The sequence below is a fragment of the Molossus molossus genome, unplaced genomic scaffold (assembly GCF_014108415.1).
Source record: "Molossus molossus isolate mMolMol1 unplaced genomic scaffold, mMolMol1.p scaffold_m16_p_5, whole genome shotgun sequence".
Classification (NCBI taxonomy): domain Eukaryota; kingdom Metazoa; phylum Chordata; class Mammalia; order Chiroptera; family Molossidae; genus Molossus; species Molossus molossus.
In genome coordinates, this window is record NW_023425388.1 from 50,490,213 (window position 1) to 50,562,301 (window position 72,089).

Consider the following 72,089-nt stretch of genomic DNA (forward strand, 5'->3'; position numbering starts at 1 on the left):
TGACCAGGGATTGAACCCGCAACCTTGTTGTACCTGGATGACACTCTAACCAAGCCATAGCAGTCCTCTTGTCTTTTTGCCATGAGCTCATCATGTGGTGGAAAGAGCAAGAAACTCTCTGGTATCTATCTCTAAGAACACTAATCCCATTTATGGGGGCTTCATCCTCATGACCTAATCACCTCCCAAAGAGCCAAACTCCAAATTATATCACATTAGGGTTTCAACATCTGAGCTTGTGGGAAGCATGAACATTCAGTCTTAATTTTTCTATTAAAAATTTTCTTTATTGATTTTGAGAAAGGGAGGGGGAGATAGAAACATCGATGAGAGCACATCGATTGTCCGCCTCCTGCATTCCCCCCACTGAGGACTGGGACCACAACCCGGGCCAGGAATTGAACCAGCAACCTCTTGGTGCATGGGTTGATGCTCAACCACTGAGCCACACCAGCCAGGATGAATATTTGGTCTTTAAGAGTCTGACATTAACTTGGGGGAAATTCTGTCATTGTTTCAGATCTTTTCTTGCTTCATATTTTCTCCTTTTGATATTACCACTACATAGTTACAGCTTTTGTAGCTGTCTCATAGTCCTTGGGTATTCTCTTTTGGCCTTTTTTCTTTGCTTTACAGTGTTGGCAGTTTCTACTGAGAATTCCTCAAGCACAGAGATTCTTTCCTCAGTTATGTCTTGTCTGTTAAATACACCCATTAAAACAATTCTTTGTTAATCTCTAGCATTTATTTTCCTAGAATTTACATTTTCTCTGCTTACACTGGTCCATCCCTTTCCTGCATGTAGTTTATCTACTTACAGCCCTTAGCATACATGTTTTAAATTCCCAGTCTGTTAATTCCAACATCCCTGCTATGAGTTTAGTTCTAATGCTTACTCTCCCTGTTCAAATTGTGGGTTTTGCCTTTGAACACACCTTGTAATTTTTTCTTGGACGTGATGTATTGTGTAAAGGGAATTGCTGTAAAATAGGCTTCTAGAAATGTTGAGGTGGGCAGAAAGTGGTTTATGAATAGGTCTCAGTCTTTTAGGTGTCTGTACCTCTGCAATGTAAACTTCACTAGTGCTGAGTCCTACCACCACCACCTTTGGCCCCTCAGGTGCAACAGGATGGCTAAAGGGGGCTAGGTTGGGTATTTCCCTTACCCCAGTTCAGTTAGACTGGGACACCACCTCAGGTTAGGCTCTGGTTAGTTTCTCATGAGGGCAGGGCAGATCTCTTAAGAAACACAAAATGCTCTGGTGCATTTCAGTGGCTCCTTTCACCCTCATAACAGCAGCACAAGGGGACTTCCAACATTTATGGTGAGAAACTGAGCCCTTGGAGGCAAAACTCACAGATGTGTGAGGATCCTCCTATGGCTGGGTCCATTTGAAGTTTTTGACTCAGACATGTCCAGACTGAGCCCCCACCAGCAACTCAATTACGGCTTAGGTTTCTCTACCCTGGCACGGATTCTTTCCGAGATTTGTGCTTATGGGTTTCTGCCCCAGTAAATTGTGATTAAATTTTTCTCTCCAACTTGTGGGGCAGTGGGTTGCCCAGAGACCTCATCTGTCTTATGGATTTAAAAAACTGTTTTTCAGTTTGTTCAGCTTTTTAACTTGATTGGAGTCATGACTTCCAAGCTCCTTACATGCTGGACTGGAAATCACAAGTCATTTTGATAACTTGTCATTCAAGTAACACATTTAGCCAGAATCGAGAATTATCGTAATACACAGCACAAATACAATTTTAAGATAATCCTCTTTATATTACCAGGGACAATCTTTTGGGAGATAAAATATTTATGAATGTAATAACCATTTTAGCTTTATTAAAAAAATACACCTACTGAGAAAATAAGTGTAAACATAATCAAAGAGACTATAAGCCTTTAAAGGTTCATGAAATTAAAACATTTTAGGCTGCTTACATTCCATATTTTTAAAAATTGTAATAAAAGGTCAAGTGGGCAGTAAACAAAATTATTAGGGAATTGGTCTTGAGCTTCAGAAGTACTGTAGTGAGGCACCCAGTTCCAATGTGTCTCCATTTTGTCTGTCCTTCCCCAGGTGGCTTATTGTTGGTTACTAAAACTGAGGAAGCTTCTGTTTTTAGTATATAAAAGTTACAAGATGAGGTAAGGGAGACCTAGTGAGTTGGGAGGTTGGCTAGTGAAGGGTCTTGCAGGTTCACTAAACATTTGGATTTATATCTAAATGCAAGAGGGAACTATTGAAGAATTTCAAAGAAAAGATGTGACGTCCTTTAACTTTTAAGACTCACTTTCACTGCTCAGTAGAGAATGGGTTAGAGGGGACATGAATTTAGACTAGAAAGATGGCTACCAACTAGGCATCATCACAAATGAGGATTCTATCAATGAAGATTCTTGTAAACTAAGTCAATGCTAATTGACTTGAGAGTTTTAAGAGGCTCATTTAGTGTTTGCAGACTCCACAGTAAGGGATAACCAGGCTTGGAAGTTTAACAGCAATCACACGTCAATTCGCTGTCACCACCACTGCCAAATCCTGGGCACCACAGCTTGTCCCACTGCTATCACTAGACTAGACCAGACCCATCTTCCTCCACCCGCCCATCCCCCCTGCTATCTTTGAGGCACTCTTATCCAGGAATACATTTGTCTGTAGTCCCTACTTCTTGGGGTTACTTATTTCATGTTTCACGCACATGCTCTAGATGCCAAGGCGGCTTGGTAAACATCTAGGATTTTCAGTGTGTATGGTATTATTAAGTAGGCTCTGTCTTCCAGGAAGACTCATTGTTTAGGGAATATTCTAAACAAAAGCAGGTCTACATGTTGGGAAGCTGAAAAAATACCTCCAATACCAGCACAGAAAATTTGGAATAGACTGTTCACTGTATGGTCTTTGCAATCTCCACTAGTTCCCTCATCCCTTGAGTTTTCCCCTAGCCATGTGACTTGCTTTGCCTATGGGAAATTAATAGATTTGATTAAAAGACTTGAAATGTACGTGGGTAATCAAACCTGGTCTTGTCTCTGCTATCAGGCTGAAAGGAAATGTACACACTTGCCCACCCTTCCATGGAGGCCAAGATATGCAGGGCTGACTCAGACACAGGCAGTGTGAAGCCAAACTCTCTTCCATGTAGATGATGAGGCAACAACTTATCCGTCTTGCAGATTAGCACCTGGCTGAGTCCAGCAGGTGAATACTTACTGGATGCTTCTGAGTTTTCCTTGTTCGTTAGGCACAGCTAACCAGGAGTGTTCCCAGGAGCTCCACAAAGGTGATGAAAAGGTTGGCAAAGAAGTTTTAATCAGGGGAACAAGGAAATGAACTTTCCATACTATGTAAATGTCTCAATGTCTGTACTAAATTCTGAGAAGTGACCCTTTAGCCTCCATATAATAGTTTCAAAATTGTTTTATAGCTTACAAAGCACTTCTGGAAATATCATAAACCTAGCAGTGTTACTGTCATCCTCACCAAAGACCCCAATCATGACTATCTTCCATACTAGAATGAAATCCATGGCTGTCATTACCACTAGATTTGAGAGCTTGTTTTTATATTTATTATACACTGCTGGGCACTCGTAAGTTGAGACTTTGTTATAGTCACTCTTCTGCCCAACCCTACCAATAGTTCACAAAAGCAGAAATTTTCTGCCCTGGCCGGTTTGGCTCAGTGGTTGGCACGTCGACCTGCGGACCAGAGTCCCAGGTTCGGCTCCCTCTAGGGGCACGTACCAAAAAAAAAAAAAAAAAAAAGCAGAAATTTTCCTTCTCTATAAAATAAACTGATATAGCTCCACTTACCACCTGATTGTACACACTTTTTCACTCACATTGATGTACCTTAGATTCAAACAAAGAACCTCCTACTCCTCCCTAGAATATTCCTTCCCCAAATGTATAGCTTTCACCTTTCAGACTCTACTCAAATGTCTTTTTTTTTAATCCTCACCCAAGGACGTTTTTCCATTTTTTGCACAGATAGAGTGGGAGGGAGAGAGAGGAAGAGAGAGAGGGGGAAACATCGATGTGAAAGGGACACATCGAGTGGCTGCCACCCGCACGACCAACCAGGGCCGGGGACAAACTGCAACCGAGGTACATGCCCTTTGCGGGAACCGAACCCGGGTCTCTCTGGACCACAGGCGGATGCTCTAACCGCTGAGCCAAACCGGCCAGGGCTCAAATGTCTTTTGTTGTTGTTGTTGTTCAGATAGAGGGGGAGGGGGAGGGGGAGAGAAACATCGACAAGAAAGGGATACATCAAATGGTTGCCACCTGCACTACCCAACCAGGGCCAGGGACAAACTGCAACTGAGGTACGTGCCCTTAGCGGAAACTGAACCCAGGTCTCTCTGGATCACGGGCCGACACTGTACCACTGAGCCAAACTGGCCAGGGCTCAAACATCCTATTAAATACTACCTTCCCTGACCAATTTATTTAAAATACTAACCATCTTATTTTTCTCCATAATCCTTTGTCCATTGCTCTATCCCCAAGACTTGGGAAGAGTAAAAACAGCTTGTAAATGAAAGCTAAATTGAATAGTTAAAACAGATGGATTCTGTGTTGACTGCCTAGAACTCTTAAGTAAACTCTTCTAATCCAACTTAGTTTTCCCACGAAATGCCAAAATCCATGGTACAACCCCACCACCACATCTTATGGATAATGACAGTTGAGCTCCATTCCTAGTGTGACTAATCTTGGAATGCACTGAGTCAACTCTAAAGGCACAGGCAGGCAGCATAACTCGACCACATAACCTAAATTTTCTGAGCAAGATGATTTTTTACCTATCAAACTTGAAGACAAATACATAATTGTGGAAAGACTAAAGATCTAGGTCCTTTTAGTAGAATCCAAGAAAGAAGTGCTAAGTATTGGTGTATTTGTGAGCCTTGAAAATGTTAATACAGTCTGACTTAGCCTATGAAATAGGTATTAATATATGAAGATTACATACTTTTTTTGTAGTATTTTAAAAGCATTTCATATGAACAGCAAGAATCTATAGTATATAAAACTATAAAAAGATGGCTTTGTGTTTCCATGTCCTATTGGTTAATTCTCTGGAAACCATGTCAATAAACCAAGCTGTGTAGTGCCAGTTTTTAGCACAAGCAAGCAAGCAAATAGAAATTTAGGTGCACACTCACAACTGTAAACCTATGTTTGGTCACAATGGTCTTCTTGGTTCATGTGCACTAGTTTAATTGCAACAGTATCCACTATTTCTGATGAGCTTGAGTATTTTTCTCCAAGTCACATGAATAGATTGTAGAATGCCTTGGTAAAACTAGCAAGGCTCACCACATGCAAAGGTGGTTTGAGATTCCTGTCCCTTTTTAAAAAGGGTTGTCCATAACGCCTCACTGTGCCATGCCTATTGTTCATGAGATTTACTTTTCTAGTTATAATCAAGACAGACCTTAGTATACTGGCCAAATAAAACTGCTGGTGTGCACCCATATCAATAAATCCAGCCCAATCCATCCTAAAAACCCACTCCTATGCAATTTATCAACTTTTATGACATAAATAAAATCTTTTTTTCCGAGTAAATATTTTCCTCTAATTCCCCCTTGAGCCTTGTGAAATTTACTGATTAATGGGAATGAGGGTTGAGAATAATTTGAAGTTGAGGCAGTTTCCTCCATGCAAGGGAAGTAACTTTCGAACATTTCAGAGGGCTTGGGCATTTCTCAAAGGCCTCTAAAAAATACGTCAGCCGTTGAGACGCTACTTATTTCCTGAATAATGTGCTTTCAGGAGACCACAGGATGACAGATTTTAACTATTTTAATTCAGTAATCCCCCCAAATCAACCAAATGCATTAGGTTTCAGTCATCTTAGCCCTGCAGCTATTAAGCAATACTTTGATAGTATTGGCATATACAAATCCTGGGTTCCTTTGCCTTCAGTTAAACATGCCCAAACTAATTTACCCTATACCTGAATTACCTAATGCCATTCTCCTCTTCCATGATCCTAACATTTTGTCTACTTAAATTCGTCTATGGCAGCAATTAAGCCAAGGGGCCACAAAGCTGCTTCCATGAAGCCAGATGACCACCACTGTAGCACATGAACAGACTACTGACCTGCTTTCCTATCCCAGAATAGGAAAAGAATCTCAGAGTCTCATCACTCTATATACATACAGCATGTATAAACCCGGTAAATTCTACCCTGTACCTCTCTCCTGGTGTCGTTTTTTGTCAAAATTGAAGATCTAAAAGTTAGACACTAGATTTAAAAAATAAAACTTTTCATCAACAAGATAATGGGTAACTTACATGCATTACTTTCAAGTCACCACCTTCTGAAATGCATCAATTAGGCCCATTTGCTTTTCCAAAAGTGTGTGTACACCCCAGGCGAATTAGAGGGCAGGGAAATCTTAACGCAACAATCTCTGGCAAGGTCAGCTCATTTCAAGAGACCTGTGCCAGATGCCCACTGTTCCCACCCCCATTGCCTTGATGCTAGCCTACACTCTTTCCTTTAGCATGACACCTATTAAGCAGTACTATGTTCCTTCACATATGCCCTCATCACTACAAAACTAGGCTTCTCGCAAATTCTTAATCCCAAACTGACAAAGACTAAATTTTAAAAATCTAGCAGCACCGTGGCTGGTGTGGCTCAGATGGGTATCACTCCGTGCACTGCAAGATTGCTGGTTCGATCCCCCATCAGAACACATGCCCAAGAGGGGTCCCTGGTGGGGTGTGTGTGTGAAGGCAGCCAATAGATGATTCATTCTTGCATTTATTTTTCGCTCTCCATCTATTTCTAAAAATCAATAAAAAAAATCTTTAAATTTTTTTTTTAGCAGGAGTCACTTAGCTCCAGATGCTTACTGTAAATACAAATGTGCAAGGGTGGAGATTCTGTGTAAATGTACAAAAGGCATACATTTGAGATACCCTCCCTGCCCAGTGAAGTTTGACAAATTAAGGCCTGCAAATATTGTCTATGCTCAATCAAGAATCTTTTCATTCATCCAGTTACCCAGATAAGAGAAGAATGGTATCATAACTGTGAGTACAAACTAACTGTGGACTGAAACTGCCTAGGTTCTGATCCTGAGAAAATGCACCTTTAATAAATGTTCGACCTAAGGTAAATACATTCTATGATTACTACAGACCAAATTAATATATGTAAGGTACCTTGGACATACTAAATGCATAAGTACAGGCATACCTGCCATTTCATTGCGTTTTGCAGACACCTAGTTTTCACCAAAATGAAGGCAAGACCTGATACCAGCTTAAAAAGATAAGACTTGAAGGTTCAGGTGGTTAGCCTTGTTTGTTTTAAAGCAATAAAGCAGCCCTGGCCGGTTTGGCTCAGCGGTTAGAGCGTCGGCCTGCGGTCCGGAGAGACCCGGGTTCGGTTCCCGCTAAGGGCACGTACTTTGGTTGCAGTTTGTCCCCGGCCCTGGTTGGTCTTGTGGGTGGCAGCCACTCGATGTGTCCCTTCACGTCGATGTTTCTCTCTCTCTCTCCCTTCCTCTCTCTCCCTCCCACTCTATCTGTACAAAAAATGGAAAAATATCCTTGGGTGAGGATAAAAAAAAAAAAAAAAAAATTAAAGCAATAAAGCACTCAAGTTTGTACTGTTTTTAAAGACAATGCAACTGCACTTTATACTACAGTATACTATAAACATGACGTATTTATGCACCGAGAAATAAAATTCATGTAACTCACTTTACTGTGATGGTCTGGAACCAAACCCCCAATATCTGATAGGTCTATACTATATAAAGGTCAGCAGGCCAACAAAATTAAGTACCTATAGCAATTTCCCAAGAAATGGCCATGCAAGTTAACTGAAATTCAGAAGAAACAATACTGAGAACATGCATTTCAGGCATGCTCAGGGGAAGGGAGCAGACCAGTGTTATTTAATACAATGCCACTCCCAAGTGGAGAACACTTCAATATCTAGTCACTCAACCTGTAACATATTTTCCAGGAATATAAAATTTATGCTTGTTAAAAAAAACAAAAACACCCCAGCACCCAAAAAACACCTCAGCCCAGGGGATACTGCATGAGGAACTAAAAACTATAAATGAACTAATTGTAAGTAACAAGGTTAAAATAAAATCTTCTTTGTAAACTTAAGTTGTACCAGCCTTTTACTTTTCATTTGCATTTATTTAACACAATTCTCAAAACATTTGAGTGAAATTGGGCCTCCTCTGGTAAGCAAAGGACCTGAAAATAATATTTAAAAAATGAACAGGCAGTCTTCAGTTCATCCACAACACAGCAGTGTTCCCTTCTCTTTCCCCAAACTCTGAAGCACCCACTTTTGTCATACAGTCTAAAAAACTAGAACGAGAGTACATTTGTGGTGGAATGTATTGTCACTTGCTGATAACCAGTTGAAATACCATTATCCCCTTACAAGAGCTTTAAGAAATAGCCTTTTAAGCCATACATTGTGTAACTCTTTCCTTACTCCCTATGTATAATACAGATTACATAAAGGCTGACAAATCCACATTAATATAAGCATTAAGCATTTGCTGTATTGAAAGATCGTTAGTTCTAATACTAGCAGTACTGAGTTACAGAGCATAATTTTTTAACACTTAGCTGCAAGTATATATTAAGTATGGTATGTTTCATGGACTGAAGGAAAATGGCCTTTTTTTGTCTTTAAATTTACTGCTGACAACCTAATCTGAACAGTTCTGCTAAGCACTGATGTTAGAAAGAAAAGTAAAAATCAAACTTTATTGTTGCTTTTTGCCATTTGGTAGCATTTTACACACAGGCTTCGATCTTCAGAATACCCTGGATTCAGTAGAAAAACCTTTTAAATGAAGTTTTGTACAATAAAAACTTCTCAGCAGTCAAAATTTAGACTGTAAAAAAATACATGCAAAACATACTTTTCTGAAAACACTTAACTTTGAACAAAGCACCGAACTACACAAATGCAGAATGAGAACAGCATTTCAACTCCACCAAAAGTAGTCATCATAAAAGGTGTAAAAGTCACCTAACTTCACTAGGCACTGTTCACTTTTTAAACAGGAGACAATAAAAAATATTGTCCACAAACAATATCCAAACTCTAGGGCAGGTTTCAGAAAGTCTTCCACTTCATGCTTTAGTAGCGACCTGGGATGGGGAGGAAAAAAAAAAGGCATCAGTACGGAACTGATTATCAAGTATACATTAATGGTGAGAATTTTAGATTGTTCTGCCATTTGGACACTCCTATGTACCAGATTCTCTTCTGTGAATATAAAGACTTTCACACACAAGAGTCACACTAGCAATGAAAGCATTCATGTGAAACAATAGAAGTAATTGGGAAGTTACCAGAGCTAAGGTTTTAAGTCACTGAGATGTTCCCAAGCTGTGCAAAAATCACAAGCACGCTTTAAAAAGAAAAGCTACAAATAATGACAGTGTGTGTGTGTGTGTGTGTGTGTGTACACACACACACATACATATATATATATATATATATATTTTTACTATTTTACTAGGAAAAAAGATTCCATATATATATATACACATATATACACACATATGTATGTATTTACTATTTTTACTAGGAAAAAAGATTCCAAGGATTGTTTTCACTTTCTGGAATTCTATACATAATGTTTGGAATATATCTATAATGAAGATAAAACAACCTGAAGCAACCCTTTCTGTGTAAAAGAAATACTCTGCTGTGGTTTGGGAAGTTAAGGGAAGCCATACTATTATTTATAATATATAAACGAAAGAATATCAAGACAAAAAAAAAGAAAAAACACCACACAGAAACTTACGAGGTGAGTATGATCGAGATCTGGAACGTGACCTATATCCTCCACGACTATAGTAAGGAGAAGGTGACCGCCTTCTGTAAACAAATGTCAAGACCATCTAAGGCTCCACAGATCACAATTAGATGAAATGACATAAAAATTATGCACAATCCCTTTATCAGCTTCTAAAACTAGGAGGCCACCATTGACTTTCAAAAATTTTGCATTAGTCATAGGACTTCAAGGTCTGATCATTTAAAACTATCAGAAGTGGAACACTCCTTGCTATGTTTTATCCACTGATCTGCTAAACCACTTTAAATTCTATTATGTATAATATTAAAGAGCCCTGGCCAGTTTGGCTCAGAGGTTAGAGTGTTGGCCTGCGGTCCAGAGAGACATGGGTTAGGTTCCTGCTAAGGGCATGTACCTCAGTTGCAGTTTGTCCCCAGCCCTGGTTGGGTCATGTGGGAGGCAGCCACTGGATGTGTCCCTTTCCCATTAATGTTTCTCTCCCCCCAACACTCTATCTGAACAAAAAACGTCCTCGGGTGAGGATAAAAAAAAAAACAATTATCAAGAAGAAAAGGTCTTTCCCACTTATTCCACCCACACCCTCATGAACTACACACCCAAAACAAAGTATCACTAGTACATCAAAGTGATTTCATCTAGTACAAGTAAGAATTACTTAAGTGGTCACTCATTTATTCTGAGATGCTTATAAAATAACAAAGAAAATGTAGTACAAGAGGATAGCTATCAGGAATAGACTAAAAATATTATGGGTTCTTATCAATGACCTTAATTTATACCATCATTCAATACAAAATGGTACCAACTGAGTAAAAGCCCAATGAATTTCTGCAAACACACAAAGCCATGGACACATCACTTGAAGTCAATTACAATATATTATGAACTTGACACAATACAACCCTAGTGTGATGTCACTTATAATTTAACTACCATAAGAGTTTCTTCCTGTCAGCCATTTCTATTATTGTACAGATTTTAAACCCTGTTCTGGCATACCTGTAAATCTGATCCCTGTCTTGAGCAGCTCTCCATCCTCCTCCTCCTCCACCACCTCCTCTGTAAGGCAGAAATGCATGCATTTTTGAGTTTTTTAAAGACAATTCATGCAGTAAAATAAAAACATGAGAAACAACAGCTAGTTTTTTGTAAGTAAAATGATAAAGAGCCATCTTTTATCACCTCCCCATCCTTTTAAAACAAACTGGCACAGGGCTCTCTCTGATGGCTAAAACAAGTATCATTAGAACAAAGTAAATGCTCAAGTTATTTAAAATCAAATCAGATCTACCAGAAAACAACCTCCCAAGTACCATTTAATGCAAAAATATTCTGAATAAAATGCTAGGCAATGTCAGCAGCATCCTAAGCACCCACCCACTTCTATAGAAAGCAATATACCAGTCATTGTCAATTTTTAAATGTTTCCAAAGAGTGTGCAAAGACATCCACACCACAACATCACATCAAAATAAGGTATCATGGACCACTCACTACTGTTGTCAATACACATTACATAATTTACATTTTGACAAGACAGGGTCTAAATTACCTGCTGCTGCTAAAATAAAGGAAACTTATACTTCACTTTTCCTTTTGTAAGTATTCTCAAACAGATCTTTTTGTATTTTAAGTATGATGAACATTTACCTACGAAGCCCCTAAAAATTTCTTAAGTTTGGTTACGAACAAACGCTTACCATTGCTAATACTAAATTATTGTTGTTAAATAATTACTTTTATGGGCTCTTCCAAGAATCAGTGTTACCTGCCTTTTAGGGCATGATACATTAGGTACAACAAAAAAACTGCTCGATAAAGCGTTAACTTTTGAAGTACTGCTTATTTTGCTTTAGAAATAAAAAAGGGAGGGGGGAACTGAAGTATGGCCTATAATTGTTTCCAGACACAAAACCTAAAAATCTGGTTTAAACTCTAGGGCTAGATATCTTGGTATTAAAAGGAATGCGTTTATTAAAGACTACAAGTATAGTACTGCTTTAAATTATGTTGCAACTGAGGCACCCACCCTCCCCCCTAGGGAGCCTGCACAAGCCTGGCTATTTCTCCTCTTCTCCCCATGCACGTTGCCACTGCCCATCTTTCTACTAAACTCTAAGGGCCCTTCTACTATCTTAATAACCTTTCTCTTACAATTTGAGAAACAAAAAATTTTCAACTGAGATTCAGAAGAGTTGACACTTCTAAGTTTTTGGCAACTTAAAACTCGTATTTTATCATGTTTAACTTACCTGTACGATCTACTATAGTAGTCCCGATCATCATAGCCTCGATCGTATCCTCTGTCATAGTAATCACGACGGCGAGAGCTACCACTGTGAATAATAATAATGTAACTTCATAAAATATCAAGTGGCCTTCCCTGTCTTTCTACACATGGCTTTTGCTGTTTAAAACTGTTTAGACTATCTGTTAACAGCAGCAGAGGAATGTCATCTTATTTAAATCTTAAGGATAATACAACCTACACAGCCAAGCTCTATAAACATGACTGGGAAATTGCTTCAAGTATACCTTTTGTATCCTCCTGGGCAAAACAGTCATAGATCTGCCAAAGTAATGGAGAAATGAGTACTTTTGCCATTTGAATTCTCACCGATAGTGGATAAACAATGCACCTTTTCACTTCCCTTGTAACAGTGTACATAACTATGTTTTTAAATCTTTTGGTTAAGGAGGCACACATTATTCTACTACCTTGCTTTCAACTTCAATTTGCCAGCCAATCCCACATTTTCCCTAGAGGGAAATAAAATCATATGGAGAATATGTGGTTTCCAGTGGGAATGTTCAGCCTATTAGTACATGGCAACTACACAATTCTCTACCTTATAGAAGATCACTATACTTAAGTTTTAAAATGAATTCAATTTAGAGCTTTCTGCCAGTAATAAACACACTGGGAAGAATGATGATAATAAGAATTATCTATCAGCAGGAAGTCAGTGTAAAAACCAAAGCCTATGTTTTCCACTCTGTTAAGGAAACAAACTTATTTTGTTTATTTTTTTATCCTCACCTGAGGACATTTTTCCATTTTTTGTGGGAGGGGGAGGGAGGGAGGGAGAGGGGGGGGGAGAGAGAGAGAGAGAGAGAGAGAGAGAGAGAGAGAGAGAGAGAGAGAGAGAGAGAGACATCTATGTGAAAGGAACACATCAAGTGGTCGCCACCCACACGACCCAACCAGGGCCGGGGACAAACTGCAACCGAGGTACGTGCCCTTAGCGGGAACCAAACCCGGGTCTCTCCAGACCGCAGGCCAACGCTCTAACCACTGAGCGAAACCAGCCCGGGCGGAAACAAACTTATTTTAACTATAACAGTTAAGTTGCCATTCTGGGAAAAATGGTCTAATAAAAAACATTTAGATTATCCAGCAAAGCCAAATATATGGCATTTATTATTAAGTGGGATGGGATCTTGTGTTAGGCTGTCACTGTAGAATTTGTGGCACAAACAGAATGTTTCCACTGAATACATTTTATCAAATATAGTTTTAGCCAGTTAAGAAAAACAGGAAAAATGATTTACATTGTGGCAAAATTAGATGAAATGCCAAAGATTTCCCTGCAGTACTTGTGTTTTTAGAAGTGAATGAACCAAATTGTCAATAAAATTTCTACCTTGAAAATAAACTTACTAGGTAGGTCTCCCCATGTAAATTCCGGGTGTTGGGGTATGTGGTCTTTTTGTTATAGAGAAATCAACTCTGATTCTACGTCCATCAAGCTCCATCCCATTGGCACGCTCCTTCGCCTTAAAAAAATACATTAAGTTGTTATATGTACCCTGAACAAAATCACAAACTATTCAACAGCTATAAATAAGGTCCAACAGTATGTTTCAGTTAGATGCAACAAATTATTTTAATGTTGGCAGAACATTTCGACCTACAACTTTAGGTTGTTTCCCCTATTCAACTGTTTAAAGTTAGCCATAAAACTAAGATATGTTTATCAAAAAAGCTACAAAGGCCAATTAAGTCATGAAATAATTAAAGTTAATTATTTATTCTGAAGCAGTGCACATTTAGCAAATCCTGACCCTTGAGACAGATTTGAAATGTCTGGGAATAAGATTTCACGATAAATGAAAATTACATAAAATTCAAATTTCAGTGGCCACAAATGTTTTATTGTGATGAAGCCCTAGTCATTAATTTACATATCATCTATAGCTGCTTTTGCATTACAACAGCAGGGCTGAAAAGTTGTGACTGATATCCTAATGTTTAACAGAAAAGTCGATGGATTCCACCTATGGATAGAAAAAGCTGATATGAAGACAGCTATACATAGTTCCTTCACCTAAAACATCAGCAACTGAGAAAAGGTATGTACTTCAAAACAACAAAAAAATCCTATTCCAAAGAGTTATTCACTATTTAAGGAACACCCTCCTCCAAATCAGTGGATTTTAATTTCTAATTCCAATCATGGTATTTCCCGGTTTGTAAGGTTAAGTCCTCGAAAGATAGTTACTGGCACTACTGATTGAGATATAAAATATGCTATTTTTCAGAAAGCAAACTGTGGCCCTGTAGCAAATAATTAGGGAAAGCAGGCCTATAATATTAGTAATCCTGGGAAAATACTATTTATATCTTTGGGCTTCCATTATTACTAAAACGAAAATGAATGACTCCTTAAAGCAGCCCTTCAAATATCTTAAATTTTAGTCACCCATCCTAAGTACCTGCATTTAGCTTTTGATTCTTCCTTTAGTAGTTCAGGTTACTCTTAAAGCTTTCAAAAATGAGTAGTTTTAATAAATAGCTATATAATTTATCTAGAGCTGAATCCCCCAATCTCAACATTGACCCCAGATGACTTATCATTGTTTCCCAAGCTTTTCTCCTCCTCGTACATCCCTTGGAGACGATTTCAGCTATTATCCATATGCAATAAAGCCCCAATTCCTAAAATGTGGTCCACATTCATCTTTAAAACTTTTTAGGCTACATACTAATTTTTTCTTCCTACATTCTGTCTCAAATCAATTAACATCTAAATAAGAAATCACTTTGCCTGAGCCATAATTATCATTTTAAATGCCCTTCACTCTACAAAACGGTTCCGTGTAAACACTGATTAAATATTCTAAAAGGTATTAAATTCCTGTATTTTAGATACCCGTATCTAGACACATATATATATCACATCTGTAAACAGTCATATGAAGTACTATGTCAACATGTCCTTAACTCAAGTACTCGGTCATTTAGTACTTGGGAGTTCACAACAGCATTGCTTTTTTACAAAGTACAGATATGCTTTTACTTACTTCCTTGGCATCATCTACATTTTCAAAATATACAAAGGCAAATCCTCTTGAACGTCTAGACTGCTGGTCATATACAATAGACACATCAGCAATAGGACCATATTTAGAGAATACTTCTCTTAGATCTCTTTCTGTAGTGTACAAGCTCAATCCAAATACTCCAAGACAACAGTTGGGATCAGGATTTGCCTAGAAATAGAAAAATGGATTTTTAACTTTTAAAACTTAAGTCGTAAATCAAATAAAAAGCGAACCATATACAAATTAGCCAAAGTTTCATTACCAATAAAAGTAGATGATAAACAGACTACATAAGTACTTTAAAAATTAATGTGTTACAGCAAGTGTTCCAATGAAAACAAGTTTAAGAATGAGCAGAAATGATTACAACAGGAGTAATTTCAATCTTAGAATTAAGTAGAAGGAAATAGGGGCACATCTACTGAAAAGCAAACTAACTTTTTGGGGAAGATTTGAAGGCAAGTGATTCACTTTCTTTTTTATCCTCACCAGAGGACATTTTTTTTTTTTTTTTAAATTTATTTAGATAGAGCAAGAGGAAGAGAGAGAAACATCGACGTGAAAGGGACACATTGAGTGGCTGCTACCCACGCGACCCAAAGAGCTGGGGACAAACTGCAACCGAGGTACATGCCCTTACCGGGAACTGAACCTGGCTCTCTCTGGACCGCGGGCCAATGCTCTAACTGCTGAGCCAAACCAGCCAGGGCTCAACTGATTCACTTTCTAGGAATTTATTCTAAGAAATGTTTACAAGTTCACATAAAGATAATCAGAATAGCACTGTCTCTATAAGCCAGAGAAATAGTGATTATTAAATGCGGAATTAAGACGTAAGACACGCTTGGCTTGATTCTATTTTCAGAATTATATATACAAGGTAGTCACATATACACACAAATGAAGTCAAAGAAGATGTGTGTTGAACTATTAACGGGTACTAAACAGCTTGTTTGCAATTATTATAAAAAAGAAAAAACTAGCCACATCTTGCTGACATTCCAGTTGCCATAATGAATTACCCCAAGTTTTTATTTCACAAACTCATTTACTACAAATTTCAGTTCACTCTCAAAAACACACCCTACAAAACCATTTAGATCCTAGAATGAAATCACAATATAAACACACCAAATGCCACCTCATTTGGAACCTCTCATGGCAGACAAGAAAAAGCCACACTACCTGAAAGAAACTTGCTTACAATTAAATAGTAAAGTCAGGAAAATATTATGTAAAAGGTATTAAAACCACCCCAGTAGACTTGAGTAACAGTATGAAACAGATATGTGAATGACAGTCCAAATGCAGATCATTACATGGGAGATTCCTTTTATCAATTTTAAAAAAGGGAGTTTTGTTCCACTTATTTATACATTCATTGGTTGATTATTGTTGTGTGTCCAGACCTGGGATCAAACCCACTACACCTTGACGAATCGGGATGACACTGACCAACTTAGCTACCTGACCAGGGCTGGGAGATACTTTTTAAAGAGAGACTATCTCAAAACACTAAAAAGCTTCAGAAGGTAACTCGTGTATATTCAATGCTAATGTTTCACTGCCAAATAAAATCAAACTCTAAAAAAAGAGAGAGATAGGACTGTATGTATTAAAATGGTTTTAGTCCATTGTTTCAAAAACAGAACATTTTTCATCTTACCCGATTCCCGACATGACGTCTGCGAGTAGACATGGGAGAATGACTGTGGCTATGACGTCTTCGATAATCTCTACTGTAAGACCTGCTGCGAGATCGTCTATGGGAGCGAGATCGAGATCGTGACCTTGTATAATGCCTTCGAGAACTTCTTCTGGATCTAGACCTGCAAAACAAAGGCTTCGAGGTCATGACTAAATAGCTGACAAGATATGACTTTCAATTCTTTCAAAACTCTGTTCTAGTGTTAAACTCCAGAAGATTGAACACAAGCCAGGCACATACTAACATGATACCAATTGGGTGGAATCATAATTTTTTTCAATTGTAAATTCAGTTTCAAAACCACTACCTCTTCCAACATTTCTTAAAATAATAAAATGAACACATTTAATTATCTTTTGAAAATCAGAAAACATGTACTCATACCAGCTTGATATATGTCTACTTCTCCCCTCAGAATACCATCCTATTTTTCTGCTTCTCACATTATGCCCACCAGTAAGATAAAAATTACCATCACTGTAGTTCCCTCCCGCAATGTTTTAAAATCAACCAGTTACTCTTAACTAACTAGTTATCATATAAGTTGTCATCCAAACCAGAGAGGCCACATTGTAAGAGACGAGGTGCTGTTAATTAAGGCTTGACAACAGGCATAAACTAGGGCTGTCCTGAGAAAACCAGGATGTATGGCCTACTCCTGACCAACATTTAAAAAAGTGCTTGTGGTATTTAATTTTTGTTTTATACATACATGTAATATAACACTAGACTACACCTATTTATCAAATATTGCAGTTACCGAAAGCCAGTGTCCTGCAGTATATTTGCCATACTAATATGCAGTTTACTTAAACTCATAGTTAATCCTCACAACAATTCTGAAGAACTGGTACTATTACTAACTTGCCTTTATAGATAAGGAAGCTAAAGTGGAAAAAGGTTAAGTAATCTGCCCAAGCGAGAAAAAACAGAGGTAAGATTTCTTGAAGCCTAACTCAAAAGCCCAGGCTCTTAACCACTAATCCTAGTCTTTGGTCTCACAGAAATTAGGATTAAGTTCATTTCCAGTTACAGTATTACATAGGCCAACAAATGATCGAATCCTCTCTATCTTCCTAGTTTACAAAGCTCACACCAATTTCAAAGCTACAAGTAACAGAAGGAAATCCCAAGAGTCTTTCTTACCTAGATTCAGATCTGGACCTGGACTTTGATCTGGAGCGCCTGGAATCTTCCTTGGAGCGAGACCTTGCAGGGGTATGCCTTGCAGATTTCCCAGATCCATGAGCACTTCCACTTCTGGAAGCAGAACGGGATTCCTACACGTAGATGTCAAAAGTTTAATTTGTATACTTTCTGGGCAACTTTAAAACAAATAAGCTGCTGTGAGATAAATGGTGAGGGAAAGCAATCCCCCTTCCAAGATAAGAAAACATAGGTAAGGGCAGGAACTGAATATACCTGGTATAACAGTTACATTGCTCCAACTGACATAAGTCGATTAACGTGAACTTCCACCTTTTTTGGAGCAGGGGTAAGAGTTAACTGACCCCACATTCTTCAGAAAGGGGTGTTAAAGCCAAGCAGCTGAGGGATTGTCCAAGGATTGTGTTTAGGGAATGTTACTCCATAAAGACTAGGGTGAGAAAGAACCTTATTAATAACTATGACATCTATCCTTTATACCTATATCAAGTTACCATCAATAAAAACAGAACCCTATGAAATTCATGAAACTTTAAAAGTGCGTTTGACTTTTTAATAAGACCTCAGCTATTCAAATTGCATTTATATTCAGTGGGAAAGAGACAAGGACAACCTTTTTCAAGTCCTAGAGAAATGTAGAAGCCTAGTGGAAAGCAAGGACCAGCTTGAAGGACACTAGACAGGCAAGACTCTGTTCCATCTAACCATGGTGGGAGGCCCCGTAAGACCCTTAAACAAACAAACCAGATGGAGCTATAGCAGAAAGGCAGTGAATTGTGCAAAGGTAAGAGTAGAGAAGGTGCCAGAGAGCTACAGCTTCCTCAGTTAAATGGAGATGAGCCAGGGCAAAGTGAAACTAAGTTAGAAAAGCTATCTAAAGTACCTATGAAAACCAGAACATGAATTTAGGGGCTTCTCATCTAGGCTCAGAAAGGGAATTCAAGAATTATATGCAAAAAAAAGGGGTCTAGGTATATACTATATATCCATAGCTTTCCCAATCAAAACTAGGACTAGCTAGCAGATAAGTGGCACATAAAGATTCTATCCTCTCTCAAAACAAAACCAACAGCGAAATGGGTAAATAGGATAACTAGTAGTTCACCAATGGTCAACTAATCAGCAGACAAGGCATACATACATAACAACTAATAGAACCAGAGAAACATTCTGCCAAGGTACAGAAACAGAAAACTGGATACAAAGGAGAGAACACCCACACTCACATCCTCTATTTCAAATTATCCAATCTTAGGCAAACTAAAAGGCACAAAGTCCAATGAGCCTTTCCTCCCATGTTAGAGCAAAATGGCCAGACTCAAAAGGAACCAACATTACTATAGAGGAAGAATGAATGTTGAAGCTCCTGGATAAAAGTTATCATAAAGAGACCTCCTTGTGGGATAGACCTTTAGAATATTCTGGCCATTCTTGAAAAAAATCTAAGACACTGGATTGTTTTAAAGTTACAGCCCCAAACATCTTAGACTCTGTTCTGGATTTACAGCACAATGGAGAAAATTTTGGAGGATCCTTTCTGTGACGTCCAGAGGAAAAAATTTACACGCAACAACAAAGAAGCATTAAAATGTGAAGATTAGAACACGGAAGAAAAGAGTTAACTCAGCTGGTAAAATGAGTTCTGGTCTCTAGGCCCAAAACAACTTTAGAAACTTTCCAATATTATCTCAAAGTCATTAAGAAACGTGACGCGATGTGACATGAAATGCGAAACTTTCCACTCCTTCCCTCCGTCGATGGTTGTAAAGAGTCAAAGAAAAAGGTACTACTCTTGGACAACATAATTTTCAAAAATAGGGTGTAGTTTCTACCACAGGCAAAAGCTAATCTAGAAAAGAAGATAGTAATAGAGACCCACAAGTTACTATATGCCTGTTTATTCAACTACTAGAAATATTATGTATGCCATGGAACACTGATAACCTTTAATGGAAACCAAAGAAAACTTGCTCTGGAAGGGAGAGCAGAATATGGGCACTTCACAGTAATTGTTAAAAGATCACCAACAAAATTATTGCAGTTAACTGAAACCAGTCAGCCTTGGGATCTGAATATAAAAGAAGAGAGAATAAAGTCAAGATCCCCCTTTTTAAAGCCTCTTGCTTCATTAAAAAGAACAGCCTTCTTCCAAGCTGAAATGCGATTTCCCCCTGAAATTCTAACAGATCTAAGAGCCAGAGATTTAGTAGCTGTGAAATTATAACTTCACTCAGCCTCCGAAACTAACTGGTATATGCACTAATCTTATGAACAATCATTTCTTAAACTAGGAAAAGGGGAAGAAACATGAAAATTTTCCCTTCTATATTAGTACTTGATTAGGCTAATATCTAAACAATGCCTCTACCTATTTTTCTCATCAGAGATATTTTTAAAGTTAAACCCTTTTGTAGTTACTTGGCCATTAGCTGGGTTGGAAATACCTGCATAGAAGTTTTTAGCCTGTCTAGAAGAAATGAGGCCTAAATTAGCGAAGTCTAAAAGCATATAACTTTAATTATTAATCCACAGGTAAATCTGTGAAACCAGATGAAAAAACCTTCTACACACAAGGAAAATTCTAAGTCTACTTTCAGCTGACAAAGCTACCGGTGTCAACATATTAAAACCCTACCAAAAGAAGCACTACTATGGACATCAGTACCTCAAGGAAATGGACCATGAACTAACTAAAAGGAGCACAATTAAAATAAAGACAGAAATACCCTGAAAACTGCTCAAGAAATTCAGTTCTTCTAGATTGGATCTCAGCCATACACATACTAATATACAACCTACAGGGAATACATCAGAAAAAAACAAACTCAGCCTTCCAACAAAATACTGTAATCTCCATTTCCCTATTCTGAGAAGGTGCTACCTTAGAAAAACTTTTTGGAAGAGGTGACAGAAGTGGGAATAACCAATTGCTAGATTTCTCATGCACTATTTTAAAAAATGAATGCAGTAAATAAAATTTAAAACTGGCTCTTGTAAACCTATACAGCATTCAAAAACACAAGTCCTCCATCTGGAGCGGATTTTAGGTCTTGAGTTGGATACCTACATTTCTTAAAACGCACCACACACACATTTATGATGCTAGTTAAATCTCACTAGTTTAGTCAACCTCTGAAGTTTTATGCATCCTATCTGGTTTTTCTTGGCAAAGGCGTCTTCCTGGAACTTTTTTCATTATCTCTGCTGCACCTGCCCCCCCACCACACCCTAGCATTAATCAGCCCTCTTGGGGCATGTATTTTACTGTCTAGGACAAGAGGCCTGTCCCCTATCTTACCTCCCTAATGATGGGGGGAGGGGAGAGAGAAGAGGTCTGGCCAAAGGAAACAAAACACCTGAATGAATAAGATGGTCAAATAACATGAATGTTTATTTTCGCCCTGTTATCTATCTTAGACCATTTAATCAAACCCTAAACTGCCCTCTTCCCCTTTGAGAGCTAGTTAAGATTTTACTTTTGGGCCCCAAGGACCTTTCAGGTATTCTAATAAATAAAAGAACCCATGGGATCGCAGAAAAATATCCATTCACATCACCTTTACCTCAACTCTCTGCCTAATCTCTAATTAACTCAGAATGCAAAGTTAATAATGCTATTAGTTTGTACAAAGCAAAAAATTTTACAAAGCAGCAATGGGGCAAAGCAAATGCTGGAAATAGTCTTTTATAAAAAAGGTCAATACCCTGACAATAAATAGGCCATACAGCCTCAGAAAATGGATCCCTCTAGAAATGTAACGTAAACCAGTTTTTCCATGAGCAGTAGACCCGGCAACAGTCAGAGGAAAGTTTTTTTTTTTTAAAAAATGTAATTGAATTTATTGGGATGACATTGGTTAATACAATTATATAGGTTTCAGGTAAGAGGAAAAGTTTGTGTGTGTTTTTTTTTTAATTAGGTTTTTCATTTCAGAAAGGGTAAGTGATAACCTTGGCTTCCCCAATAGAGTAGAAGACAGCTGTTGGTTGGCTACCATTGAGTATTACTTTGATGTGTACTTGTTCCATCCAACCGAAGGTATCATTACAATCATCTGACTCTTCTATTCAGCTAAAACAAAACACATAGAAAGGAAAATGACAGAACTTTTGGATTTATTCTCCCAATAAGTGGTGGGAGTGGGGAACCAGAATACAGCTCCTTTATAATCTATACCTCCTACATCATTATAATAGTTAAGTGTTAATAGCAGAAAATGAGAAAAAGAAATAAAGCTGATTTCTGAATGAAGCACCTGCTACTATTGCCACTGAGTTAGATATCCTGTTCACTTGCATGTGTGACCCACCTTATTCTAAGGGAAGCCACTGTTATTTTTAGTACGAACCCTTGTCACAGCTGGAATAAGCATTAAACAGAAAAGAATTAAGAATCAACCTTGTGAATTTAGCACACATGCACCTTAAAGTTAGGACCTAAGTGGTCATAGCTTTCCACTATTGCCATCTGTAAAGAAATTGTTTTCACAAATGCCAAAAGTATCCTGTTCAACGCTTGGATTTTGAGGGTTTGGTTCTACACCATTCTGGTGACATTCTTTAGGAAAACCTTGACAACATCCTGTACATAGGATGGAGCAAAAGAAGGTTCACTGTCATTCCTGTGGAAAACAAGGAATAACAATTCAAGAATAAACTTTCACAAACTCTTAACAGTAAACGTACTTTTGCCCCACCCTGTATATTGCTCAGTATGAAAGGATAGGGGTCAGTGCACTGTAAAAGTCCAGGGGGGTGGCAAAGACCACCAGTTCCAACTCTGGAGGTACTCACTCATGCCCCAGGAGCAGCAGTTAGAAAGACGAAAAATCTAGAGGGAACAATATGAAGCTAACTGTTACCCATTCTGGTGGGCTCATTCCTGCCTGGTATTTGACTACAAAGGGTTATTTTTTAAAAATCGCATTTCAATATAATTTGACTAAGAAGTTAAAATTAGAATTACCTAATTTAAACGTTTCCCCTGGAAGGCACTTCTTTACCCTGTATATATTTTCTTCTATTAAACAAATAATGCATGCATGTTTAGCAAAATATACAGGGACACATAAACAGACTAGTAATTACTTAGCGTAGTGCTTTCTGATTCCAGATTACTTCTTATCTTAACTTCATTTTTATTTCTTTTCTTCATTCTTCCGTTTCAAATTCTGACTTCTTTCATCTTCCCCACTTCACACAAATTGCTCAATATTCTACAAGTGGGACTTCTGGTCTGATAATTAGCATGCATTCTTTCTTTAATTTTTTCAAATTTCAGCTTCACTTATTCCTGAGCTTCAAATACTCATTTATAAAACTTGTCAAATGACGACTTCCGCATTTTCCTTCTTCAACATTAACCTTAATAGAAAAAGAACAGGATGAAGAATATTTTAAAACTCCAGGATAAAATCCAGTGCCAAAACTGAAACTAGAAAAAAAAAATCCCTTGTTTTGGATTAAAAAAAAAAATAACAAAAAAACAAAACACCTAGAATATGCAGCTCAAAAAACTGAAACTCTATAGTTTCCTGTTGGTTCTAAGATATATGGTAATCAATCTCATTCGTCTATTCCAAATAGCTTTATCATGCTTAAGTTGAATGTGAAGTGCGCAACTGAACATTTACTGTTCATCTAACATTTTAAGAACGATAATTACATTTCACACTTCTTATTTTATCCATCAGTAGAAAATATGTTAAGTGTCAAAAGCACAACTCCAGCCAAAAAAATGACACATTAATACAATAGTGCAAGAAAGGAAAGCACGGACAATTCATTTGTACAATGATGACAGGGCTCAGGGGCGAAGAGGTTTACAAATTGTGACTTGTCTTATATGGTCAAGGAATGTATTTAATGTCACACACTTTTGTACCACATATCTAAAGAGCTCTATGGAAAGACAATGTCAGGGAATCTGAAAATTTGGACTATGCTTGAGTGTTCAACCTACAGTTAGAAAGCTGCTCTAGTGAGATTTTATATTATAAATGGTCTAACTACTGAATTTAGAACTAAAATCAAGTCAACCAAAGACTATATTCAAGTAGCTATGAAGGAAAGCAGAACAAACTAGAAAGCAACATTGGTGTTTTCAAATAATGTTGTAAACTTCCCCCCTCAATTAACAAATATTAAAACTTCTGCAGCCCAAGGGAGAAATTCTACTTTTAAAGGTGGCAACATGGGTAAAATTATAGCTCACCTCCTGAAATCACTGAAAATATTTGACACCAGTTAAGTATAAATAATAGTGTCTGTTCAACACCCTAAACAAAATACTGCCCTCATAAAACATCCTAGTTTTCCTGCATTTCACCTTATGATCTTTCATTCCGCTGTCAATAATTTCCTCTCCTAGTTTTATTTTCTTTCTGGGAAAAATAAAGCTTTCCTTTAAAAAAGAGAAAAAAGTTAAAAAAAAAAAAAAAAGTCTTTATACCTATCTGGGCATAAAGGCAGCCATGGCTATTGTGGAAATGCTGTGATATCTTTTCTAAGAGAATAAGCTTATTTTTCAATACAGTTTTTAAGTCAATTACTGTTTATTTAATCCAGGAAAATTTTTAAATAGTTTGTTTTTTTTTTAATTAAGGGAGTCACAATAATTGGTTTTCTTTTAATATCCATCACTAAAATGTAATGGGAACTGTTTGCTGACAGCACAAATGTAATCGTGGAATCAGAATGCCCAAGCAGGTTTCCTCTTAGGGCTCCTAAAGAGTATGTACAGATACAGGACTTAGATGCAGAAGATACTGGAATGGAGGCCAAAGCTCTAGATAGCACCTACTTTTCAATATGGACACCTTCCTGCTGTTATTTCATTACTCCTTCCCAACCTTTTCCCTTCTTTTGTATCTGAATTACAAAATCACACTACTAAATAACATAAACACAAGGTTTATTTCAACTCAGCTACAAAGTGGCCACTTTATAAAACTAGAAGACAAACTAATGAGCTAATTATTTGGTTAAGAGCGCCTACTTAGAAATAAGCAGAAACTTGCCCCCCTCATCTATACATTTTCCTGTTAAAATGATTCTAATGGTTACATTGGGAATTCATGTAATATTAAAAACGTGCAAATTCATTAAGCTGATTGCAAGGTAATTACTATTTTAAAAATTGGGTGGGAGCAAATCAATGCCACCATTATGGTTGATACTCATATCACTATAAGGGCTTTTAAATCTTCTTCTGTAGCCACTCTACCAGAAGGTTGGGTAGATAGAAAAATCCTCAGACCAAGAATATGCTCTGAAAAAACCATCAGACATGTCTAAATCAGTTGTAAGCCCATGCTTTTGAGAGATCTCTTGCAAAAACAGTCCACTCTAAATTTACATTCTTAGTTTTAAGAATGTACTTTCCAGTAAAAGCAAGTTTAGGTACAGTATGCTTTTGACTTTCAGAAGACTACCTTATTAATCTGATAGCTACATACAAAAATCAATACAAAAAGAGGGGCCCCATCTCATGCTGTAATAGACCATGTATGCTGATAAAAACAACAATCTGAAAATAACCCCCAAAACAAAAGCAAAGATTTTTGGGAACTTGAAGACTCTAACTTGCTTTAGTGAAGAACTTTATTCTGGCTTACAGCCTAAAAACAAAACTGACAATACCTAATTCATTGTGAAACAACCCCCTCCCGTCAACTAACCTTTGTAAAAACACTTAAATTTTGTAAACACCAATCACCATCCCATCACTATACGTAGTGAGAAATAATACAATTTATGTGTAAAAACGGATCAACATTATGTGACACAGTGCTAAGACTCAAAAGACACACAATTATAGCTCTGTCCTCTTGGGCAAAAATGTGATCAACTACAAAATATTAATACTTATCACTTATGTTTGGGGGTTTTATTGACCATAAATGGAATTGGATGTACAAGGTGAATTCTATTTAACACATCTCTCTCCACCTGAATTCCCCCCGAAAAACATTTTTTTAAAACACAAAACCAGTATTACTTACCTTATAATCACTTGGAATTCCACCTTCTAGTTTCAGACAATATTCACAATATTAAATCATTCTTAGTTAACAACCTGGTTTCTTCAAGAGACTCACGCCTAATTACTCAATGAAACAAAACAATGCAAACTATGTCCTCCCACTCCACATAAATTCAATCCTTTATTAAAGGGATTTGGTGCAATGGCTACAATTCTCTAAAAAAGAAATAGATTGAGATGTTTCAGTTATGAAAATTAGAATTTGGAATTGGGCCGAAAAGCAAAGAATACTAAAAGAACCCTAGATTAAGTAGAAGAAAAGGAAAACTGCAGAATCTGAAAGGCAGTTTGATGGGATGGTATCCAGATACTATTCATGTCTACAGAAAATAAGACTAAAGAATAAAGTACCTACATTGCAAACACACTACTTCTATAAAAATAGCCGATATTCTACCAAACTGTGACATAACTGTTAAGATTGCCTTTTAATGGCAAAAGGTTTCAGACCCTTTGGGGAAAAAAAAAAAATGTTCGCCAGACAAATTTTGGAAATTCTGGAAGACACTTGAATTTGGAGAAGAAAAACATTTACAACATTCGCATGGGTTTGGCCAGGTCAGGAAGTCAACTCCAATTGGAGACACAGTTCTTGAATTTAAATCAACTATGACACAAAAATCCCAGGTACAGGTAAAAGTGAAATTCTGCCATAAAAGCAAGTGTGACAGGAACCACAAATATTCAAGAACGCACCCCCACCCACGCATTTAAAATGAGACAAGGGGACAAACCAAACCAGTTCTAAGAGAACAATTTATTATTTACTGCACACACACAACCATTCTGTTTAGGAGAGGAGCAACTTCCGATGTTTAAAGGATTGGAGGAAATTTTCTTAAGAGTTACTTTGGGGGTGTGAGAAATTACAGCTGATCTGAGATTTGTATTAGTGACTTACATGACCAGGTTAGAATGTTTGAGAGCCTACAGTGGCATAAATATTTTTCAGGCTCCAGAGAGATTCCAGGCATGTCACAAGATTACTGACTGCCCTTAATGCAACTTTGTCACTGCTTTCAGGCACTTCCAAAATCAAGGTTTTTTTTGCCAGTCAGATCTGACTGTTCTACCTACCTAGCCCCTTTCATGGCATCTTATTTAACTAGTTCCACTGACCTTTATGGTTTGGCCAAGCATTCTTTGAGAGTTAAACATATGTTTGTTTTAGTTCTATTCTAACAACTTCAGTTTCCAACTACCAGTTGGAAAGCAATCAACATACAAAACACCAACCAAACAAAATGGAAGTATCCCAGAACTTCAAGTTTAGAAAAGTCTTGCAGGAAAAGTCAAGATTCCTAAGGAAAAAAAGAACAAAACAAAACTAATTTCCAGCATGTAACTTAAAGTTATTTTACAGCGTTCTGGCCTTCCATAATAATTTAGTGAATACCTATTCTATATACTAGCATTTTAGAAAACCCTAAGATGTAGATACTCCACTAGAAGGAGTATGTCCACTTCAAAAAAATTCTACTTAATGACACCTCTTGAGCTGTCTCAAACCAGGATCTAATACCACAACTGTTTCCTTGTGTAAAATTTTTCATCTCCAAAAGCACAGCATCACAGTAACTTATTCAGGTAAATTCAACTAAGAGCTCCCCTGGACAGAAAGCAGTCCTTTTACAGTCCCCAAACAGTGCAAAAGTACCCAGTAATTGTTTTTGTTTAATCACTGATAACTTGAAACTATCATTTGCTTTCCAGCCCAAAGACCAATGACTGGTTTCCACAGTATATTCAACTAGTAGAAACTAGAAGTCACAGCTTTAACAACTTGCAAATCCAATTCAAACTTTCTTACCCTACGAAAGCAAGAACTTAAAAAACAATTGTACACACGTTAGTGACTCTAGAATCATTTAAGAGAAAAACATAAAAAGGAAATATTCATATGACTATATAAAAGAGAAGCTTGATTAGTTAAAATCAAATCAAACAGATTTGGCTCCAGGAGCTAAATAGTTTATTTTTAAACCACCCCAAATCTTATACGAGTTTGCTCAAGTAATTGGATACATTTAACTGACAGTTACTGACACCTTTAAGGTGGCTCTACCAGAAAGGGAAAATTTAACAAGTAACAAACTGTAAAAACACCCCGTCAAGTTAAAAAAACAGGTTCTATGGTGCTTTTTATCACCTTTCTAACAAATTCTCCTTAATCTCCAATATGCAAGACTCTGGCAAGCCTTGCATTGAGGCATCTTCATTAGAACCCACACCCCGCAAATCAAGCTCTATCTACATCGTGCTGTTTCAAACCTGGAAATGTTTTATTCCTCAAATCAATCAACCCGCACCGAACTCCACACCAGGAAGGTGGGGACTTAAAAAATTTTAAAACAATTTTTAAAAAAGGAACAAATGCTCCACAGAATTAAATGCCTCGAAACAAAGGAAATAACGGCGCCATAAATCGTTGCCCGCCAATTTCTCCTATACAATCCCATGGAAAAAAACACCTACTCCAAATAGGATGACAATCTTAAGACACCTCGTGGTCTATTCTACTTTACACTGAGATTCGGTTTCAAAGAAAAGCATTCCATTTAGGCCTAACACAAAGCCCGCGCTCAATCTCCCCAAACTAACGGACCAAGGATTTTGTCTACTTAGGTTAGTTCTCCCCATCCTGAAAGTCCCAAGCACACACTAGATTCTATCCTTCCAGGTCTATAACATGATCCTTTCTTAACTTAAACACCGGGTGGAAGATCCCAAAGAACGTCCCTTTCTTTTTCTACCCGCCCCCCCGGGTACCCTGGTGAGGCGCGAGCCGAGCCCGCGTGGACGCGCGGCTCCGCCGCCATTTTGTGCCTCTGGCAGCGCGCCCAGCCCGCCAGCCCAAGATGGCTGCGGCGAAGGCTTCGCAGGAGAGCAACGGCGAAATAAGATACCGCTCCCCTCCCCCAACACCGAGGGGACGCAGCGGCCATTTTTAATCTCCCTCTTGTAACAGAAAAAACCGCCGACTCGGGTAGGCCACATAACTTGCCTTTGGCCTTCATCAATAAACACTATCCACAAAGGCTTTTTCAATCCGACTCCTAACCTCCCGGCCTCAGACTTCGGAGCCGAAATCGCTCGTCTCTTGCAACGAGGCCGTCGGGCCTGAAAGATGAAGAAGCTGGGACCACACAGCCACCCCCGTAGCACCTCTACGTACCCGCTCGCCGTAGTTCTGCTCGCCGCTGTCGCTCATGACTCCCAGCTGCTGCCGCCGCTCGGCTCGATGTGCTTCAATAGAAGCCGCCGACCTCTTGCTCCTTCTTTATGGAGGCTCCGCCGCAGCCTGCAGAACGCACTAGTTTCCAAGCCGCTGCGAACCGAACTGCTCCGCACCGCTTCCACACGGACTCTAAGGCTTTCGGATGTGACGCAGCGTCTTTAACCCAGCTCCGCCCCCTCTCAGAACGCGCGCTTTGTTGGCCCCGCCCCTCCGCGCTTGTTTTCCTTTCCAGCAAAGGCGCTTCGCGAACCGGATGTGACGTAAGCGTCACCTCTCCCGGGGCCCTACCCCCATCGGTCTCTGAGGCGGGAAAGCCTGCTGGTTGGCCTGTGTGGTGCCTCAGAGGGTGATGATACCACCCGGTAACACTTGACTTCTTTCTGGAACTTTCCAGGGAAACCCTCGTAGGCAGGGGAAAGAAGGGAGGGGATGCCCTCCCTTTATCCCATCTTTCATTTCTTTTTTCCGCCTTGTAAGTTTCTATTTTTTGTGCCTTCTTTTGGTTGGAGAAGGCAAATATCCATGTACTGCGTTTTCTACTTTGCATTTATTTGGCCTTAATTGCAGATCTTTTGAACGCGTATTAAATGCCAAAGCACTTACCAGAGCTTGAGGCCCTGAGGTCAGACAATCTCTACTCCTAAGAAGTTAGTGGTCTTAGAGGGAGAACATTGAACACACATTTGTAAACTAATGTTAAGTGCTAGAGGTATATACAACTAGAGTAATGTCACAAGGAAGGAAGATTAATTTCGCTGGCACCCAACAGTATATAGTATACAATAGTCTCCCCTTATCTATGATTTCAGTCCCCATGATTTCAGCTGCCTGCAGTCAAGGGTGGTCTGAAAATATTAAATGGAAAGTTGCAGAAACGGACAACTCGGGTTTTTAATTGTGTACCGTTCTGAGTAGCATGTTGAAATGTCATGCTGTCCTCCTCCGTCCAGCCTGGGATGTGAACCACCCCTTTGTCCAGCGCTCTAAGCTATGTACCCTTCCAGGATCGCAGTGTTTGTGTTAAGTAAGCTTTGTTTTACTTAGCAGTGCCCTGAAACTGCAAGGGTAGTGATGCTGCCAAAGAGAAGCCCTAAAGTGCTTCCTTTCAGTGAAAAGGTGAGCACACTACAATAAAATATCTTGAGGAACCACTTTTACATAACTTTTATTGCAGCATATTGTCATAATTGTTTGTTTTCTGTTAGTTATTGTTAATTTTTTCACTTTGCCTAATTTTTTTTTAAAATTATTTATTTATTTATTTTTGTTACAGATATTTCACCTTTTTTACCCCATTGGCACCCACCTCCCCACCCCACCCCCGGCTTAGTTGTCCATGTCCATTGATCATGCATACATGCATATAAGTTCTGTGGTTTATCTCTTCCCACCCACCCCCACCCCCTCTTCTGAGGGATGTCAGTCTGTGCCCTACTTCCATGTTTCTGGGTCTGCTGTATTCCTCAGACTGTTATGTTCATTATATTCCGTATATAAGTGAGATCATGTGGTATTTGTCCTTTTCTGCTTGGCTTATCTTAGGATAATACTTTCCAGGTCCCTCCATGTCTCTCAAAGGATAAGAGATCTTTCTTTCTTACAGCTGCATAGTACTCCATTGTGTATATGTACCACAGCTTTTTCATCCATTCGTCTACTGATGGACACTTGGGCTGTTTCCAGATCTTAGCTATTGTAAATGGTGCTGCTATGAACATGGGGTACATATATTCTTTCTGATTGGTGTTTCAGGCTTCTTAGGGTATATTCCTAGAAGTGGGATCACTGGGTCAAATGGAAGTTCAATTTTTAATTTTTTGAGGTAACACCATATTGTTTTTCATAGTGGCTGCACCAGTCTGCATTCCCACCAGCAATGTATTAGAGTCCCCTTTTCTCCACACCCTCGCCAACACTTGTTGTTGGATGAGTTGTTGATGGCAGCCATTCTGACAGGTGTGAGGTGATACCTCATTGTTGTTTTAATTTGCATCTCTCTGATGATTAGTGATGTTGAGCATTTCTTCATATGTCTCTTGGCCATTTGTATGTCCTGTTTGGAGAGGTGTCTATTCAGCTCCTCTGCCCATTTTTTAATTGGGTTCTTTGTCTTCCTTTTGTTTTGTTGTATGAGCACTCTATATATATTGGAAATTAACCCCTTATCTGATACATCATTGGCAATGATGTTCTCCCATACAGTGGGTTGCCTTTCCATTTTGATGATTGTTTCTTTTGCTGTGCAGAAACTTTTTAGTTTGATGTAGTCCCATGTGTTCGTTTTTTCCTTTGTTCCTGTTGCCTTAGGTGATGTGTCAGTGAAAATTCTGCTCCGTATGATGTCCAAACTTTTGTTGCCTACATTTTCGTCTAGAATTTTTATGGATTCACGGGTCACATTTAAGACTTTTATCCATTTTGAGTTTATTTTTGTGTATGGTGTAAGATGATGGTCTAGTTTCATTTTTTTGCATGTAGCTGTCCAATTTTCCCAACACCATTTATTAAAGAGGCTGTCTTTACTCCACTGTATGCTCTTGCCACCTTTGTCAAATAGTAATTGAGTGTATTGCCTTGGGTCCATTTCTGGGTTTTCAGTTCTGTTCCACTGGTCTATATGCCTGTTCTTGTGCCAGTACCAGGCTGTTTTGGTTACAGTCGCTTTTGTAGTATAACCTGATATCTGGTATTGTGATCCCACCTACTTTGTCCTTCTTTTTCAAGATTGCTGTGGATATTCGGGGTCTTTTTTGGTCCCATATGAACTTTTGAAGTATTTGTTCTAGTTCTGTGAAATATGTCGTTAGTATTATGATGGGGATTGCATTGAATCTATAGATTGCTTTGGGTAGTATGGACATTTTAATGATGTTGATTCTTCCAGTCCAAGAACAGGGTATGTGCTTCCACTTTTTTATATCTTCCTCTATTTCTTTTTTCAATGACCTGTAGTTTTCTGCAAATAGGTCTTTTACTTCTTTGGTTAAGTTTATTCCTAGGTATCTTAATTTTTTTGGCGCGATAGTAAATGGGATTGTTTTTTCGGTTTCTCTCTCTGTGAGTTCATCATTGGTGTACAAGAATGCCGTCGATTTTTTGACGTTAATTTTGTATCCTGCTACTTTGCCTAATTCATTTATTAAGTCTAGTAGATTTTTGATGGAGTCTTTAGGGTTTTCCATATATAATATCATGTCATCTGCAAATAATGACAGTTTCACTTCCTCCTTTCCAATTTGGATCCCTTTTATTTTTTCTTCATGTCTGATTGCTGTGGCTAAGACTTCCAGTACAATGTTAAATAAGAGTGGCAAAAGTGGACATCCCTGTCTTGTTCCTGTTCTTAATGGAAATGTTTTTAGTTTCTGTCCATTGAGTATGATGTTGGCTGTAGGTCTTTCATATATGGCCTTTATTATGTCGAGATATGATCCTTCTATTCCCACATTGCTGAGCGTTTTTATCAGAAATAGATGCTGGATTTTGTCGAATGCTTTTTCAGCATCTATTGATAAGATCATGTGGTTTTTATTCTTCATTTTGTTTATGTGGTGTATCACATTTATTGATTTGCGAATATTGTGCCTTGCATCCCTGGAATGAATCCCACTTGGTCATGGTGAATAATTTTTTTGATGTATTTCTGGATTTGATTTGCTAATATTTTGTTCAGGATTTTGGCGTCTATATTCATCAGGGATATTGGCCTGTAGTTTTCTTTCTTCATAGTGTCTTTTTCTGGTTTGGGAATTAGAATTATGCTGGCCTCATAGAATGTGTTTGGAAGTCTTCCTTATTCTTGAATTTTTTGAAATAGTTTGAGGAGAATGGGTGTTAATTCTTTCTTGAATGTTCAGTAAAACTCCCCCGTGAAGCCATCTGGGCCTGGGCTTTTGTTTGCTGGGAGAGTCTTGATTACCTCTTCAATTTCCTTAGTTTTTATTGGTCTGTTCAAGTTTTCTATTTCTTCCTGGTCCAGTTTTGGGAGACTGTGTGTTTCTAGAAATTTGTCCATTTCACTTAGATTGTCAAATTTGTTGCCATATAGTTGTTCGTAGTAGTTGTTAACGATCTTTTGTATTTCTGTGGTGTTGGTTGTTACTTCTCCTCTTTCATTTCTGATTTTGTGTATTTGGGTTCTCTCTTTGTTTCTTGGTGAGTCTAGCTAAGGGTCTGTCAATCTTGTTTATCTTTTCGAAAAACCAGCTCTTTGTTTCATTGATCCTTTGAATTGTTTTTTTGGTTTCTGTGTCATTTATTTTTGCTCTGATCTTTACTATTTCCTTCCTTCTACTTGCTCTGGGGTTTTCTTTTTGTTTGCTTTCTAATTCTTTAAGTTGTGAGGTTAGACAGTCAATTAGAAATTTTTCTTGTTTTTTGAGGTAGGCCTGTAGTGCTATGAACTTCCCTCTCAGAACTGCTTTCGCTGCATCCCATAGATTTTCTGTTGTTGTGTGTTCATTTTCTTTGGTTTCCAGGAAGTTTTTAATTTCTTCCTTGATCTCCTCGGTGACCCATTCATTGTTTAATAACATGCTATTTAGCCTCCATGTGTTGAAATGTCTTTGCATGTTCTTGTTGCAATTGATTTCTAGTTTCATGCCATTGTGATCTGAGAAGATGCTTGATGTGATTTCAGTCTTCTTGAACTTGTAGAGATTTAGTTTGTGTCCTATCATGTGGTCTATCTTTGAGAATGTCCCATGTGCACTTGAGAAGAATGTGTATTCTGTAGTTTTGGGGTGTAATTCTCTGTAGATATTTATTAAATCCATTTGGTCTAGTGCTTCATTTAGAATCTCTGTTTCCTTGCTAATTTTTTGTCTAGAGGATCTATCCAGTGCTGTCAATGGGGTGTTGAAGTCCCCAGCTATGATTGCATTGTTGTTGATTCCTCCTTGGAAGTCCTCCAGAAGATTTTTAATATATTTTGGTGCTCCTATATTGGGTGCATATCTGTTTGTCAAGGTTATATCTTCCTGTTGGATAGATCCTTTCAATATTATGTAGTGGCCTTCTTTGTCTCTAGTTATGGTCTTCATTTTGAAATCTATTTTATCAGATATGAGAATTACTACCCCAGCTTTTTTTTGCTTTCCATTTGCTTGGAAAATTTTTTCCATCCCTTCACTTTCAACCTATGTGAGTCTTTTGTTGTGAGGTGGTCTCTTGTAAACAACATATAGATGAGTCATGCTTTCTTATCCAATCAGCTACTCTGTGTCTTTTTATGGGAGCATTCAGTCCATTTACATTTAAGGTGATTATTGATATGTACTTATTTATTGCCATTTTTGTTTAGTGGGGCTCTATTTTTCTTCCCATTTCTCCTGCTAATTACAGCAGTCCTTTTAACATTTCTTGCAGTGCTGGTTTGGTGCTAATGTATTCCCTTAGCCTTTTTTTGTCTGGGAAGCTCTTTATTTGACCTTCTGTTTTGAATGATAGCCTTGCTGGGTAGAGTAGTCTTGGATTCAGATTCTTGTTTTTCATGACTTTGATTACTTCATTCCATTCCCTTCTGGCCTGTAGTGTTTCTTGTGAGAAGTCAGCTGAGAGCCTTATGGGGTTTCCTTTGTAGGTAACCTGTTGCTTATCTCTTGCTGCTTTTAGGATTCTCTCTTTGTCTTTAATTTGTGGCATTTTAATTACTATGTGTCTTGGTGCGGGCCTGTTTGGGTTCTTCTTACTTGGGGCCCTCTGTGCTTCTTGAACTTGAATGCCTTCTTCCTTCACCAAATTAGGGAAGTTTTCTTTCACTATTTCTTCGAGTATATTCTCTAATCCTTGCCCATTTTCTTCTTCTTCGGGGACTCCTATGATGCAAATATTATTACGTTTCCAGTTGTCCCACAGTTCTCTTAAGCTGTCTTCCTGTTTTTTAATCGTTTTTTCCTTTTGTTTTTCTGATTGGTTGATTTTTTTCTACCCTGTCTTCTAATTCACTGATCCGGTCCTCAGCTTCCTCTACTCTGCTTTTTAAACCTTCCAATGCGTTTTTCTTTCTGATATGTCATTTTTTATCTCTTCTTGATGGTCTTTAATTTCTAATTTGCTTATTTTCAGTGTCTCTATGTCCTTACTCATGCTGTTGAGCTTCCTGAAGATCATGGCTCTGAATTCTAGCTCTGTTAACATGCCTAATTGCTCCACATTGATCTCATCTTCGGTGGGGGTCTCTTGCTCTTTCATTTGGCTTCTGTTTCTGTGTTTCACCATTTTGGCTATCACTGTGGGCTTTGGAGCCTGTCAAGTTTTCCCTTGGGTGTTGGTGTTCTGCTGTTTGTGGCTCCCTCTCCTGTGTTTAGATGAGCGAGGGAGGACCCACGTTAAACACCACTGTCAAGTCTTACTTTCCTGGTTAAAATTGCTAGCCCAGGAAAGGTACTGTTATCCTCTAGCTTTTTGCATGGAGGCTAGCAGTAGAGGTTACTTGATGAGTTTTGGGTTGTCAGTTGATTGAAAAACCTCCCTCAGGTGCTCAGCACAAGGGGATTTCAGGAGGGTGGGGCAGACGCTGGTTGTTAATGAGCCTCAATTAGCACTTCAATGGCCCTCAGGGTGGGGTTGGATCTCCGAGGGAGCGGCTGCTGCCTCTCCCCAGAACCTTGGGAAGGAGCAGTATGGCCGCCGTCCTGCGTGGCTGCAGTCAGCAAAAGCTCTGAGCACCCTCCAAATCCCGACTGTCCCGACACAGTTCCAGTCCAGTCCGCCCTCCCTCTGCCAGAGCCCAAGGTGTGTGGCTGTGGCTGTTTCAGCCTCTGTCCCGGCTCTGCGCTGTGGAGCCGTTTGGGAGTGTAACCCGAGGGCACCGCTCACAGCTAAGGCCGCTGCCAAGCTGCCGACCGTGGGCTCCCAGCCCCCGTCTCACGCCTTCGCAAGCCCACCAAGATCGAGTCAGTGTCCCTGGTTATATGATCCTCGCAAGCTGCTTTTCTGTTGATTTTTCCCGTCAATTTGTCTGTGTTATAGTTGTAATTCCAGTTTGGTTCTGGGAGACGGTCTGTGTAGCTTCCGTTCACTCTGCCGCCATTTTTCTCTCCAACACTTTGCCTAATTTCTAAGTGAAACTTTATCATAGGTATGTATTTATGGGATAAAACAGTATACATAGGGTTTAGTACTATCTGTAGTTACAGGTATCCACCGGGAGTCTCAGGACATATACATATCCCCTGTGGAGGTGGGGCACACACATACACACTACTACTGTAGGGAAAAGAGCCCAAACTGAGACCTGTCCGTACCTGTTGTTTCCCCAACTATTAAAGTAAATTGTGGTATCTGGCTGATGAAGTACTTTGATACCTGTAAAAATTTAAAAAAATTTTAAACAGCCCTGGCCTGTTTGGCTTAGTGGTCAGAGCATCGGCATGCAGGCCAAAGAGTCTTGGGTTTGATTCCTTTCAAGGGCACATACCTCGGTTGTGTTCAGTCCCCAGCCCTGGTCAGTGCTGTGTGGGAGGCAGCCAATTGATGCATCTCTCTTGCATTGATGTTTCTCTCTCTCTCACTCTATCTCTCTCTCCCCCTCTCTTCCACTCTATCTGAGGAAAAATATCCTTGGATGAGGATTTTTTAAAATGTATTTTTAAACAGCTTTATTGAGATGTAACTCATATAACATGCAAAATTGCCATATAAAGTGTACAAATTTGAAATGGTTTTTATTATACTTACAGAATTGTGCAACCATCACCACAGTCAACTTTAGAACAGTTTCATCATCCCCCAAAAGAAACCTGTACTCATTAACAGTCATTTCCAATCTCCCTCCTCATCTTCCCAACTCTAAGGAATCTCAAATATAGGTTGTCTCTATAGTTTTGCCTATTCTGGACATTTCATATATATGGGATCATATAACATGAAGTCCTTGGTGACTAGCTTCTTTAACTTAACATTTTCAAGGTTAATCCATGTTGTAGCATGTATCAATATTTTATTCCCTTTTTAAAATTTTTATTTTTCAATCACAGTTTATATTCAATATTATCTTGTATTAGTTTCAGGTGTACAGCATAGTGGTTAGACAATCACATACTTTACAAAGTGTTCTCCTCAATATTTCCAGTACATACTTGGCGCCATACATAGTCATTACAGTATTATTGACTATTTTCCTTATGCTGTACTTTACACTCCCATGTCTATTTTGTAACTGTCAATTTGTACTTCTCACCCAGTCTCCAACCTCCCTCCCCTCTGGCAACCATCAGTCTGTTCTCTGTTTCTATGAGTCTGTTTCAATTTTGTTTGTTTATTTTGTTCTTTAGATTCCATATATAAGTGAAATCATATTAATTTCTTTTCATTGCTGAATAATAGTCCATTGTATAGATATATCACATTTTATTTATCCATTCATCAGTTGATAGATTTTTGGGTGGTTCCCATTTCTTAGCTATTATGAATAATGCTTCTATGAACATTCATGTACATGTTTTTGTATGAGCATACGTTTTCAGTTCTCAGTTCTTATGGAAATATACCTAGAAGTGGAATTGCTGGGTTGTATAGTAACTCTTTGTTTAACTTTTTGAAGAACTGTCATTTAATTCTAGCTACCCTAGGGGATGTGAAATGGTGTCGCATTGTGGTTTTGATTTGCATTTCCCTAATAATAATGTTGAGCATCTTTACATGTTTGTGTGTGTGTGTGTGTGTGTTTTGTTCTGTTTTTTTTTTTGTTTTGTTTTGTTTTTTTGTCATTTGTAGATCTTCTTTGGAGAAATGTTTATTGAGAAACCTTGCCCATTTGTTAGTTGGATTATTGATATTTTTATTATTAAGTTGTAAGAGTTGGAGATTTTATTCTTGCTTGATTTAAAATAGTCATCTGGAACAGTATCTATATTTAAGGTACCTGACACCCAGAGATTTGGTGATGACTCAAGATCTCTTTTTACATATTATCCAGAGCCAACCTTATCTCTTTTCATGGTTTCAATCAGGGGCCTATATGCTTATGGTTCCCAAATTGTTATTTACAGCATTGAAACAGTATTGAACACCATCCTCAGTTTTATGTTTAAATTCCAGTTGTCTATTGGAATATTTCTTTTATTTTGTTTGTTTATTTTGCTGTTTAGATTTCACATATAAGTGAAATTGTATGGTATTTGTCTTTCTCTGTCTGACTTATTTCATAATACCCTCTAGGTCCATCCATGCTGTCTAAAATGGTATATATGCTACTGGAATATTTACCTGGATATTTCAAAGGGTTATAAAAATTAACATATCCAAATTTTAATATTCTACCTCTCTTCTGTCTTCTAAATGTCTCTGCTAAGACTTTCTTCTCTTTTCCCCTCCTCATCAATTTTACTTCCTGTATTTAAACATTTATCTTTTTCTTTCTGTCTCCCTGCTACCCCATCACCATTTATCAAGCCTCATTCACTCACTTATCTGGAGAATTGTAAAGTGTCTTAGAAACTAAATTGGTGTTTGTGGAGTTTTTATAGCTTTAAGCACTTTATTTGAAGTTCTAGTACCTCAGTTGATTAGAGTATCCTCCTGATATGCCAAGGTTGCAGGTTTGATCTCCTGTCAGAGCACCTACAAGAATTAACCAATGAGTGCATAAAGAGGTGGAACAACAAATCAATCTATCTTTCTCTCTGTAAATAAATATTTTTAAAAAAGAGGAAATAGAATTATATGACAATTCAAACCATTACCTTGAAGCTGGAGTTATAGTTTCACAAAGATGAAATGGGATAGGGTGTACCTGAGGAAAAAACTTTAGCACACTTTTCTCCAATAATTGTGTTTGGAATTTTTCAATGATTCCTTGTGTTTTTGTGCACTTATTACTATTATTTTTTAATCCTCATCCAAGGATATTTTTCTATTTATCTGCAGATAGAGTGAGAGGGAGAGAAAGGGGGAGAGAGAGAAACATCGATGTGAGAGGTATACATTGATTGGTTGCCTCCTGCGTGACTCTGACCAAGGCCCTGGTCAGGCCTCGGTTGCATGAACTGCAACCGAGGTACGTGCCTGTTGACTGGAATCAAACCCATGACTCATTGATCTGAGGGCTGACGCTCTACCACTGAGCCAAACTGGCCAGAGTGTTTTTGTGTACTTATTAATTTCTAATCATTATGGTGGCTATGATGTCCTATTTTTAAACTTTTTTTTTTTAAACCCTCACCTGAGGATATTTTTCCATTTATCTTCAGATAGAGTGGGACAGAGGGAGGGAGGGAGAAAGAGAGAAACATCGATTTGATAGAGCCACATTGACTGGTTGCCTCCCGCACAACTTGACCAGGGCCTGGGGCAAACCACAACTGAGGCTCATGCCCTTGACCGGAATTGAACCTGCGACTCACTGGTCTACGGGCTGAAGCTCTAACTGGCCAGGGCTTGTCCACTATTTTATACCTAGTACCAGTGCTTGGCATATAGTAAGCCTTCAATAATACTTGATGAGGGAATGAAGGAAAGCAGAGTATGAATTTAGAATTGATAAAATAGAATAGATTTAGAACAGAATTTAGAATAGGATTGCCTTTAGAATGGATTTAACTAACTGCAGATCAAAAATATTCCAAAAAATGTTACATTGTTGCTGACATGTATTATATAGTTAGACCTATGATGGTTGTGTCTGTACTGAACTTGTACAGATTTTTTTTCTTGTCATTACTCCCCAAACAGTACAGTATGACAACTATTTACATATTAGATATTATGAATAATCTAGAGATGATTTAAAGTATACAGGAAGATGTGCATAGTTTATATGCAAATATTGTGCCATTTTATATAAGGGACTTGAGTATCCTCAGATTTTGGTATATGCACAGGGTCCTGGAACCAATCCCCCATGGCTACGGAGGGACAACTATATGTGGATAAAAGGAAAAGAGATAGTAAAAAATGACCATAAAGCTTTGTGGGTAGGGGTGGTATATGCAGAAGGAAACAAAATGCCTGCTTGGGAATATTCTCTAACTGAGGTTACTCCCATAGCTTAGAGAAAAGCCAGAGGCTGCCTCTAAATTTGATTATTGATTACAGAGTCTGGACTCTCTCCCCCAACATTTCTTCTTTATTCAACATCTGTGCTAAAATTCACTAATTCATTCTTTCTTTAGTTTCTTGTTTTGTTTTTTCTCATTTAGTCATTCCGTAAACTGGAGAAGGCAGCGAGGGGCAGATCACAGAGGACCTTGTATGCCTTTCTAAGGAGTTTAGATTTTATTTAATAGGGAATAGGGAGATATCAGGGAGTTTAAAAAGTGAGTTATATGGTCGATTTTAGATTTTAGAAAAGTGGTGACAATGTGGAGCATAAATCTGAGGAGTGATGTGGGCAAGGAAAACTGGAGATAGGGCAGAGGAACAAGGCCTCTGTTGGGGGTTGTGCAGAGCATACCTACCAAGGGTCCATGAAAGCTAAGATCTAGGCAATGTGCTTTATACACCTAGAGGAAGAGCCTCCTTTTTCAAGTTCGAACAACATCATTTGATCATTTGGGCAGTGGCAGGTAAACAAGTTCCTAGACTCTTTTTTTTAAAATCCTCACCTGAGGATATTTTCTTATTTATTTACAGACAGAGTGGGAGGGATGGAGGGAGGGAGGGAGAGATAGGGAGAGAGAGGGAGAGAGAGGAAGAAAAACATCCATGTGAGAGAGACATATCCATTGGGTGCCTCCCGCGGACCCCAACCAGGGGCAGGAACCCAACCACAACCGAGGTACTTGCCCTTGACCAGAATCAAACCCATGACTCTTTGGCCTGCGGGCCAGCACTCTAACTGCTAAGCCAAACTGGTCAGGGCCCTAGACTCTTTTTTTTTTTTTTTTATTTTTTTTTTCTTTATTGATTTTATAGAGAGAGGAAGGGAGAGGGAGAGAGACATGGAAACATCGATGAGAGAGAACATCAACTGGCTGCCTCCTGCATGCCCCTCACTGGGGATTGGGCCCACAACCTGGGCATGTGTCCTGACTGGGAATCGAACCAGTAACCTCTTGGTGCATGGGTCAGTGTTCAACCACTGAGCCACACTGGCTGGGGCCCTAGACTCTTTTTTAAAAAAAATTTTTTACTGAAGTATAATTAATATATTATTTGTTTCAAGTGTACAATGAAATGATTTCATATTTGTATATATTACAAAATGATCACTATAGTAAGTTCAGGTAATACCCATCACCATACATAGTTACAAAATTTTTTTCTTGTGATGAGAACTTTCAAGATCCACTCTTCTAGCTACTTTCAAGTATGTGATACAATGTTATTAACTATAATCACCATAATGCACATTACATCTCTATGACTTAGTAATTTATAACTGCAAATTTGTACCTTTTGATCCCCTTACCCATTTTTGCCCACCTTTACTCCCCTTAAACAACCACCAATCTGTTCTCTGAATCCATGAGCTCAGCTTTTGTTTTGTTTTTTGTTTAATTAGATTCCACATATAGTGAGATCATATGGTATTTATCATTTTTTGCCTGACTTATTTAACATAATACCTTCAAGGTCTATCCATGTTGTTTCAATGGCAAGATTTTATTCTGTTTTATGGCCAAATAATGTTCCATTATATATATCTCACATTTTCTTTATACATTTATCCATCAATGGACATTTAGGTTGTTTTCATGTCTTGGCTATTGTAAATATTGCTACAATGAACATGGAGGCACATATATCTTTTTTAAAATTTGTCAGTTACAGTTGGTATTCAATATTATTTTATATTATTTTCAGGTGAACATCATATCACAGTGATTAGATATTTATATAATATATGCAGTAATCCCCCAATAAGTCTAGTACCCACCTGGCATCATACATAGTTATTACAATATTATTGATATATCTCCTATGCTGTATTTTACATTTCCGTGACTGTTTTGTAACTACCAATTTGTACTTCCTAATACCTTCACCTTTTCACCCAGCTTCCAACCCCCCTCTCATCAGGTGACCATCAGTTTGTTCTCTGTATCTATGAGTCTGTTTCTGTTTTGTTTATCCATTTATTTTTTTTCTTAGAATCCACATATAAGTGAAGTCATATAATATTTGTCTTTCTCTGTTTGATTTATTTCAATTAATGTAATTCCCTCTAGGTCCATCCATATTGTACAAATTGTAAGATTTCATTTTTTCTTTATGCTGAGTAATGTTCCATTGCATATATTTACCACATCTTCTTAATCCATTCACCTATAGATGGGCACTTAGGTTGTTTCCATATGTTGGATATTTTAAATTAGTAATACTGCAATGAACACAGGGGTGCACATAATTAGTTTTTTGGTTTTTTTCTTTTTTTTTTGATAAATACCCAAAAGGAAATTGCTGGATCATCTGGTAGTTTGATTTTTAATTTTTTAAAGAACCTTCATACTGTTTTCCATAATAGCTGCACCAATTTACACTTACCAATAATACCCAAGGGTTTCTTTTCTTCACATCCTCGCCAACACTTCTTCTTTCTTGTCTTTTTGATAACAGCCATTCTAAAGGTGTGAGGTGATATCTCATTGTAGTTTTGATTTGCATTTTCCCGATGACTAGTGACAGAGTATCTTTTCATATATCTATTGGCCATCTGTTTTCATTTTGTTCCTATAACTTTTTTTTTTTTTTTAATCCTTACCTGAGGACATTTTTTCGTTTTTGTTCAGATAGAGTGGGAGGGAGAGAGAGGAAGAGAGAGAAAGAGAGAAACATCGATGTGAAAGGGACACATCAAGTGGTTGCCACCCACATGACCCAACCAGGGCCGGGGACAAACTGCAACTGAGGTACATACCCTTAGCGGGAACCGAACCCAAGTCTCTCCAGACCACAGGCCAACGGTCTAACCGCTGAGCCAAACCGGCCAGGGCCCTATAACTATTTTAAAATAGGTTATTTTTTTTATTAAGTTATAATGAGTTCTTTATATATTTTGGATATTTACCTCTTATGAGATATACAGTTGCAAATATATTCTCCCGTTCTGTAGGTTGCCTTTTCATTTTGTTGATGATTTCCTTTGCTGTGCAGAAGTCTTTTTTTAAAAATATGTTTTGTTTTGTTTTTTATCTTTACCCAAGGACATTTTTGCATTTATCTTCAGATAGAGTGGGAGAGGGAGGAAGAGAGAGAGAGAAACATCGATGTGAGAGAGACACATCCACTTGGTTGCCACCCACACAACCCCAACTGGGGCCGGGGACAAACCGCAACCGAGGTATGTGCCCTTAGCGGGAACCAAACCCAGGTCTCTCTGGTCCGCGGGCTGACACTCTAACCGCTGAGCCAAACCGGCCAGAGCTAAAGTATGTTTTTATTGATTTTTTAGAGAGAGAGATAGAAACATCGATGTGAGAGAGAAACATCCATCAGCTGCCTCTTGCACGCCCCCTACTTGGGATCAAGCCCACAGCCAAGGCATGTGCCCTGACCGGAAATTGAACTAGGACATCCCAGTTCATGGGAGGATGCTCAGTCCACTGAGCCACAACTGCTGGGCTGCTGTGCAGAAGTCTTTTAGTGCAATGTAGTCCTACTTGTTTATTTTCACTTTTGTTTCTTTTGCTTGTGGTGTCAAGTTTGAAAAATCATTGCCAAGACCAACTTAAGCTTAGTGCCTATGTTTTCTTCTAGGAGTTTTATGATTTCAAGTCTTACATTCAAGTCTATAATCCATTTTGAGTTGACCAATCCATTTTGAGTTGATTTTTGAATATGGTATAAAATAGCAGTCAGTTTCATACTTTTGCATGTGGCTATCCAGTTTTCCCAAAGCCGTTTACTGACAAAGACTGTCCTTTCCTCATTGTATATTCTTGGCTCACTTGTTGTAAATCGACCATAAATACATAGATTTATTTCTGGGCTCTCAATTCTGTTCCATTGACCTGTTTTTATGCCAATACCATATTGTTTTGATTAGGATACCTAGATTCTTTTAGTGGTCCAGACAAGGAATAAAAAAAGAGAATAAGCAACTGAGTAACCCTGAACTTACAGCAGTGGCAATGATGTTAGAGAGGAATGAATGGACATGATTTGCTGTTCTAGTTGCTCCAAATACTTTTTGCCTACTCTATGAAAGTACATCTGGGCCCTTTAAATACTTTGCTAGCGTGCACTGAAGTTTTGTCAGAATAGGGCATTGAATAAGCATTACAGGAGGAAAATGTTTACTTCCTGGTTCTAGAGCCACAGGCTCCTGCAGCACGTGAGGATTCCCCAGTGACCAGCTCTGAACTTCTGCAGTGTGCCCACAGCGTCCTCAGATTCCAGCTCTGCAGTGCTGGGCTGCCAGCAGCTCCTAGCAGCTAGCAGCTTCCTCCAGAGCACCCACCCTCCACCTTAACCAGATTTTGTAGTAGAGTCTTCTGGCTACTGCAGCATTTGCAGCTTCTCCAGTGCACAGCCCCCAGCAGCATCTAGCAGCACCCAGCACCATCCAGCAGCTGGTGGCTTCTCCTGGCAACATAGCAGGTAGTTTTATAGGTGAGACACTGCCCCATGAACAGCTTTTCCTTGGCATCCTAGAGGGAAATTTTCTGAAAAAATTCTAGAGGACAGATTTCTATTAAGTCTGCCAGTGTATCACCTCAGCAACTTCTCTGCCATCCTATGAGCCGTGGCTATACTTTCTTCAATTAGGTCTGGACCTCAGCTTCTGAGGGGAAGCATGTCTTTCTCAGGTCTCTATTTCAGACATAGGAGTAAGGCTTCTCCTTATATCTCCTATTCTTATATTCTTCAGATATCTCTTTTACTTCTGACTAGTTAATTCTTCATTACCCGTATTCCTAGCTGTAGATCATTCTTTGTATTCAACTTTCTCTATTCAAATTACTATGTGATTTACCTCTCTTGATTGAACCCCTGGTGATTCAGAATTGCTGCCCAGAGCAGTTTTCAAGATTCTGCTGGGATACAGAGGTGGAGGCGAGAGAGAAGCTACATAAACTTCTAGGTTCTGCCATGGCCAGATGGCTTAGTTGGTTGGAACGTAGTCCCATACACCAAAAAGTTGTAGGTTCAATTCCTGCTCAGGGCTCATACCAAGGTTGCAGGTTCGATCCCACTCGAGGTGTGTACTGGAGGCAACTGATCAATGTTTCTCTCTTACCTCTCCCTCTCTCTCTAAAAATCAATAAACATATCTTTGGGTGAGAATAAGAAAACAAAACAAAAAAACTAGGTCCTGACTTTGGTGAGCCGGTGGAAGGACAACGGTGCCATTAACTAGGAAAGAAAATGAATATAGCTAGGGCAGAATGTTGAGTTTAAGTTGGGACATGTAGAATTTGAGGTGTTACTGTGAAGATGTCCAGTGAGTACTGGTTATAGTGATCTGGGGCTCAGGGTAGAGCTGGATGGTATAGACAGGACTAGAATTACCAGTGTGGAGATGGCCAAGGAAACGTTACATTGAATAAGCAAGATCCCTAAAGGAGTGATGTGCAGGTATCCTCAGAGAACTAATAATAGCAGATGAAATCACTGAACACCCACTAGTTGCTTGGAATTATGAATTTGGAAGTAAAAACTTGAGACTTAGTTAAGGCAGGTTTTTATGAATCTGCTTAGAAATGAGAGAAAATTAAGAAAATATTTAGTTAGTATGATGATTGTGGTTGTGTAATTTTGGTGAAACAACCAATCACTTTGGAGTGTACTGAGCACTAGATAAAAATTCAGTTAAAAAAAAAAGAATTTAAATAGAGACCTTCACCAGCTACCTATAGAAGTCTGGGAAAGAGATGAAGATAGCAAAATTAGAATGACAAAACAACAAAATTTAAAGCTCAGACATTTAACATATAAAGCAAATGTTTGTCCTAGAATTACTTCTAAACTACTAATAGAGGCTGATGATAAAAATTCAAACAATAAATATGCATTGTAAAAAGTGAAAATCCTCTTTTCCATTCTCCTTTTTTAAAAAAAAATCTTTATTGTTGGATGTAAAATGTATTACAGATGTTCCACATTTTCCCCCCATTGACCCCCTCCTCCCCACTCCCGCCCCCCTCCCACCTTTTCCCACACTATTGTCTGTGTCCATTGGTTATGCATGTAAGTTCTTTGGTTTATTTCTTCCCACCCCCCCAACCCCTTTCCCTTTGAGGTTTGTTAGTCTAGCAATGAATTTGTACTTCTTAATCTCTTCCTTTTTCACCCATTCCCCCAACCCCCCTCCCAACTGGCAACCAACAAAATGTTCTCTGTATCTATGAGAATGTTTCTGTTCTACCTGTTCATTTTGTTTGTAGATTCCATTGTCGACAGATATGTATTCATTGCCATTTTGTTTGTTCATACATTTTATCTTTTTCTTCAAAAAGACCCTTCATCATTTCATATAGTAATGGTTTGGTGGTGATGAACTCCTTTAGCTTTTTCTTGTCTGGGAAAGTCTTAATATGGCCATCGATTCTAAATGACAGCTTTGCAGGATAGAGTAATCTTGGTTGTAGGTTCTTGCTTTTCATCACTGTGAATATTTCTTGCCACTCCCTTCTGGCCTGCAAAGTTTCTTTTGAGAAATCAGCTGACAGCCTTATGGGAACTCCCTTGTAGGTAACTAGCTGCCTTTCTCTTGCTGCTTTTAAGATTCTCTCTTTGTCTTGAACCTTTTGCATTTCGATGATGATGTGTCTTGGTGTGGGCCTTTTGGGGTTCATCTTGTTTGGGACTCTCTCTGCTTCCTGAACTTGTATGTCTGTTTCCTTCACCAAGTTAGGAAAGTTTTCTGCCATTATCATTTCAAACAGGTTTTCGATTTCTTGTTCTCGGTCTTCTCCTTCTGGCATCCCCAAGATGCGAATGTTGGCACGCTTGAAGTTGTCCCAGAGGCTCCTTACACTATCCTCATTTTTTTGGATTCTTTTTTCTTTTTGCTGTTCTGATTGGGCATTTTTTGCTTCCTTATATTCCAAATAGATGGTTTGCTCCTTGGATTTACGTAGTCTATTATCGAAGTTGTGTAAATTGTTCTTAATTTCAGTTAGTGCCTCCTTTAATTCTAACTGTGCATCCATCATTTCTGACTGGTCCTTTTTTATGCTCTTGAGGCCCTCCCTAAGTTCACTGAGGTTCTCACTAAGTTCATTGAGTATCTTTATAAGCAGTATTTTGAACTCAGCATCTGTTAGGTTGCTTATCTCCATTTCGCTTAGTTCTTTTCTTGGGGTTTTGTTCTGTTCTTTCATTTGGGACCTGTTTCTTTGTCTCTTCATTTTGGCTGCCTCCCTGTGTTTTTTCAGTGTATTGCTAAATGAAAGGTATGGGGCTCGCTGAGACCAGATGCTGCTTGTTTGAAAGAATTTAGGAAAAACCTGAAGCAGGATCCAAGACAGGCAATCCTATGGTTAAGCAAGTGGAAATAGCTTGGGTGGGCCTGAAAGTTGGGTGGGGTGGGGCGGGGCCTCAGGGAGTCACCAGGGCGGGGCTACCAGTGTGAGCCAGGTTGCTGGAGGCCCAGCTATGGCTTCTGTTTGCCGCACCAGGGAAGGGCTCACCAAAGGAACAAAGGCCTCTTACAGCACGTTTGTCCCAGAGAAAGCCCCCTCTCCAGCCCTCGCTCCGGTGCCAAACAGCTCAGTTCTTCCCTGTATGTCTCTGGCTCCCCTCGAGCTGCCTCCCCTCCAAGCTTAGAGGGAGTAAGTCCGATAAGTTCGTGCGCGGGCCCTTTAAGGAGCTGCCTGGGGCTCCAGCCGCTTCAGCTTCCCTGAGCCTCAGTTCCCACTGGTTTTTCCAGCCAGAAGTTATGGGGACTTTTCTTCCTGGCACTGGAACTCTGAGCGGGCCACCTGGTGTGGGACGGGGACCCCTCAGTCCTCAGGAAGGACCTTCCCAGCTGAGGTATCCTCCTGATTTTTATCCGCCACACTTGGGTGTGGGACCAGCCTGTCGCGCCGCAGCCGCCTCCGCCCCTCCTACCAGTGTGGATGTGGCTGCTGCTTTAATTCCGTAGTTGTAGGACTTCCATTCAACTTGATTTCAGGCAGTTTTGAATGATGGTTGTTCTGTAGTTTAGTTGTAACTTTGATGTGGTTGTGGGAGGACGTGATACCGCGTTTACCTACGCCACCATCTTGACCAGAAGTCCTCCATTCTCCTTTCCCAGTCTTATTCCTCAGAGGTTATTCCAGTTAAAAATGTAGTGTATAACCTTTTAAACCTTTGGTTAGATAGACAAATAAAAAATATTTTTAAACAGAACACATGGAATCATGCTAATCATATTCTTTTATTTTGACATGCTCTTCTGTGACATTTTTTTCACTTAGCAATCTAAAATATGCTGAATATTTTCCCATATTAGTACACACAGAGTTAGCTCATATCTTGAAACAGTTGTATGTTATTCCATTGGAAATATGTGCCCTGTTCTATTTTACTGTTGTCTTTTTTTGAGGGTGAGAAGACAGCTATTTAAAGAGCATGAACGGAGAGTGGGAAAAAATAAAGAGCAGGGACAATTGCATTACTGAGATGGAATCTGTCAGGATACAAAGGCACTGACGTGCGAACATTTGGCAGTTTCCAAGAGCCCAGAGTCCAGACATGGGATCCCCGTGAGCACAGCTATATACTGGAGGGGGTTGTGATGCCCAGAGTAGGGTCTGGACATCTTAGGGTTGAACCCTGCCTCCCTGTTGACTAACTGAGAGACCCTGGGCAAATTGAATTTTTGTGCTTCGTTTACCTCATCTATGACATAGGAATTACATGAATACCTACCTCATAGGCTTACTGTCAGGATTCCGTGAGTTAGGAAATACAAAGCATTTGAACAATTGTCTAGCCTATAATAAACAATTATTATGTAGATCTTAGAAAGGATGTCGGATGTTATTTAAATGCAGTGGGAAGCTATTGGAATGTTTAAGCAAGGGAATGGCTTGACTCAATTTTTATTTTTATCCTCATTGGATAGAAAATGGGTTGGAAGGAGGTGAAAACTAGGAGACCAATTAGGAAGCAATTGCATTGGTCCAGAAGAGATACTATTGTAATAGGGTGGTAGCAAAGGAGATGGAGAGAAATGGACAGATCTGTTTTGGAGATAGAATTGAGTTGGCTTGTAGGAGGGTAAGGGGATGGAAACTTTCAAGAAGGACTCAAGAGGGCTGTGGTGCTCTAGGCTGAGATGGGGAAGCCTGAAATAAAGGGGGCTGGGAAAAGGATACGAATTTGCTTTTGAACTCAACAAGTTTGAGATGCTATTAAACATCAGAGTGTACGTTGTCAAGTAGACAGTTGGCTATACAAATAAATTATTGGATATATATTAAAATCTTATATATCTGGAATTTATAAATAAATTATTTTTAATCATTACTTTTTAATCAATGGATAGTAATTAAGTAGTAAACTGTGCATAGAACACCAAACTATTTTGTTGGCAATGGAACTTTTTAAAAAAAATCCTCACCACAGGATATTTTTTCCATTGATTTTTAGAGAGAGTGGAGGGGAGTGGGGGAGGGAGGAGGGAGAGAGAAAGAAAAATATTGATGTGAAAGAGACACATCAATTGGTTGCCTCCCACACTGCCCTGACCAGCACTGAGGATCAAAAGGGCAGCAATGGAACATTTTAATTGGCTTTTTTCTCTGATTATAAAAGTGATGTTATATTTTGCATGTAAACTATTGGCTATATAATGTTCTATAATGGCTGTACACAATTTATTTAATCATTTTCTTTGTTTTTTTTCCTTAATTTTCAACATTTCAAATAATGCTTCAATGAATACTTTGGAACATAAATCTACATCTGAGTTTTTTATTTTTTGCTTCGGATAGATTCCTAGGAGGAGAAATACTTTGTCAACTAGTATGATCTATTTTAGGATTTTTGAAACATATTGTCAAATTACCTTCTAGAAAAATTGTATTAATTTACATTTCTACTCATAATCCATGAATGTTTATCATACCATTGCAATCATAATGAAAAACTTTGCTAATCTAATAGGCGAAACATGACATCTTGTAATTGTTTAATTTGCATTTCTTTAACAGATAGTAATAGGAATGATCTCTGCTAATCTATTGTCTTTTTTTTTTTATCCTCACCTGAGGACATTTTTCCATTTTTTTGTTCAGATAGAGTGGGGGGGGGGGAGAGAGAGAGAGAGATCAACGTGAAAGGGACACATCGAGTGTCTGCCACCACACAACCCAACCAGGGCCGGGGACAAACTGCAACCGAGGTACATGCCCTTAGCAGGAACTGAACCTGGGTCTCTCTGAACTGCAGGCTGACGCTTTAACCGCTGAGCCAAACTGGCCAGGGCTCATCTATTGCTTTTAATACTAACTAATGGCTGTGGTTCTCCTGGCCTGCAATGCTCTCTGTGCCCCACCTATCCCTTTTACCTGGTTAATTCTTACCCATTCTTCTTCTTTCATCTCTAGTGACATTTCCTCAGCACTAACTGCCCTCCTTCCTGCCTCTAGTATATGTCTATTTTTTTAATATATGTTTTCATAGACCCAGGTTCCTCTTCTTCAGAATACTTATTTCTGCTTGTAGTTATATATTTATTAGTTGGAGTGTTTGATGAACATGTATTTTCCCCAAAACTCTATGCTTCAAGAGGAGGTCAGGAACATTGTGCTCTTCTTTGAATCCCCACTCAATAAACAGTTGTGAAATAAATAAATTGATGAAAAAATGAATAGGAATTGAGAAGAGAGAGTTACTATGGTTGGCTGGCCTGGGTCATATGCCAACCCCTGTGCTGGGAGGCAGGTCACTTACTGGAAAAAGAAGTGGCATGAATATGGTCAATGGGAAATCATTGTGAGCTGGGCAGCTATCCCAATTTGTGGTGACCACAAGAAATTCAAAATTTTCATGTAGTCAGATTTTCTCTTTTAAGAATTTTTTTTATTACATTTAGGCTGAGAAAGTCTTTTCTCATCTTGAGATAAGAGAAATGTACCCTTACATTTTATTCTAGGTGCTTTCTTCTTATGGTGTCCTTTAAACATCTGACAGCATGGATAGTTTTCATTATGAATACAGAAGAAAACACAAACAGGGCTTGGCAGGCAAGAACAAATGATCTGAATTGGACAGAAGAAAGAGAAGGTAAAATTCTTTGTCTTTTGATATTTATCATATGAGACAAATATGATATGAGAAATTTTCTTTTGCTGATTTGCTATGGGAAATGGAATGTCTTGATGTCAATATTGTCTTCACCAGAATATTTATAGAGCCAACACCATGAAAAAAAGACTCAAAGAGTGGATTAAGTTTTTAAAAAGATGTAACAGATTTTCTCAGACCATATCAGCATAACAAGGTGAGAGGTCACATAACCAGTTACAAAACAGTATTTGATGCTCAACCAGCTAAATTTCTGGAACTTTTCTTCTAATCCCCAGTCAGTCCCAGTCCCTCCTGATTAGTCCAAGAAGTACCTAGGAAAGTGTCTCTCACCTGCTTCCTCATCGTGGCATTTCTTTACCATTCCCAGCCAGGACGGGAGTTGGTGGCTCTGATTTAGACTGCATGGCTTGCCTATGGAGATTCTCAGCCTGTTGCTCTTTTATTGGATACCTTCCCTATTAAGATCCTAAACTGGCTACTATTATATTGAGAGAGGTTTTATTTATGAAGTCTTTCCTTACCCACTAGTTACAAAGATATCCCCTATGTTCTTCTATTTACTCTTTTCGTCTATCACATTCAGGTTGAATTTTATCTAGAATCCACTTTTGTGGGTGGTGTGAGATAGAGTTCATTTAATTTTTTTTCATTTAGATATCACCAGTTTTTCCAATACAGTTTGGTCAATGACAAGTTACATATATAATGGTGATCCCATAAGATTATAATGGAGCTGAAACATTCCTATTGCCAAGTGACATCATAAGCCATCATAATGTTGTAGTGCAACGTATCATTCACGTGTTTGTGGTGATGTTGGTGTAAACAAACTTACTTTACTGCCATCTTTTAAAAGTATAGCATATACAATTATGTACAGTACATAATACTTCATAATAAATGAATGTTACTGGTTTATATATTTACTATGCTATTTATCATTATTTTAGTGAGTGCTCTTTCTACCGATTAAAAAAAAGTTTACTGTAGCCCTGGCCGGTTTGGCTCAGCAGTTGGAGTGTCAACCTGCGGTCCAGAGAGACTCAGGTTTGGTTCCTGCTAAGGGCACATACCTTGGTTGCGATTCATCCCTGGCCCTGGTTGTGTCGTGTGGGAGGCAACCACTCGATGTGTCCCTTTCACATCGATGTTTCTCTCTCTCTCTCTTACTCTCTCTCCCTCTCACTCTATCTGAACCAAAAATGGAAAAATGTCCTCGGGTGAGGATAAAAAAAAAAAAAGCTTACTGTAAAATAGGTTGCCATTTTATGTCAGTAGCAACCTCATACATCTCATGTTTACTGTGTCTCTTGATTGCATCATTTTCTCTTGTGTTTGATTTAATCTCTTGTTGTTTTCATTGTGGCCCCTAAGTAAGTGTTCACACATTACATAATTGCCTAACAAGCCATTTCTGAGAACATATCCCCATCATCAAACAATTCATGACTGTATTGGGTATTAAATGACTTGTAAAAAAATAACTTTTTATTAATCAATAACTTTGTGATGCTGCTTTTATTGTTTATTATATTTCCACATATACAGGTCTATATCTAGGCTATCCTGTTTCATGGGTCTATCTGATTGTGCTTGCACAATACTGCTTAAAAAAAAAGTATTAATAAGGCTTTAGAGTATGTCTGTAAAACTGGTAGGACAAGTCCCCCTTTTTGATGGTCTTTTTGATATGTCAACTTGGCTGGTTATTCAATCAGAACTAACCCAGGTATTGTTGTACAGGTATTTTGTAGATGTGATTAAATTCCATTAGTCTGTTGACTTTGTAAGGAAAATGATCTTAGATAAACTGTATGGACCTAATACAATCAGTTTAAAGGCCTTGCAAGCAGAGCTGAGGCTTCCCTAATGAAGAAATTTGTCCTGTGGATTGCAATTTCTCGCTTCGCCTGAAAGTTCTGGCCTGCTTTTTCTGACCGCCTGCTCTATCAATTTCAGACTTGCCTAGGCAATCATGTGAGCCAAATTCTTGAAGTAAATTTCTTAATATGTATTTCCTACTGGTTCCATTTTTTTTTGGTTTAATCCTGACTAATATATCCCTTTTATGTTTAAAAAAAGATTTACTTAATTATTTGTAAATCTTTTTTTTTTTTTTAATTTTTTTTTAATCCTCACCTGAGGACATTTTTGCATCCATCCTCAGACAGAGTGGGAGGCAGAGATGGAGGAAGAGAGAGAGAAACATCGATGTGAGAGAGATACATCGAGTGGCCACCACCCACACCACCCCAACTGGGGCTGGGGACAAACTGCAACCAAGGTACATGCCCTTAGGAACCAAGGAACCTGGGACTCTCCCATCCGCGGGCCGAAGCTCTAACCGCTGGGCCAAACTGGCCGGGGCTTTTTTTTTAAATCCTCACCCGAGGACATTTTTCCCTTTTTGTTCAGATAGAGTGGAAGGGAGAGAGAGGAAGAGAGAGAGAGAGAGAGAAACATTAACGTGAATGGGACACATCGAGTGGCTGTCTCCCTCACAACCCCAACCGGGGCCAGTGACAAACTGCAACCAAGGTACGTGCCCTTAGCGGGAATGGAACCCAGTCTCTCTGGACCGCGGTCCGACACTCTAACTGCTGAGCCAAACTGGCCAGGGCAATTATTTGTAATTATTTGTAATTACAGAATAAAATCTTTATTCTGTAAATAAATAGTAGAGATGTTTATTGAGTTCTTAAAAAAATCCATTTTGATTTTTTAAAAAAATTTTAATGTAATTTTGAGTGTGAGGAAGGGAGAGGGGGAGAAAGAGAGAGAAACATCGATTGGCTGACTCTTGTACATCCCTCACTGGGGACTGGACCTGCAATCTGAGCATGTGCCCTCACCAGGAATCAAACTGGTGACCTCTTGGTGCACAGGACGATGCTCAAGTGAGCCATACCTGCCAGGACTGATTTTTTAAAAACAATTTTTATTTATTGATTGATTTTAGGAAGAGAGAGAGAGAAACATCAATTTTTGTTCTTCCACTTTTTAATTTTATTTTATTATTTTATTTTATTTTATTTTGTCTAATCCTCCCTCAAGGGTAGTTTTCCATTGATTTTTAGAGTGGAAGGGAGGGAGGGAGAGAGAGAAAGAGAAAACATTGATGTGAGAGAGACATCTCAGTTGGTTGCTTCCCGAATGATCCTGAACGAGGCTGGGGATTGAACCTGCAAACCAGGTAAGTGCCCTTGACTGGAATCAAACCCAATGCTCTAACCACTGAGCAACTGGCAAGAGCTGTTCCACTTATTTATGCATTTATTGGTTGATTCTTGTATGTGCCCTGACCAGGGGTCGACTCCATAAGCTTGGCATATTGGAACAATACCAAAACCAGCTGAGCTAACAGGTCAGGGCTGAAAATTTGGTTTTCCTTTTCTTTTATGAATTTATTTATTTATTTATTTGTAATTTTATTTTTGTTACAGATGTTCCTCCCCATGCCCCCTGCCCCGTCCCCTGCTTTGTTGTCCATGTCCATTGGTTATGCGTATATGCATATAAGTTCTGTGGTTTATCTCTTCCCTCCCCCTAACACCCCCTCTTCTTAGGGTTGTCAGTCTGTACCCTACTTCCATGTTTCTGTGTTTACCCTATTCCTCAGACTGTTACGTTCATTATATTCCACATATAAGTGAGATCATGTGGTATTTGTCTTTTTCTGCTTGGCTTGTTTCACTTAGGATAATACTTTCCAGGTCCCTCCATATCATCACAAAGGATAAGAGATCTTTATTTCTTACAGCTGCATAGTACTCCATTGTGTATATGTACCACAGCTTTTTTATCCATTCGTCTACTGATGGACACTTGGGTTGTTTCCAGATCTTAGCTATTGTAAATAGTGCTGCTATGAACATGGGGGTACATATATTCTTTCTGATTAGTGTTTCAGGCTTCTTAGGGTATATTCCTAGAAGTGGGATTACTGGGTCAAATGGAAGTTCAACTTTTAATTTTTTGAGGTAACACCATAGTGTTTTCCATAGTGGCTGCACCAGTCTACATTCCCACCAGCAGTGTACTAGAGTCCCCTTTTCTCCACACCCTTGCCAACACTTGTTGTTTGATGATTTGTTGATGGCGGCCAATCTGACATGCGTGAGGTGATACCTCATTGTTGTTTTAATTTGCATCTCTCTGATGATTAGCAATGTTGAGCATTTCTTCATATGTCTCTTGGCCATTTGTATGTCCTCTCGGAGAGGTGTCCATACAGCTCCTCTGCCCATTTTTTAATAGGATTCTTTGTCTTCCTTTTGTTGAGCTGTATGAGCACTCTATATATTTTGGAAATTAACCCCTTATCAGATGTATCATTGGCAATTATGCTCTCCCATAGAGTGGGATGCCTTTCCATTTTGATGGTTGTTTCTTTTGCTGTGCAGAAGCTTTTGAGTTTGATATAGTCCCATGTGTTCATTTTTTTCCTTTGTTTCTGTTGCCTTAGGTGATGTATCAGTGAAAATTCTGCTGCGTATGATGTCCAAAATTTTGTTGCTACATTTTCTCCTAAAAATTTTTATGGATTAAAGAAATAAAAAAGAGAAAATTAAAAACAAGAAAAGAATTAAAAAAAAAAAGAATTTTTTGGATTTACGGGTCACACTTATGTCTTTTATCCATTTTGAGTTTATTTTTGTGTATCGTGTAAGTTGATGGTCTAGTTTCATTTTTTTGCATGTAGCTGTCCAATTTTCCCAACACCATTTATTAAAGAGGCTGTCTTTACTCCATTGTATTCTCTTGCCACCTTTGTCAAATATTAATTAAGCATAGTGTCTTGGGTCCATTTCTGGGTTTTCAGTTCTGTTCCACTGGTCTATATGCCTGTTCTTTTGCCAGTAGCAGGCTGTTTTGATTACAGTCACTTTGTAGTATTACCTGATATCTGGTATTGTGATCCCACCTACTTTGGCCTTCTTTTTCAAGATTGCTGTGGCTTTTGGGGGTCTATTTTGGTTCCATATGAACTTTTGAAGTATTTGTTCTAGTTCTGTGAAATATATCATTGGTATTTTGATGGGGATTGCATTCAATCTATAGATTGCTTTGGGTAATATGGACATTTTAATGATGTTAATTTTTACAATCCATGAACAAGGTATGTGCTTCCACTTTTTTATATCTTCCCCTATTTCTTTTTTCAATGTCCTGTAGTTTTTGCAAATAAGTCCTTTACTTCTTTGCTTAAGTTTATTCCTAGGTATCTTAATTTTTTGCTGTGAAGGTAAATGGGATTGTTTTTTAAGTTTATTTCTCTGTGAGTTCATCATTGGTGTATAAGAATGCTGTCGATTTCTTGACGTTAGTTTTGTATCGTGCTACTTTGCCAAATTCATTTATTAAGTCTAATAGATTTCTGATGGAGTCTTTAGGGTTTTCTATGTATAATATGTCATCTGCAAATAATGACAGTTTCACTTCCTCCTTTCCAATTTGGATCCCTTTTATTTTTTCTTAATATCTGATTTTGAAGACTTCCAGTGCTATGTTAAATAAGAGTGGTGAAAGTGGGCATCCCTATTTTGTTCCTGTTCTTAAGGGAAATGCTTTTAATTTTTACCCATTGAGTATGATGTTAGCTGTAGGTCTTTCATACATGGCCTTTATTATGTCGAGATATGATTCCTCTATTCCCACATTGTTGAGCTTTTTTATCAGAAATGCTTTTTCAGCATCCATTGATATGTTCGTGTGGTTTTTATTCTTCATTCTATTTATGTGGTGTATCACATTTATTGATTTGCGAATATTGTACCAGCCTTGCATCCCTGGGATGCATCCCACTTGGTCATGGTGAATAATTATTTTGATATATAGCTGGATCCGACTTGCTAGTATTTTGTTCAGGATTTTGGTGTTTATGTTCATCAGGGATATTGGTCTGTATTTTTCTTTCTTTGTAGTGTCTTTTTATGGTTTTGGAATTAGAATTATTCTGGCCTCATAAAATGAGTTTGGAAGTCTTCCTTCTTCTTGAATTTTTTGAAATAGTTTGAGGAGAATGGGTGTTAGTTCTTTTTTGAATGTTCGGTAAAACTCTCCCGTAAAGCCATCCGGGCCTAGACTTTTGTTTCCTTGGAGAGTCTTCATTACCTCTTCAATTTCCTTAGTTTTTATTGGTCTGTTCAAGTTTTCTATCTCTTCCTGGTCCAGTTTTGGGAGACTGTGTGTTTCTAGAAATTTGTCCATTTCACTTAGATTGTCAAATTTGTTGCCGTATAATTGTTCATAATATTTGTTAACAATTCTTTGTATTTCTGTGTTGTCAGTTATTATTTCTCCTCTTTTATTTCTGATTTTGTGTATTTGGGTTCTCTGTCTTTGTTTCTTGGTGAGTCTAGCTAAGGGTCCATCAATCTTGTTTATCTTTTCGAAAAACCAGCTCTTTGTTTCATTGATCCTTTGAATTGATTTTTGGTCTCTATGTCCTTTATTTCTGCTCTGATCTTTACTATTTCATTCCTTCTACATGCTCTGGGGTTTTGTTTTTGTTTCTGTTTTTCTTTCTAATTCTTTAAGTTGTGAGGTTAGACAGTCAATTAGAAATTTTTCTTGTTTCTTGAGGGAGGCCTGTAGTGCTATGAACTTCTCTCAGAACTGCTTTTGCTGCATCCCATAGATTTTGTATTGTTGTGTGTTCATTTTCATTGTTTTCCAGGAAGTTTTCAATTTCTTCCTTGATCTCCTTGGTAACCCATTCATTGTTTAATAACATGCTATTTAGCCTCCATGTGTTGAAATGTCTTTGCATGTTCTTGTTGCAATTGATTTCTAGTTTCATGCCATTGTGATCTGAGAAGATGCTTGATGTGATTTCAATCTTCTTGAACTTGTAGAGATTTAGTTTGTGTCCTATCATGTGGTCTATCTTTGAGAATGTGCCATGTGCACTTGAGAAGAATGTGAATTCTGTAGTTTTTGGGTGTAATTATCTGTAGATATTTATTAAATCCATTTGGTCTAGTGCTTCATTCAGAGTCTCTGTTTCCTTGCTAATTTTTTGTTTAGAGGTTCTATCCAGTGGTGTCAGCGGGGTGTTGAATCCCCTTCTATGATTGTATTGCTGTCGATTTCTCCTTTAAAGTCCTCCAGAAGCTTTTTAATATATTTTGGTGCTCCTATATTGGATGCATATATGTTTACCAAGGTTATATCTTCCTGTTGGATAGATCCTTTCAATATTGTGTAGTGGCCTTCTTTGTCTCTAGTTATGGCCTTCATTTTGAAATCTATTTTATCAGATATGAGTATTGCTACCCCAGCTTTTTTTTTGCTTTCCGTTTGCTTGAAAGATTTTTTTCCATCCCTTCACTTTCAACGTATGTGAGTCTTTTGTTGTGAGGTGGGTCTCTTGTCAACAACATATAGCTGAGTCATGCTTTCTTATCCAATCAGCTACTCTATTTCTTTTTATCGGAGCATTTAGTCTGTTCACATTTGAGGTGATTATTGATAGGTACTTATTTATTGCCTTTTTTTTTTTTTTTTAGTTTGGTTATATTTTTCTTCCTATTTCTTCTACTAATTGCAGCAGTCCTTTTTACATTTCTTGCAGTGCTCGTTTGGTGCTAATATATTCCCTTAGCCTTTTTTTGTCTGGGAAGCTCTTGATTTGACCTATTTTGAATGATAGCCTTGATGGGTAGAGTAGTCTTGGATTCAGATCCTTGTTTTTCATGACCTTGATTACTTCATGCCATTCCCTTTGGGCCTGTAGCGTTTTTGTAGAGAAGTCAGATGATAACCTTATGGGGGTTCCTTTGTAGGTAACTTGTTGCTTATCTCTTGCTGCCTTTAGGATTCTCTCTTTGTGTTTAATTTGTGGCATTTTAACTACTATGTGTCTTGGTGTGGGCCTGTTTGGGTTCTTCTTACTTGGGGCTCTCTGTGCTTCTTGAACTTGAATGCCTTCTTCCTTAACCAAATTAGGGAAGTTTTCTGTCACTATTTCTTCGAGTATATTCTCTAATCCTTGCCCATTTTCTTCCTCTTCGGGGACTCCTATGATCTGAATGTTATTACATTTCCAGTTGTCCCACAGTTCTCTTAAGCTGTGTTCCTGTTTTTTAATCGTTTTTTTCCTTTTGGTTTTCTGATTGGTTGATTTTTTTCTACCCTGTCTTCTAAATCACTGATCTGGTCCTCAGCTTCCTCTACTCTGTTGGTTAGTCCTTCCAATGTGTTCTTTATTTCTGATATGTCATTCTTGATTTCTTCTTGGTGGTTTGTAATTGTTAATTGGTTGATTTTCAACATCTCTATGTCCTTACTCAAGCTGTTGAGCTTCCTCAAGATCATGGCTCTGAATTCTAGCTCTCTTAACTTGCTTAACTGCTCCACATTTATCTCATCTTCGGTAGAGGTTTTGTGTTCTTTCATTTGGCTTTTGTTTCTGTGTTTCACTATTTTGGCTATCACAGTGGGCTTTGGACGGTGCCAAATTTTCCCTGTGCGTGTTGGTGTTCTGCTGTTTGTGGCTCCCTCTCCTGGGTTTGGATGAACAAGGGAGGACCCATGTTAAACACCACTGTCAAATCTTTCTTTCCTGGTTAGAGCTGCTAGCCCAGGAATTGTACAGTTATCCTCTAGCTTTTTGCATGGAGGCTATCAGTAGCGGTTACTTGAAGAGCCTTGGGTTCTCAGTTGAATGGAAAACTCCCTCAGGTGCTCAGTGTAAGGGGATTTCCTGAGGGTGGGGCAGATACTGGTTGTTAGTGAGCCTCAATTTGCATTTCAATGGCCCACCTGGGTGGTGTTGAATCTCCGAGGGAGGGGCCGCCACCTGTCCCCAGAGCCCTGGGAAGGAGTAAGATGGCTCCTGTCCTGCGTGGTTGAAACTCAGGAAAAGCACTGAGCACCCTCTAAATCCAGAGTGTCCCCCCACAGTTCTAGTCCAGTCTGCCCTCCCACTGCCAGAGCCCAAGGTGAGTGGCTGTGGCTATTTTAGCATCTGTCCTGGCTCTGCACTCTGGAGCCGCTTGGGAGTTTAACCCGAGGGTGCTGCTCACAGCTAAGGCTGCTACTGTCCGTGGGCTCCCAGCCCCTCTTGTGCCTCTTCAATCCTACCAGGATTGAGTCAGTGTCCCTGGTTATATGATCCTCGCAAGCTGCTTTTTTGTTGCTTTTTCCTGTTGATTTGTCTTTATTTTAGTTGTAATTCCAGTTTGGTTTTGGGAGACGGTCTGTGTAGTTTCCATTCACTCCACCACCATTTTGGAATTCTGAAATTTTGATTGATCATTGCATCAAATTTATTGGTTAACTTGGAGGGAATTGACATCTTTAAAATATTGCCATTCATTCCAGGAGTATGGCTCTGCATTTATTCAGATCAACTTCTATGTTCTTCATGAAAGTTTATTTTAATAAGATATATTAGTCTTCATTAATGCCTAAATACTTCACATATTTTTGGTTATTATGAGTAGTACTTTATTTTAAAATATATTTTTAGTTGGATATTAATGGTGTGAGAAATGTTATTGGTTTTGTATGTTGATTTTATTTAAAGAGAACTTACTGAACTTATTAGTTCTAATAGTTTGTATCTAGATTCTACTGCTATTTCTAGATAGTTGATACATTCCTTTGCAAATAATGATAGTTTTATCTCTTCATTTCTAATTTTTATACCTCTTATTTCTTATTATTACTTGATATAAGGTAGAAGGATGAATCTAAAGATTTAAAGAAATGGGAACATTATAGAAGATTTCTCTTTTGCAATCAGTTCATCTACCCTCTAGGTATGTCCTGAAAGAACCCAGGAGATACTTCTTTCACTAAAGCACTGAGAAATACTTTTATAAAATGAACACCAGCTTTTAAACATATACCTATAGCCCTGGATGGTTTGACTCAGCGGTTAAGAACTTCAGGTTGCGGACCAATGATAGGTGTGTTCAAGTGCACATACCTTGGTTGCAGTTCGTCCCTGGCCCTGGTTGCGTCTTGTGGGAGGCAGCCAGTTGATGTGGCTCTATCACATTGATGTTTCGCTCTTTCTCTCTCTCTCTCTCCCCCTCCTTCCTCTCTAATGATAAGTAGAAAAATATCCTTAGGTGAAGAATAAAAAAAAAAATAGAGATTATGTTTTGCCAGTAGATAGCTTCTGTGGATAATGAGGTAGAGGGTGACTCAAAATTCCTAATTTGGACCAATTAAACGAATGCCACTAGTCAGGATATTCCTGGAATTATTATAATTCTGGAAGTCCTGGCCATCCACAGGACTCAGAATCACCACTATTAACGTTGAAATAAGATTAGATCCTTTCCACCAGGTGGCGCCATACCTCAACCAGAACAGATGTGCTTGGAAAACACTGGACCTGGATCTATGGATCTGTACTAGTTTGGCTCACCTCAAGCATTTTATTAATTTGTCAATAACATATTCCTGCATTTTTTGGCCATTGATGTTTTGGACTTGACTTACTGTGTTTCATTAGAGTTTTACCGTAGAAATTGGCATATTTAGTAAGTGGTATAATCCTTGTATTGTCTTTCTGCTCTATAAAGTAAGAGTTATTATGGAAGGAAAGCCAAGTGGAAGCCCCTGAAATTCTTCTTTCCTAAGTGAAATTTTATAGAACTACAGACATTAGTGCCAACATCAAAGACTTCAGAGACACAAAGATGGTTATCCCTATCTTTTTTTGTTTTTGGTCCATACCCCTAGCAGGAACCAAACCCAGGACTCTCAGGTCTGCAGGCCGACGCTCCAGCTGCTGAACCAAACCAGCCAGGGCGGTTATCCCTATCTTAGACCCATTTAACTCACAAGTTTGACAGTGCAAAAGGCAAATGAGTGTTAGAGAATGACAGTGGATTATTTTAAAGTTAATTACAGTGATACCTCGGTTCTCGAACGCCTCGGATTTCGACCAAATCGGTATTCGACCAGGAGATTCGAGAAACTTTTGTCTTGGAATCCGAACAAATATTTGGAACTCGAACTTCCGAGATGAGCCGAGTTGAGCCGAATGGCGTTCATTCGGCCCAGCGCGCCTTGCTTGCGTCATCAGTGTGAGTGCAGAGAGAGAGTCACGCTTTACACTGAATTTAACCCTTAGACATACTGTACACTTTTATTTCTTGTTGAGACTTATGTTTTTCTACATATTATATACAAATTAGGCCAGTAAATAGGCATTTTCTGGGGCTTGGAATGAATTAATCCAGTTTCCATTATTTCCTATTGGGTTTCATTGCTTCGGTTCTCGAACAATTTGGTTCTCGACCGTCCTCCTGGAACGAATTATGTTCGAGAACCGAGGTATCACTGTAGATGATAACTTCAACTGAATGTGCTATTCTAGATAAGAGTCTCCTTTTAGAAGGACATAAATGTATGTCCTGGTAACTGGTATCTAGCTATTGATATAACAAATTACATTTATTCTTTTTTTTTCACTGTGTCTGAAAATAAGTAAATAAATTTCCGAAGTAAATAAAATTTCTACAAATCTTTACATTTCTATTTAAAATCCAGTAAGAATCTCTTCCTAAACGTGATATATACTGGCTGAATTATACCATTAAAAAAAAAAAAAAAAAAAGACTTCCGGTCAAGATGGCGGCATAGGTAAACGCGATATCGCATCCTCCCACAACCACATCACAGTTACAACTAAACTACAGAACAACCATCATTCAAAACTGCCTGAAATCAAGCTGAATGGAAGTCCTACAACTATGGAATTAAAGCAGCAGCCACATCCAGACTGGTAGGAGGGGCGGAGGCGCGAGGGGCGGAGGCGCGAGGGGCGGAGGCGCGAGGGGCGGAGGCGCGAGGGGCGGAGGCGCGAGGGGCGGAGGCGCGAGGGGCGGAGGCGCGAGGGGCGGAGGCGCGAGGGGCGGAGGCGCGAGGGGCGGAGGCGCGAGGGGCGGAGGCGCGAGGGGCGGAGGCGCGAGGGGCGGAGGCGCGAGGGGCTGGTCCCACACCCAAGTGTGGTGGATAAAAATCAGGAGGACACCTCGGCAGGGAAGGTCCTCCCTGAGGACTGAGGGTTCCCCGTCCCACACCAGGTGCCCCGCTCAGGGTTCCAGTGCCAGGAAGAAAAGTCCCCATAACTTCTGGCTGGAAAAACCAGCGGGAACTGAGGCTCAGGGAAGCTGACACGGCTGGAGCCCCAGGCAGCTCCCTAAAGGGCCCTCGCAGGGACTTATTGGACTCTCTCCCTCTAAGCTCGGAGGGGAGGCAGCTTGAGGGACACCAGAGACATACAGGGAAGAACTGAGCTGTTTGGCGCTGGAGCGAGGGCTGGAGAGGGGGCTTTCTCCGGGACAAACGTGCTGTAAGAGGCCTTTGTTCCTTTGGTGAGCCCTTCCCTGGGGCGGCAGACAGCTGCCATATCAGGGACTCCAGCAACCTGGCTCACACTGGTAGCCCTGTCCTGGTGACTCCCTGAGGCCCCACCCCACCCAACTTTCAGGCCCACCGAAGCTATTTCCACTTGCTTAACCATAGGATTGCCTGTCTTGGATTCTGCTTCAGGTTTTTCCTAAATTCTTTCAAACAAGCAGCATCTGGTCTCATCTAGCCCCATACCGCTCGTTAAGTAATACACTGAAAAAACACAGGGAGGCAGCCAAAATGAAGAGACAAAGAAACAGGTCCCAAATGAAAGAACAGGACAAAACCCCAAGAAAAAAACTAAGTGAAATGGAGATAAGCAACCTAACAGATGCTGAGTTCAAAATACTGCTTATAAAGATGCTCAATGAACTTAGTGAGAACCTCAGTGAACTTAGGGAGGGCCTCAAGAGCATAAAAAAGGACCAGTCAGAAATCATGGATGCACAGTCAGAAATGAAGGAGGCATTAACTGAAATAAAGAATAATTTACACAGATTCAATAGTAGAGAAGCAAACCATCGATTTGGAGTATAAGGAAGCAAAAAAAAAACAAAAAACCTGCCCAATCAGAATACCAAAAAGAAAAAAGAATCCAAAAAAATGAGTACAGTGTAAGGAGCCTCTGGGACAACTTCAAGCGTGCCAACATTTGCATCTTGAGGGTGCCAGAAGGAGAAGAGCGAGAACAAGAAATCGAAAACCTGTTTGAAACGATAATGGCAGAAAACTTTCCTAACTTGGTGAAGGAAACAGACATACAAGTCCAGGAAGCACAGAGAGTCCCAAACAAGATGAACCCCAAGAGGCCCACACCAAGACACATCATCATCGAAATGCAAAAGGTTCAAGACAAAGAGAGAATCTTAAAAGCAGCAAGGGAAAGGCAGCTAGTTACCTACAAGGGAGTTCCCATTAGGCTGTCAGCTGATTTCTCAAAAGAAACTTTGCAGGCCAAGAAATATTCACAGTGATGAAAAGCAAGAACCTACAACCAAGATTACTCTATCCTGCAAAGCTGTCATTTAGAATCGATGGCCATATAAAGACTTTCCCAGACAAGCAAAAGCCAAAGGAGTTCATCACCACCAAACCATTACTATATGAAATGATGAAGGGTCTTTTTGAAGAAAAAGATAAAATGTATGAACAAACAAAATGGCAATGAATACATATCTGTCGACAATGGAATCTACAAACAAAATGAACAGGCAGAACAGAAATATTCTCATAGATACAGAGAACATTTTGTTGGTTGCCAGATGGGAGGGGGTTGGGGGAATGGGTGAAAAAGGTGAAGGGATTAAGAAGTACAAATTCATTGCTAGACTGACAAAGCTCAAAAGGAAAGGGGTTCAGGGGGTGGGAAGAAATAAACCAAAGAATTTATATGCATAACCAATGGACACAGACAGTAGCGTGGGAAAAGGCAGGAGGGGGGCAGGAGTGGGGAAGAGGGGGTCAATGGGGGAAAAATGAGGAACATCTGTAATACATTCTACATTCAACAATAAAGATTTAAAAAAAAAAAAAAACTATTTCACATACCTGAAACTAATACCAAATAATATTGAATGTAAACTGTAATTGAATAATAAAAATTTAAAAACCATTTCACATAAAATAAACAAATAAAAGTTAGAACCATAAAATATATATATATATGCTTGACAGTATTACAGATGTTTCTCATTCCCCCCATCTCTTGCTCCCCTCCACCCAGCCCCCACCCCCTGGCCTTCATCACACTATAGTCTGTGTTCATGGGCTATGCATATAAGTATATAAGTTCGTTGGTTTGTCTCTTCCTGTTCCCCGCCCCCTTCCCCTCTTAGATATGTCAGTCTCTTCCATACCTCTGGACTTGTTTTGTTGGTCAATTTATTTTGTTCATTAGATTCCACAAATAAGTGAGATCATGTGATATTTGTCTTTCTCTGACTGGTTTATTTCACTTAGCATAATAATTTCCAGGTCCATACATGCTGTCTCAAAGGGTAAGAGCTCCTTCTCTTTTACAGCTGCGTAGCATTCCGTTTTTTCTCTTGTTTATTTCATTAAAACATTTTTTTAATTTAAAAAATTTATTTAATTAATTTATTTTTGTTACAGATATTTCTCCTTTTCCCCCATTGACACCCTCTTCTTGTTCACCCCCCCCCAGCATTGTTGTCTATGTCCATTGGTTATGCTTATATGCATAAGTTCTTTGGTTTATCACCTTCTTCCCCCCAACCACCTCCTCTGAAGATTGTCAGTCTGAACCTTATTTCTATGTCTCTGGATCTATTTTGTTCATCACCTTATTTTGTTCATTAATTCCATAAATAAGTGATATCATGTGATACGTGTCTTTCTCTGACTGGCTTATTTTGCTTAGCATAATACTCTCTGGGTCCATACATGCTGTCTCAAAGGGTAAGAGATTCTTCTTTTTTACAGTTGCATAGCATTTTATTGTGTAAATGTACCACAGCTTTTTTATCCATTCATCTACTGATGGGCACTTTGGCTGTTTCTAAATCTTAGCTATTATAAATAATGCTATGAACATAGGGGTGCATATATTCTTTCTGATTGGTGTTTCAGGATTTTTAGGATATATTCCTAGAAGTGGGGTCTCTGGGTCGAGTGGCAATTCCATTTTTATTAAATTATTTATTTTTTAAAATCCTCACCCAAGGATATTTTTCTATTTATCTTCAGATAGAATGTGAGGGAGGGAGAGAGAGAGACAAACATCAATGTGGGAGAGACACGCTGATTCGTTGCCTCCTGCACGACCCCGACGGGGGCCAGAGATAAAATGGCAATCAAGTTCTGTGCCCTTGACTGGAATCAAACCCAAGACTCTTTGGTCCAGGGGCTAATGCTCTAACCACTGAGAAAACTGGCCAGGGCATGGCAGTTCCATTTTTAATTTTTTGAGGGACGTCCATACTATTTTCCATAGTGGCTGCACCAGTCTGCATTTGGACCAACAGTGTTCTAGTGTTCCCTTTTCTCTACATCCTTGCCAGCACTTACTGTTTGTTGATTTATTGATGGTAGCCATTCTCCCAGGTGTGGGATGATATCTCATTGTGGTTTTAATTTGTGTTTTTCTGATAATAGCATTTTTTAGGTCTCTTGGCCATCTGTATGTTCTCTTTGGAGAAGATGCCTATTCAGGACTTTTGCCCATTTTTAAATTGGATTGTTTGTCTCATTTTTGTTGAGTTATATGAATTCTTTATATATTTTGGAAATTAACCCTTTATCAGATGTATCATTGGCAAATATGTTCTCCCATACAGTGGGTTCCCTTTTAATTTTGATGATGGTTTCTTTTGCTGTGTGGAAGCTTTTCAGTTTTATGTAGTCCCATTTGTTTATTTTGTCCTTTGTTTCTTTTGCCCTAGGTGTATTGGCAAAAATTCTGCTATGTGACATATCTGAGATTTTGCTGCTTTTGTTTTTTTCTATGATTTTTTTGGTCTCAGGACTTATATTTAAATCTATATGTATTCTTTTTTTTTTTTTTTATCCTCACCAGAGGACATTTTTCCATTTTTTGTTCAGGTAGAGTGGGAGGGAGAGAGAGGAACAGAGAGAGAGAGCGAAACATTGATGTGAAAGGAACACATCGAGTGGCTGCCACCCGCACAACCGACCAGGGCCGGGGACAAACTGCAACCGAGGTACGCGCCCTTAGCGGGAACCGAACCCGGGTCTCTCAGGACCGCAGGCCAACGTTCTAACCGCTGAGCCAAACCGGCCAGGGCTAAATCTATATGTATTCTTGATTCCAGTAAACTAAGAACATCTTTTTCCTAGAAGGGGCAGCAGTACACCTTTATTGTCTGCCATCAAGGTTAGGTCAACTCTGACTCTGTAGTACAGGAGCCTTTATTGTTTCATCAGTCTACAGGCTGTTATACACTAGTCCACTCCATTGATGACATTAAGATGCAATGACCTACAGAACTGGAAACAATTACCCTAGTTGCCTTTGTAAAAAAACTATTCTGCCAGAGGGTGGGAGAAGATTCACATAAAATTAAAATGGCGTGTCATCTCACTGACATTTTTGAGGAACAAAATGAAAGGACTCCAAATGGAAGGACTAAGAGTTGCACCACTAAGAAAGAGACATAATTCCTGGTGGGTTGTTGACCAGTACTGCCAAACCTGGTAGTAAAAGTTCATGAAAAGCTATAGTAACCTTACATAGGTAGATATAATTCTAAGATGTAACTTAATTCTCAAGAATTCAAGTCTTAGAGTAAAGGTTTAATCAGCTAAGATGCTGCTGGCTATACACAAAGATAACAATGGGTAGTTGAGAAAAAAAAGTTATAAATACCAAATATGGCTTTGGATTCAGATGCATTTCATATACATATCTATACATTTTGTACAAATTTTTCTCTTTGTTCCCCATTTCTCTCAATATTTGATATAGAAAAAGATGCTTGTTAAATTTATTTAGAGGATAGTGGACAAATTTTTAAGATGGACTATAAGAGAATTAAAGGACAGCCCTGGCCGGTTTGGCTCAGCGGTTAGAGCGTCGGCCTGTGGTCCGGAGAGACCCGGGTTCAGTTCCCGCTAAGGGCATGTATTTCGGTTGCAGTTTGTCCCCGGCCCTGGTTGGTCGTGCGGGTGGCAGCCACTCGATGTGTCCCTTCACGTCGATGTTTCTGTCTCTCTCTCCCTTCCTCTCTCTCCCTCCCACTCTATCTGTACAAAAATATCCTCGGGTGAGGATAAAAAAAAAAGAGAGAGAATTAAAGGACAGATGAGCATCATCCCAAGATAATCCTGGGTACAATGATTGAGGTTTTGGCCCTGGTCGGTTTGGCTTCGTGGTTGGAGCATCGGCCCTTGGACCAGAGATACCCAGGATTGGTTCCCACTAATGGTATGTACCTCAGTTGCAGTTTGTCCCTGGCCCTGGTTGGGGTTCTGTGGGTGGCAGCTGGTCGATGTGTCTCTCTCACATCAATGTTTCTCTCTCTCACTTCCTCCCTTTCTCTCTCCCACTCTATCTGAAGACAAATGCAAAAATGTCCTCGGGTGAGGATAAAAAAAAATTGAGATTTTGGTTTAGCCACTTTTAAGAGGGGTAAAAGATATAAGAGGTAGTTACATTATGTTAGATGTGATTGTTTAAAAGTAGTGTAAGTGTAGAAGAAGGAAGACTTCCAAACTCATTTTATGAGGCTAGCATGATTTTAATTCCAAAACCAGGTAAAGATACTACAAAGAAAGAAAACTACAGGCCGCATCCTTGATGAACATAGATGCCAAATCCTTAACAAAATATTAGCAAATCGGATCCAGCAATACATTAAAAAAAAATATTCACCATGATGAAGTGGGATTCATCCCAGGGATGCAAAGCTGGTACAATATTCGCAAATCAATAAATGTGATACACCACATAAACAGAATGAAAGATAAAAACCATATGATCATATCAATAGATGCTGAAAAAGCATTTGACAAAATCCAACACCCATTTCTGATAAAAAGCTCAGCAATGTGGGAATAGAGGGATCATATCTCGACATAATAAAGGCCATGTATGAAAAACCTACAGCCAACATCATACTCAATGGGCAAAAACTAAAAGCATTTCCCTTAAGAACAGAAACAAGACAGGGATGCCCACTTTCACCACTCTTATTTAACATAGTACTGGAAGTCTTAGCCACAGCAATCAGACGTGAAGAAAAAATAAAAGGGATCCAAATTGGAAAGGAGGAAGTGAAACTGTCATTATTCGCAGATATGATATTTGTACATAGAAAACCCTAAAGACTCCATCAAAAATCTAGATTTAATACACACATTTGGCAAGGTAGCAGGATACAAAATTAACATCAAGAAATCGACGGTAGAGGGAGGGCGGACTGGACTGGAACTGCGTGGGGACACTTGGGATTTGGAGGTTGCTCAGAGTTTTTGCTGAGTTGCATCCACGCAGGACGGTGGCCATCTTACTTTTTTCTAGGGCTCTGGGGAGAGGCCGCAGCAACCCCTGGAGATTCAACCCCACCCAGTGGCCATTGAAATGCAAATTGAGGCTCATTAACAACCAGCATCTGTCCCACCCTTGGGAAATCCCCTAATGCTGAACACCTGAGGGAGTTTTCCATTCACCTGAGAACCCAAGGCTCTTCAAGTAACCACAACTAATAGCCTCCAGGCAAAAAGCTAGAGAATAACTGATCCATTCCTGGGCTTGCCCAAGAAAGTAAGACTTGACAGTGGTGTTTAACATGGGTCCTCCCATGCTCATCCAAACCCAGTAGAGGGAGCCACAAATAGAAGAACATTAACAGCCACAGGGAAAATTTGGCAGGCTCCAAAACCCACTCATAAAAGGGATCCAAATTGGAAAGGAGGACGTCAATTTGCAGATGACATGATATTATACATACGAAACCCTAAAGACTCCATCAAAAATCTACTAGACTTAATAAATGAATTTGACAAAGTAGCAGGATACAGAATTAATGTCAAGAAATAGACGGGTGCTCACTTCGGCAGCACATATACTAAGGTTGGAACAATACAGAGAAGATTAGCATGGCCCATGCGCAAGGATGACATGCAAATTTGTGAAACATTCCATATTTTAAGCCCAGGCCCGGACAACTTCATTACCAACATTCAAAGAAGAACTAATACCCATTCTCCTCAAACTATTTCAAAAAATTCAAGAAGAAGGAAGACTTCCAAACTCGTTTTATGAGGCCAGCATAATTCTAATTCCAAAACCAGAAAAAGACACTACAAAGAAAGAAAACTACAGACCAATATCCCTGATGAACATAGATGCCAAAATCCTACCAAATCGAATCCAGCAATACATCAAAAAAATTATTCACCATGACCAAGTGGGATTCATCCCAGGGACGCAAGTCCGGTACAATATTCGCAAATCAATAAATGTGATACACCACATAAACAGAATGAAAGATAAAAACCATATGATCATATCAATAGAGGTTGAAAAAGCATTTGACAAAATCCAGCACCCATTTCTGATAAAATCGCTCAGCAATCTGGGAATAGAGGGATCATATCTCAACATAATAAAGGCCATATATGAAAGACCTACAGCCCACATCATACTCAATGGGCAAAAATTAAAAGCATTTCCCTTAAGAAGAGGAACAAGGCAAGGATGCCCACTTTCGCCACCCTTATTTAACATAGTACAGGAAGTCTTAGTGACAGCAGTCAGACAGGAGGAAAAAATAAAAGGGATCCAAATGGGAAAGGAGAAAGTGAAACTGTCATTATTCACCGATGACATGATACTATACGTAGAAAACCCCAAAAACTCCATCAAGAATTGACTAGATTTAATAAATGAATTTGGCAAAGTAGCAGGATACAAAATTAATGTTAACAAATCGATGGCATTCTTATACACCAATGATGAACTCACAGAAAGAGAGACTAAAAAAACAATCCTGTTTACTATCGTGGCAAAAAAAATTAAGATACCTAGGAATAAACTTAACCAAAGAAATAAAGAACCTATTTGCAGAAAACTACAGGGCATTGAAGAAAGAAATAGAGGAAGATATAAAAAAGTGGAAGCAGCCCTGGCCAGTTTGGCTCAGCGGTTAGAGCGTCGGCCTGCGGTCCGGAGAGACCCGGGTTCAGTTCCCACTAAGGGCACGTACTTCGGTTGCAGTTTGTCCCCGGCCCTGGTTGGTCGTGCGGGTGGCAGCCACTCGATGTGTCCCTTCACGTCGATGTTTCTCTCTCTCTCCCCCTTCCTCTCTCTCCATCCCTCTCTATCTGTACAAAAAATGGAAAAATATCCTTGGGTGAGGATAATTAAAAAAAAAAAAAAAAGTGGAAGCACATACCTTGTTCATGGATTGGAAGAATCAACATCATTAAAATGTCCATATTACCCAAAGCAATCTATAGATTCAATGCAATCCCCATCAAAATACCAATGACATATTTCACAGAACTAGAACAAATACTTCAAAAGTTCATATGGAACCAAAAAAGACCCTAAATAGCCACAGCAATCTTGAAAAAGAAGGACAAAGTAGGCAGGATCTCAATACCGGATGTCAGGTTATACTATAAAATGACTGTAATCAAAACAGCCTGGGACTGGCACAAGAACAGGCACATAGACCAGTGGAATAGAACAGAAAGCCCAGAAATGGATGGAAGACATTATGCTCATTTAATATTTGATAAAAGAGGCAAGAGCATCCAATGGAGTACAGACAGCCT

The 72,089-nt window shown here is 38.9% G+C and overlaps 1 protein-coding gene and 1 non-coding gene across 7 annotated transcripts; one reads left to right on the forward strand and one right to left on the reverse strand.

Moving 5' to 3' along the window:
• Nucleotides 1-8,171: 8,171 nt before the first annotated feature.
• On the reverse strand, nucleotides 8,172-29,557 carry TRA2B (transformer 2 beta homolog). Of its 6 annotated transcripts, none has more exons than XM_036242446.1 (12): nucleotides 27,206-27,369; nucleotides 26,046-26,242; nucleotides 23,131-23,406; nucleotides 21,994-22,114; nucleotides 18,022-18,155; nucleotides 16,834-16,996; nucleotides 15,147-15,335; nucleotides 13,504-13,619; nucleotides 12,095-12,178; nucleotides 10,842-10,901; nucleotides 9,828-9,901; nucleotides 8,746-9,162 (listed from the first exon to the last, which is right to left on the reverse strand). In XM_036242446.1, exons 4-12 carry the CDS (start codon nucleotides 22,069-22,071, stop codon nucleotides 9,152-9,154), a joined length of 909 nt encoding a protein of 302 aa, XP_036098339.1. In that variant the 5' UTR covers nucleotides 22,072-22,114; nucleotides 23,131-23,406; nucleotides 26,046-26,242; nucleotides 27,206-27,369; the 3' UTR covers nucleotides 8,746-9,151. The 6 variants fall into 6 exon arrangements, with proteins under 6 accessions (XP_036098340.1, XP_036098339.1, XP_036098338.1 ...); XM_036242445.1 differs by having other exon boundaries at nucleotides 23,009-23,406; XM_036242449.1 differs by having other exon boundaries at nucleotides 22,051-22,114; nucleotides 27,206-27,368.
• Nucleotides 29,558-70,351: 40,794 nt separating this feature from the next.
• Nucleotides 70,352-70,458, forward strand: LOC118617904. Its single transcript, XR_004956866.1, has one exon. It is a non-coding gene; the product is annotated as a U6 spliceosomal RNA (small nuclear RNA).
• Nucleotides 70,459-72,089: the final 1,631 nt, after the last annotated feature.

Coding starts and splice junctions, on each gene's coding strand:
- TRA2B (XM_036242446.1), bottom strand. CDS start 22,071: ATGGAACAAGTACACATCAAAGTAATACTCAATGGTAGCCAACCAACA. Junction 10,902..12,094: donor TACTATAGTAGATCGTACAG/GTAAGTTAAACA, acceptor TCTGCCTTACAG/AGGAGGTGGTGGAGGAGGAG. Junction 9,902..10,841: donor GACAGGGATCAGATTTACAG/GTATGCCAGAAC, acceptor ATTTGTTTACAG/AAGGCGGTCACCTTCTCCTT.